This window comes from Gymnoscopelus microlampas (assembly GCF_963454915.1).
Source record: "Gymnoscopelus microlampas genome assembly, chromosome: 24".
In the NCBI taxonomy this organism is placed as follows: Eukaryota; Metazoa; Chordata; class Actinopteri; order Myctophiformes; family Myctophidae; genus Gymnoscopelus; species Gymnoscopelus microlampas.
Window position 1 is genome coordinate 8,519,282 of NC_139961.1, and position 72,089 is coordinate 8,591,370.

A 72,089-nucleotide genomic window follows, 5' to 3' on the forward strand; every position below is an offset into this window, starting at 1 on the left:
ACACTTGCACGCGTTTTGTCGCCTGGGTCCGGCCGCGGTGATTCTTTAAAGCCAGTGGGCAATTTGAGGCGACAACTGAAGGAGATAACAACCCCATTGCTGCTATGAATTGGTAGTATTTTTGTTGGGCCCAAAATAGGGATGCTAGGGATCATGTGGTTGGATTGTATACAAATTGCCCACTGAGCAACGCTCACCAGGAACTATGCGGACCAAAAGGCAACCGACCTCACTTCACCTGGTATGTGGTTAAGTGTCTAGTTTGTGTTGATCTATTTTCATGAGATTCTTCGCTTGCATTTGCAATGTTTCATCACAACTACAATCTTAACAGCTCAATTTCCTGACAACAAAGTGGTTCACCTAAATTAAGTAAATCAAACCCCCTGATGAAAATTGATTAATAAATACATGTTTTTTCCCCCCCCCTTTCCATCAGGTAGCAACAGTGCATTTCTTTACCCTGCTCTGCTGTGCTGAGTTTAGTTTATTTACATTTGAGGAGAATTGAACCTTCAACCACTATACAGTCCAAATGAACGGTGGGCTGGAATCTCAAGCAGGGATGAAAGACGGCCGTTTCTGGAAGCCAAATTAGGACGTGTGTGTGTCCCTCAGCGAGACATTATTTAATGATGTTGCCAGGAGAGACGGGCTGTACTGACGACTAAATGTTATCCTAAGCCAAATTGTTAAAGCAGCCCATCTACAGGCTCACAACGCATTGCTGTGCGACAAGTTGTGAGCTTGCAGATCGAGCCGTTTTCAAATATCATTAAGTGGTTAAGTTGTGCGGTACAGCCCATTCTTGGCACTGCTGTGGGATAGGAGAGGGGGGGGGGGTTACTTTATAGTGGCCCAGTCTTGACGGTTCATCCCCGACTTAAAACGCTATGGTTTTAAAAAATACACAGATGACGGAACTGGAATGGCTTATTTTAGAGAAGACTCTTCATATAACTCTCCAGGATAGAGTGAGCAAGAATTTTATTTGAACTCTTTATATTTTCGTCTTTTTTTTTTTTTTTTTTTTTCCTCCATGTGAATCCCCTTGAAAGATGGTTTTGGCAGACAAGGGGTTGAAAACGTCTGTCGTTGAATCTCTCCCGTCTTAACCCATTAAGACCTGAGGCGATTCTTAAAAATGTTTTCTAAATCCTACGTTTTTTGAAGAAAAAGAAACCCTAAAAATATTTCAAGATTTTTCAAAAAAAATAGCAGATCTACAAGCTCAGTGCGCGGCACTCGGTGCCGCGCACTGAGCTTGTATATCTGCTATTTTTTGCATAGCCAAAGAAATCTAAAAATGACACAGACGCGTTCCCGGTCTTAATGGGTTAAAAATCGGCGGAAACAGGAGACGGTTTCCCAGAAGCGTGCTAGCGCCAACGACCTTTCCCCACTCGTAAACCGAGGCCGTCGATTTTGGTAAGAGTTTGGAACGTTGTCGTTTTTCAGCGGCAAGCCGTTTTTGGCTCCACAAATCCTCCTGCTTCCTGGTTGTTGTTGTTGTCGCCAAGTCACTTGCCGGCTCATTTTCACGCACGCTAATGGCCCGTCCACACCAAGTACTAGAGCTTTAACTATAGATACAGTTTTAAAACTCCTTCTAGCTCAGGTGGATGGCTGAGTCCCGTACCACAACGCTTAATGACATACAGCGGTGAACGATGTATAAATTAAGGTATAGTCTTCCGTGTGTGGACGGCCCTTAAATGGAATGCGTTAATTCAAAGCTGCATTCCTTGTGTGTGCGAGTGAGTAGAGTATGTTAATACAATGCGACCAACAACTGCGGTGGTTGTAGTTGGCCTATACCTGGTTTACAAGTGGCATTGCATGAAGCCGAAAATTAATGATGCATGACGCTCAAAACTCGATTTATCCTCTGCCCAAACTGATTTTCTATATTAGCTCAGCAGTAGACATTTTGGCGGTTGCATGGTGGGGGGGGGGGGGGGGGGGGGCTCCGGGTTCGAATCCCATGACATTAAGGTTATGGATTGCAGCCTTAAACCCTGAGATCGTACGAAATGGTACATTTTGGTTCCATTTGCACAATCTCATCGTTTAAATAAAACGGATAAAGACCAGGACGGCAGGAGGGGCAACAAAACGGCATCCACTTTCACAGCTTTTTTTCCAAACCCTTTCAAAATCGGTGGCTCTGTTGATTTGAAATTCAGAGGGAAAAGTCGGAGTCAACACAGCTCTGGGAAACCCCGAAAACGAGCTCATTTACATGACAAATCGGTCATTAAACAAGGTTTTGATTCCCAAAAGCATGTCGTTGCTGTTGGTTGGAAACCTCGTGTCCAAAACTGTAACTTTTCAGGATTCAAATAGAAAAATAGCAACCAAAAAAAAAGAAGATCGACTAGCTCAAAACGGGCCGCTTTGCGGCGCGTTTTGAGCTTGCAGATCTGTTATATTTGATACTTTTGTCTGACACTGTAGTATGATCAAGTGCGGCATTAATTTACGAATAAACATAAAAAGTTAAAAGATATGGAGATAAGAGGTTTCTGCCCGACAGCAACGCTGTTACCACTATGATGAGAAGTGCCGATCGACTTGAATTTGTCTTTAAAATGTACTTTTTCTTCTACTTCCATTGACTCACTCTTACCCAGTCATTCATTCATTCACTCACAAGCAAGCCACATTCTGGGTAAGAGCGTCAGCCGAGTAAAAAGCACTAAAGGGAAGTGTGAATGGATATTCATACAGCGGTAGTGCTTTTGGGAAACAGCTCATCAAAAACCCTGTGACAAAAATGTGAACTCCGGTAAGACGAACGAGAAGTCGTGTCGAGTTGCGTTGCGTCATCATCGCAGTGGTTTTTATGTTTTTTTTATTCTATTTATATTTTTTTTGCCAAGGTTTGATTTAGTTCAAGCCTAGTTTGATTTTTCCTTCCAAATAAAATTTTAACTAAAGAAAATGTTTAAACCCAAATAGGACATTAAATACATCTTTTATTTGTCAGATTTTGGCCAGTATATATTTTCTTTTGGCCAGTTATAAATGACAATAAGAACAAAAGGGGAAAAAAATAAAATAAGTGAAGAAAGTACTAATTTTGAAAGGCACAGTACATAAACAAACAAATGATCCTCCATTTTGTTTCGTTAAAAAAATAAGGAAAATGCAGTCATTTGTAAGCGGTGAAATAAAGAACGACAAGTCCTAAGAGTCTACATTTGCTATCATCGTTGCCAGCAGGGGGGCAACCAAACAACACCTCCTTGCTGAACCAAAAGACTCTGGCTTTTCTGAAACATTCCGATAAGACCAGTGGTTCTCAAAGAGGGGGGGCGGGGTGGTGGTCCAGGGACCCTAAGGGTTCCGTGTGGTGCTTCCAAATGAACCCTCACAGGTGTGTAACTCTTATGAGAGTCATGGGGGGTCCTTGAATAAAAAATAAAAAAAATAAAAAATACGTTTGAGAACCACTGCGATAAAACGGTCGGGAAGCTCCTTCTCTCTCTAGACCCTTCTCTCAATATTAAACATCTGTTTCAGGCCTGGGCGAACTCATAGTAATGGAATACATTTTCAACGAGTGGGGGAGGGTGGGTGGGTAGGGGGGGGGATACCATAACAAACCTTGATTCACGAGTGACAACTACGTCTGAGGCTGGTTTAAAAAGTAAAAACTGGTAAGAAAACCAAGAGCGTCTCAGCAAAAAAAAACAAAAAAAACACAAAAAAAGGTACGTTCAAATCCGACGTCTGCCCAGGTTCTCGCTAAGCTGCTCCCCCTCTCTCTCTGTCGGGCTCCGTTAGGCCAGAGAACCCACAGACCCTCAGAGCTACAGAAGGGGTTTCAGAGCTGGGAGTCTGTCTGTCTGACTGACTGACCGACTTGTCAAGTCATCTACGAGATCCGTTCCGTTTTAAAATCGGCGATTCGAGTTCACGTTCTGAGGCAAAGCGTCGACGTTACGGGGGGGGGGGGGGGGGGGGGGGGGGGGGGTAGCGGAAGGGTTCTCTCAAAACGTCCCGCTTGACGATACACTATGAAAAAAATCACGCAGCGTGCAAAACGCCTCGATAGTTTTCATTTAGTTGGTTATTGTATGTTCACCAGAAAACTTCAGTGGGTATATAAATGTGTCCTTCGCATTCCCTACAGAAGAAAAAAACAAAATGAGCTAGGATTGTTAGCGGTCTTCACGGAAAGGAAAAAAAAAACAACAACAACTAAAGACTAAACAAAGGGGGCGCCTCTAGCTGGTAGGTAACGAAGACTTTGCGGGGACGGGGGGCAAGCGGTGAAGAAATGACCGGATGTGACCTCTTTAGAAGGACGACGGCTGGTGAAGACAAGTCTGGGAGGGAGGAGGGAAGGAGGGAGGGATGGGGTGGGTGTAGAAAAGAGGAGGTGCTGGAGGGGGGGGGGGGGGGGGCGAGGTCTTGGGGGGGGGCGGGGGGGGTAGGGGAGTAGGGAGCAGAAGGCAGGGGGGGTGAGAGGAAGTCTAGTTGCCCCACCAGTCCACCTGGGAGTGGGAGTAGTTGCCTCCGTAGCCGTCGCCGCTGTAAAAGTTACCGAAACCACCTGGGTGAAAAGGGAAGAGTTGAGAACATGCATGGATTAAAGCAGAAATAAAAAATCTCACGACCTTTAACCCATTAAGACCTGAGGCCGCTTCTAAACATTTTCAAAATCCTAAAAAAATAAATAAAATAAAAATCGGGAAAAAATATTTAAAAAATAATTCTCACGATTTTTCAAAAATAGCAGATCTACAAGCTCATAGCGCGGCACTCGGTGCCGCGCTATGAGCTTGTATATCTGCTATTTTTGAATAGCCAAAGAAATCTAAAGTGACACAGATGCGTTCCAGGTATTAATGGGTTAATGTGTGAAACATTACGAAAAGAGCCCCCTTCTAACATACTGGCAACCAGGTGAGAAAATTACAGATCGAGGCTTTAAACCTTTGCTTTTATATTAAATATCTGAGACTGTTAAGATTTTATGTTGGATGCTTCTGAACATATTGCTAGTTTGACCTCTTCAAATGCTACTAATCTTAAGATAGAACCGAAAATAGCCCTATATCTACAATATGTTGTAGACGGGCTATTTTCCATGCACAACATGCTTCCATAGAAGACATGCTGGCTTCTATGGGAATACGAATGACTGAAATGAGTCGTGGCGATTGAGAACTTCAATCCAACTGTAATCCATGAACATGACAAATGTAAAGTGTCTTGAGACACCGATTTGACACTTTAGCCCATTAAGGCCTGAAGCCGATTCTACGAATGTCTTCTAAATCCCAACAGTTTTCTGAAAAAACGTATGTTTCTACATCAGTGGTGCTCAATCTTTTTCATGTCAAGGACCCCCAAAATTGTACGTATTTGGCCGTGGAGCCCCATCACAAAATATTTCGTTCCAGGGACCCCCCCACCCCCCAGAAGCAAAGATTTGAGTTAACGATGTTTGCTTTAAAATAATATATATTCAAAGATGTGCACGATTTTTCAAAAATAGCAGATCTACAAGCTCATAGCGCGGCCCTCCGCGCTATGAGCTTGTATATCTGCTATTTTTGAATAGCCAACGTGTAAAATAATGCATTTTTTTTGCTCAAATCAGTGACACAGATGCGTCCCAGGTCTTAATGGGTTGAAATTGAGTTAACAGGTGGAGTTATCTTTCCAGGACACTGGTCCTGCTTAAACTCATTTAATATGATGTGGTCATAGAGTCGTTAAGTAGGGTTCAGGCCCACCGCCATCGGACCACAATTTGCGCTCACCACACGTTGTTGTAAAAAAAATGAATGGACAAAGCCACTCCCCTGCTTTCTACAGACCGAAAATGAAGCCGATTGCTCCAAGACTGTGGGTCCGCCATCTTTCAATATCGCGTCATATCCTGCAGAATGCGACCAGACCATTATTGGTTGGGTAGCTTGTCAATCAAGAGCGGGGGCGGGGAATGAATGCTATTGGTTGTGTAGCTTGTCAATCAAATCATCCCGCCCCTCCTAGAGAATAGCCTACTTTATCGTCAATTTTAAAATAAATGGGAGCAAAACGCATATCCTGATGATTGAAAGGAGACTTTAAACTAGCGGCTAGAATTTATGCCCATTTTTATTACGGTAAGAAAATCTAGTCTAAAGTTTGTCAAAAAACCCATTCACTTGCCTTAAAATAAATTCTTTCTGACACCGCAGTGCCACACTCTGGCCATTCATAAGCTTCTGTGTTGGCCTCATGGTAAATATCCAAGCTTTGCCCCTTGGTAAAAACATCCATCTCTAAACATCAGCACTGTAGTGGCTTTGGGGTTCCCACGTGTTCCGTTAATGTTCTCAAGCCTGATGTTACACTTGGTTGCGCGGCGGCGGCGCTGCGCCGAAAAACAGCCGCTCTACAAGCTCACGAGCTTGTAGAGCGGCTGCTTTCGATGTGTGACACAGACACGGCGCGGAACAAAGTAGAAATCGGGCCATTAGTCCCGTTGGAATTGCCTTCACGTGCGAACCGGTGCGACGACGAACAGACCCTTACCTCCTACGAAGCCGCGGTTCCCGCCGTGCCCCGCCTGGCCACGGCCCCCGCGGCCTCCGAAGCCCCCTCCGCCACCCCCGGTGTTGGTCTGCCGGTAATCGCGTGCTCCGAAGCCGCCGGAGAACCTTGGGGGGTGGGAAACCATACGTTAGAAAAGCTCCCATCGAACAAGAACTTCAAGAACGGCAAAGCGCTCCTCTGTGTGTGTGTGTGTGTGTGTGCGCTTGTATGACTATACTGTACATGTGAGGGCTAAATGTCCCCACAAGTATAGCAGAATGAATTGAATACACAGGACCACATTGGAAAGTTATCCTTTTAACAATCATTGTAAACCGTACAATCTGCACAACTGTTAATAAAGTATTCAATGAATTAATCAAAGAATACGAGAAATGGACGTTGTGGGGACCATTTTGGTCGGCACAAAAAAAAGGGGTCGTTTCATGCTTGAAAAAATATCTTTACTATTAGAAAACAATTCAGATTGGGGTTAGGTTTAGGATTAGACATTTAGAAGTTAGGTTTAGGGATTAGAGATACGAGTTATGCCTGATTTAAACTTAGTTGCGTGATGGTGTCATGCACCGAAAAATTGCTGACCGACAACTGTAGATCTGCTATTTTTCTTTAGGCTTACGGTAAAAAATAAAATAAAAAATCACAAAATTGTAAATATGGCATTCATAAAATCGGCGTCCTAAAATGTTGATGTCCTCACAAGTACAGTAGTATAAACAGAGAAAATAATAATACTTGGGCACTTCAGGAGAGACTACCCAAACAAAATAAACAGGAGCACTGGACTGGTCTGCTCGTGATTTATTGTTTTGCAAGGGGTGACTGACGTTTCCACTTTCCGTCTTCCTCAGAGTCAAACAGTTTCATTTCATTTGGGTAATCTCTCCTGAAGTACCCCGGGTATTGTTATTTTCTCTGATGCCAGTTGTCCCTGTTGGAGCACCGACAAGCCCTTCTACGCTGGACTTCGCTTTACCCAATATATATTTGACTAAATATATTGACGATTTCGTCAACAAATAAAAACTAGACTAAACATGTCAGGGAGGGATCTAGTGGAGAAGAGATCCAGTAGAACTAAAGAGCCAAGTCATTTTATGCTTGGTTGCGCTCGGGTGTTCCGCTCTGAAGATAGCAGATCTACGAGCTCACAACACGTCGCAGCAAGGCGCGTTGTGAGCTTGTAGATCGGCTATTTTCACCACGCAACAAAGTGTAAAATCAGTTAATACGACGCCATCAAGGCACCGGCAAAAACAAATGTTGTCGACAAAATCCACTGTAGATTTAGTCAAAGAAAATCTTATGATATTTAGTCAACTAAAACTACAACTTTTCAGATGACTAAAATATGACTAAAACTAAATTACATTTTATTCAAAAGACTATCACTAATGTTAACACATTGACTGCCTGAATTATTTTCACTGCCTATTGTTATTCCTGCCAGAGATTTTTCAATGAAAAAAAAAAAAGTACTCAGGAGCCGAGATACACAATTTTAAAGTTTTAAGTTAACAAGGAAGTGGATGAGAGTAAAGATCTTCGAAAATTCATATCTCCTTGGTCTTTGGGTCAAATTAAAAAAAAAAAAGTGAAAAAAAAATATATATATATTTTTTTTTTGCTAAAATCGAGTTAACTCGATCTTGGCAGGCAAGTGATGAAAAGTTAATATCGAGTTAACTCGATCTAGGCAGTCAATGTGTTAAAAATGAACACAGGCCACCAGTGTTAATTTTTAACAGCAGATTTGTGGCGTGGCAGTCCAGGCACCCTAGGCTGCAATGCCAGCCTGACAGCGTGTCGCGGGTTCCTGTCAGTCTACTGTCCTACAAATAAAGGCATAAAAGTCCCCAAAAAAATGAAATCTTTATTTAAAAAAAAAAACTGTGTGTGTACCTCTTGGAGCGGCCTCTGCTGCTGCTCTTGTGCTGGTGTTCGTACGCCAGGCTCTCCAGCCACGAGGGAACCTCCTGTTTGGCCTCCACTAGGATGTCCAGCAGGTCTTTAGTGATGTTGCCGTTCTTGTCGTTGAAGAACGACGTGGCCAGTCCTGAGCAGACACACACACACACACACACACACACACACACACACACACACACACACACACACACACACACACAGAGAGCACAAGTCGTACAATTAGTCGTACATACATTCTGGGGGGGCCATAAGCCGAGTGGTTAGTGAGCCCGCCTGGGAAGCCAGAGGCCCTGGTCGTTCCAGGTGCGATTCCACCCCAGAGAATTACCTTTTTTATATCGATTAGTCACCCCCATGGAGACTTGAATTCATGGGTATTTTTTTGTTTGTTTTTGTCGCATTCCTAAACCAATAATTTGATGACCACCGGACCGGTAGGCAGCGGTTCCGGTAGGAGACACAAAGGAGGCTCTTTGTGTCTCCTACCGGAACCGCTGCCGGTCATCTAATCTATTGTCTTAGGAATGAGACAAAAACTCAAAAAATATCCATCAATTCAAGTCTCCATGGGGGTGACTAATCGATAGAAAAAAAGTCATTTTGGGGGTGAACTATCCCTTTAAGCCCTAATTGTGCCCCGAGCGCCGTAGAATGGCTGCTCACTGCTCCTAGTGATTATAGGATGGGTAAATGCAAAAACACATATGTGCAAATATACAGTGAAGTGGGGACTATTCTATTCCTCTTATTCTAAGCATTGACCATTGCCTGACTGACTGTACATTTCAGCATTCTGTTTTGGCACTTAACCCGTTAAGGCCTGAGGCTGATTCTGCAAGCAGTAGTTCTCACACTTTCAAGATTTTTTAAAAAATGATCAAAAATAGCAGATCTACAAGCTCGCAGCGCGGCACAAAGTGCTTTCCCGGTTTTAATGGGTTGAATGTAATAATTAACCCATTAAGACCTGAGGTTGATTCTAAAAATGTTTTCTAAATCCTTTTTTTTTTTTTTTTACATAAAAAAATATGAAAGACATAAAATATTTAAATATTTAAAAAACAAAAATATCTCATAATATGTTTTTCCAGAGATCCCCAGAAGCAAAGATTTGAGTTACAAACGTTCGCTTTAAAAATATGTATAAATTCAAAGATTAGCACAAATTTTCACTATTTTTCAAAAAATATTTTTGAATAGCCCGAACAAATCTTGAAAAATGACACGCGGTGCGTTCCAGGTCTAAATGGATTCATGCGATTAAATGGGTCTCCCAGTTCACAATGGCCAAGCCATAAGCCATGGCTCCATGGAAACAATAGCATACCGTCTTTCATGTGTGGACATTTATTATCCTTACCCAGGTTCCCCACGCGGCCTGTGCGTCCGATACGGTGAACGTACTCCTCTATGTCGCTGGGCAGGTCGAAGTTAATGACATGCTTGACGTTGGAGATATCCAGACCACGGGCTGCCACCTGGTGGCCGGATGGGGAGAGAGCAGGAGGAATGAGAAAAGGAGAGGGCAGTGTGAGTATATAGTTGATAAATGATATAACCACTTAGACCCCATCTACTAATGTGGCAGTGTTAAGGCCTTTTGCAGACAGGGTGCGATTAGTCAATCAGTTTTTACAGCATGCGAAAAGACGCACAAATCGAACTGGGTTCGATTGAAGAAAAAAAAAGAATCACACCCAGTGTGAAGAGAGCGGTGCCTTCGAAAGTGTAACTGGTTACATCCTTGTGTTGCAATCAGCAACAATATGTTGTCACGTGACAACATATTGTCACGTGTCACGTGAAGCTTGACCAATCAGCCGTGCTGATTGGTCAAGGACGGACACACGGACGGACGGACGGACGGACACACGGACAAAGTCAGATATAGTCAGATATAGACGGACACACGGACAAAGTCAGATATAGACGGACACACGGACAAAGTCAGATATAGACGGACACACGGACAAAGTCAGATATAGGAGTGGTTTCTACATCAGTGGTGCTCAAACGTTTTCATGTCAAGGAAAAAAAAAATCACACCCAGTGTGAAGAGAGTGGTGCCTTCGAAAGTGTAACTGGTTACATCCTTGTGTTGCAATCAGCAACAATATGTTGTCACGCGACACCATATTGTCACGTGTCACGTGAAGCTTGACCAATCAGCCGTGCTGATTGGTCAAGGACGGACGGACACACGGACGGACACACAGACGGACGGACAAAGTCAGATATAGGAGTGGTTGGCACCACTCCTATATCTGTCAAATTGGGAGCCGGTGTACATGAGAAAAATCGCACCCTGACTGCAAAGGCCTTTAGTCTTTTGAATAACACACCATTTAGTTTTAGTCCTATTTTAGTCATCTGAAATTGATTAGTCTTAGTCTAGTCTTAGTCGATTAAATATCAAATTCTTAGTCAACAAAATTAAATTAACACTGCCAGTGTTAATAGTCTCAACCAGAAGTTAACCACTTAACCCCTATTTACTAATGTGGCAGTCTTAGTCTTTTGAATAACACACCATTTAGATTTAGTCCCATTTTAGTCATCTGAAATTGTTTAGTCAACAAAATTAACACTATAATGTGGCTTTTGTTTTTATTCTTGTATGGAGAAACACAATTTAGTATTTTTTTCTAACGCTGCTTGCAGATGGAAAACACATAAAACAAATAAAGCAATCTTGCATCTTGGCTGGAGCCCAGCCTAACACACCGAATACATCCGATCTACAAGCTCATAACATGTCTCCTCGGAATAGGGAGTTAGGGACGCTAGGGTTCAAATGGTTCATTCATTGACAATAATAGTCACATGTACAACACACCATTGCATACAAAAAAAGTCAAAAGGATGGCGCAACACAAGAAAGCTAAAATGTTATTTTCATTGTGGTCCTGTTGAACGTGGAGGGAATAAAAGCAGTATTATGCACCGTGTCCACAGACAGCCTTTTATGAGCATCATTTACATGGCTTTTTGACAATAATTTGGCAGCCATGTTGTATTGATGCCAATTAAGCATATTTACGCATATAACCAGGATTTCTTAGGACTTAAAAGTTAAAGTATGTTGTTCTGGTGACTTCATAGAAATGGTCTGAGAAGGAAAAAATCTGTTAGAATTACTTTTGACTTTTAGGTAAAAAATGAGCTAGTTTGCCTAGACTACAGTGGCGTCAGTTCAGCAAAAGCTAAGGTATGAGCGGCACTTCTCTCCAAAAGTTTTAACTTTTTCAGCTTAAAGCGCTCAGCCAAAGAAATGCTGGAGAGCTGCAGCGCGATGCTCGGCCACTTGAAGGAGGAGCACTCCGGCGCGTCTTTACCATAGAAATGCATGGCAATGCAGCTCACAGACACGGCCCCTTATATAAGTACAGTTCTTTTTGATCGGACACAAGACATTTATACATTTATAGTCAATCGGGTTCCGTCGCTGTTAAGCCAGTTCTTTAGTGAGGACTTAAAAGTTTGAATTCTGACCCACACAGCTTTTTAAATCGGCAACGTACAAAGTCATCATCACTGACCCTGAAAACCTAACTGTGTAAATCATTCACAGTCAGTGTTTGCGATCCCGTGGACCATTGGGTTAACCTTTCAGGGCGGGACCCCCAAAAAATGTCATATTTGAACTGGGGAAAATAGCCGATCTACAATCTCGCAATGCGAGGCGTTGTGAGCTTATAGATCGGCCATTTTCAAAATGTTTGCCTATTTCTTAGATAATATTAGACAATTTGGCCAATGTAGTTTTTTTATAGTATAGTTTGTTGATTACCTTTGATGCAGTAATGGTCTTTTTTATGTTATTTTAACGGTATCAAAAAGGTCTTAAAGGTCCTTAAAACGACACTTTAGAAACCCTAGGCCTAGCGTATTAAGTTTATACACTTATGCTGTATGTTGGTTTGTTTACGGTTGAGTGAGAACCCACCGCCCCCACTGTCTAAAACAGTGGTTTTCAACCAGTGGTCCGGGGACCACCAGTGGTAGTACCAGGGGGTCCCCAGCTAAATGTGTTAACATGGCGTCACAATCATTTTTAACCACTTTAGCTTTGGCTATTCAAAAATAGCAGACATACAAGCTCATAGCGTGGCACCGAGTGCCGCGCTATGAGCTTGTAGATCTGCTATTTTTGAAAAACCTTGAAAAAGTGTGCATATCTTCTGAATATTTATATTTTTTTAAAGCGAAAATGTACTGATATCTTTGCTTCTGGGGGGGTCCCTGGCACAAAACATTTTCAAACGGGGGTCCGGCGGCCAAATGTGATATCAATTTAAGGGGTCCTTGGCATGAAAAAGGTTGAAAACCACTGGTCTAAAACACACACACACACACACACACACACACACACACAGACGGCTATAGATGCTAACCGCTGTGGCCACCAGGATGGGGCAGCGGCCCGATCTGAACTGATGCAGGGCCTCCTCGCGGTCCCTCTGGGAGCGGTCGCCGTGGATGCTGGTGCAGGCGTAGCCCTCGCGGTACAGGAAGTCCTCCAAGGCGTCGGCGCCTTTCTTGGTCTCCACGAACACCAGGGTCAACGAGTCCTTCCCTAGAGGGGGGCCGGAGAGAGACTTTTTGAACCGTCGGTCCAGAGAATGCATTCAAACCCTTCATTCTCTACTACTACTACGGGGCTGAACCTTTGGTCTTCCTTTTTTAACCCATTAAGACCTGAGGCCGCTTCTAAAAAAAAAATCTAAATCCTAAACAGTTTTTCGGGAAAAAATATTTTAAAAAATCGTTTTCACGATTTTTCAAAAATAGCAGATCTACAAGCTCATAGCGCGGCACTCGGTGCCGCGCTATGAGCTTGTAGATCTGCTATTTTTGAATAGCCAAAGAAATCTAAAGTGACACGGATGCGTTGGGTTAGAAACATAATTAGATATACAAGCTCTCATCGCGTCACGAAGAGCTTGTACATCTGCTATTTAATTTTTTTTTGGACAATTCTTAGATTTTCGTTTTTCTTTTTTTTTAATACATTTTTATCCCTCGATTTTGTAACCCTTATTTTTCACCCGGTGCCAATTTTTGAAAGTGATCCTGGGCGCTACACTCCCCTCACCAGCCTAGGGAGGCCAGGGCCGAGCTCATGCCTCCCCTTCAATGCATGAGAGCCAACTGACCTTCTTGTCACCCGACAGGAGGAGAGTTTCCCTGGTTGGACGTAGCGCACGGAAGGAACACGTTATTCCAACCAGTTCCTTTCCCCTCCATCAGGCGCCCCGGCTGACCAGGGGGAGGCAGTGTAGTGACCAGGATTACTACATGTTTTTGTGAGGGTATTAACTACCCTAGGAGACACGGGGAGAACATGCAAACTCCACACAGAGAGTAGGCCCTTTCCCCCATCCTTAGATTTATTTTAACACAAATCTTCTCTTCTGGGGGGTTACTGGGACAAAACACCATTCAGATGGGGGGTCCGCGGCCAAATACATATCCTTTTTGGGGGGGGGGGGGTCCTTGGCTCGAAAAAGGTTTGAGCACTACTGATTCAGACGGCAATTTGTAGAATGGGCCTCATGTCTCAATGGTTCTTGTCTGAAGCCGATTCTACAAATGTCTTCTAAATCCCAACAGTAATGTCAAAAAACGCATGTTTCTATATCCGTGGTGCTCAAAGCTTTTCATGTCAAGGACCCCCAAAACTATATGAATTTGGCCGCGGACCCCCATCGCAAAACATTTAGATCCAGGGACCCCCAGAAGCAAAGATTTGAGTTACGAATGTTCGCTTTAAAACATATATAGTCAAAGATTTGCACAAATGTTCTCAGTTTTTCAAAAAATAGCAGATCTACAAGCTCGTAGCGCGGCACTCGGTGCCGCGCTACGAGCTTGTAGATCTGCTATTTTTGAATAGCCAACATGTAAAATAATGCTTTTTTTTTTAGCTCAAATCAAAAAGTGACACAGATGCGTTCCAGGTCTTAAAGGGTTAAGAGATGACAGGCACGTGACAGCAGGGCTCCTGAGTGTGTGACCGGTTTGGTCACACAAGCGCCCCCCCCCCACCCACCCCCCACCCCCCCCAAAAAAAAATAACCCATCAAGTGTGACTAAACATTTGAATTGGTCGCACCGGTGCGCATGACATTCAAACAGGTCTGTCTTTTTGTTTTCTTCTTATTCCCCCCCCCCCCCCCCCCCCCCACCCACCGGCATTCGTATGCTATGTTCACACTGTTAGATACAAAAGACACAAAATACAAAGCTACACGCAGCATATTTGTAGCTGGAGTTGAAAGCAGCTCGACTTTTTTGGCAGCTTTGTCGCTTTCGCAGCTCGGCTACAAACGTCGGGTGCATCTTCATACCTTCATGTCGACGGCTTCCATTGACAAAGTAATGGGGGAAGCCTGTATCTTTGCAGAGGTCAGTGTGAACGCGGTTTTAGAAAGACTTCTCTACCTCCGATATGCTTTTTGCTCAACATAAAACAAGCACGTATGTCTCCAAATCCCCCCCCCCAACCCCACCCCCACCCCCACCCGCCCCCCCCCCCCCCCGGAGCGATTGGTGGCAGAGCAGACTGCATACATGCAGGCAGTTCATACTGGACTCTAAAGCGCTTTTGGGAGAAAGGCGCCGTGTAAATGCACCGTTTTAACCTTTTAGTAAAAGCAGTTTGCGTCTCTTGCGAGTGCCTCTGAATCCCATGAAAACATTTCAGAATGCGTTTCATTGTTTTTTTGTTTTTGTTTTGAACAGAACAGAGCAGCAGGCAGCATGAGGGAAGCAAACCAGCAACCACTGGAACGTTAAAAGTACATAAATATTAATAATAATGATAATAATATTCACTGTGGTTCCCTCTCAACACAGTGACCAAGAGATGCTCCCAGAAAGAGTTTGGCCACTGACATGGGATTTCTTTCTTTTTTTTTTTTGAGGGGGGGAGGGTTTGAAGCATTTTGTCATCACAGATTTGCAAAAAAAAATCATTTTCGCAATTTTTCAAAAATAGCAGATCTACAAGCTCATAGCGCGGCACTCGGTGCCGCGCTATGAGCTTGTATATCTGCTATTTTTGAATAGCCAAAGAAATCTAAAGTGACACAGATGCGTTGGGTTAGAAACATAATTAGATATACAAGCTCTCATCGCGTCACGAAGAGCTTGTACATCTGCTATTTAATTTTTTTTTGACAATTCTTAGATTTTCGTTTTTCTTTTTTTTTAATACATTTTTATCCCTCGATTTTGTAACCTTTATTTTTCACCCGGTGACAATTTTCTAAGTGATCCTGGGCGCTACACTCCCCTCACCAGCCTAGGGGAGGCCAGGGCCGAGCTCATGCCTCTCCTTCAATGCATGAGAGCCAACTGACCTTCTTGTCACCTGTATTTTGACCTGCATTCGTTTCCTTTTTCCTCCCCTCGATATTTTGCGTCCTACTAACGCTAATGTATGTTGACCAGATCTGTAGAGGGTGCAGTTGAGTACATAAAAATAGTTTCTGGCAGACATGTTTTATTATCTGCCCAAAAAAGTGGATTTTACACAACAGGTGGCTGTCCTGAAATGTCTCCCACCAAGGAGAATAGTCTTTCAACATTATAAAACTGCCTTTGTTTCGGTGAGTGGGTGAAATCTTTTTTTTTTACTACAGTCGGAGACCTCGCTCTGTAGTGGAAGTTTCTGTCTATGGGAATTATCACGACTTCTTGGAGAGAACTCGCTAATGCTGTGGACCAGAGCTACAGAAAAGGCTTAGAACCACTGGTCTGACACAAAGAAAAATAAATGCTCTGTTTGCCAACATGTATTTGGCAGTGGGTCACACTGACCGTTGTATATTCACCCATTTACGGTCGAGGCAGAAGGCCGCCGTCCTAGAACCTAGGGTCTGCCTGACGTTTCTTCCAGTTAAGAGGGAGTTTTTCGTTGCCACTGTCGCAAAAATTGCTTGTTCAGGGTGGGATTGTCGGGTCTCTTCTCTACATGTAAAGTGTCTTGAGACAACTTGTTGTGATTTGACACTTTAATAAAATTGAATTGAATTTAGACCCATACCTTTCAATCCAGGAAAGCATCTGTGTAATTTCAGTTGTTACTATATATTGTCACTGTCGGGCAGGAACCTTGTATCTTCAAGTTTCAAATGTTTTTTGTTTTTTTTTGTAACTTAAGGCCCTACTTCATCACACAAGTGTGTCCTACAAAAGTAGTGAAAATAGCCGATCTACAAGCGCACAACGCCTCGCGACGCGAGGCGTTGTGCGCTTGTAGATCGACTATTTTAAATAGTTTTTAAAATAATAAAAAAGGAACTGTTCATGACATACAAGGTTTCCACCCGACAACAACAATATATAGCAATATGATTTAAAAAAATATATAATTCAAATCAAACAGACGTTTTTCCAAAAAACTTTAGAAGGTGTTTAGATTTAGAAGGTGTTTTTAGAATCGGCCTCAGGTCTAAATGGGTTAACCCCTTTCACCGCTGGCGTCCCTATTTTGGGCAAACATTTTCAAATAGCAGATCTACAAGCTCATTAACGCGACGCGATACAACGCCCTGTGAGCTTGTAGGTCTTCTATTTCCGCGATTCATCGGACAACAGAGTATGCGGAGCTTTTTTAAGTGGCATCGCCGGGGGTGTCCATGACAAGAGCCGGGCCAAACTCCTTCCATGGGGGGCTCTGCCTCGGAACGAGGCTCACAACACGCACGATGGCAAAAACATATATACACACACACACGTGCGCTCGCTCTTGCACGCGCACACACACACACACACACACACACACACACACACCGAACTCAACTACGACTTTTTGAATCAAGAAAGAAAAATCAACCGAAATATATGTCCAAATGAGGCAAACGTAATGACACATAGCAATATGTATGATGCTAAAAATAATAATAATAATAATAATAATAAAGGACAGGCGGAGTCAGAAAAAGCCACTACGTTAAGAGAGGAAGCAGGCAAAAATATATATACTAAACGAGAAAAAACAAAACAAAAAAAAAACAAAAGGGTGTGGAATGACAGAAAAGTTGTCAGAGTACAAATATCTTACCGGGTTTCTCTATGTTGTCTCCTGCATTGTCCTGAACCTCGCTGGGGATCACTTAAGATAAAAACCACACCAACCGGCCATGTATAAACACCAGACACAAACCAAAAACCACGTTCTCTGACAATTTCAGTCAAATCTCACAACCTCTGTTGTGGGCAAAATATGGGGTTGCTTTTTTTTGTTGTTTACTACGGTTCCCGTCTGACTTTTAATCGATACTACGGCCCAACAGAAATATCAAGTTTGGCTGATGCATCAGCCATTGTTGGACAAAAGTTTATGCTTTCAAAAATAGCCTCTCTACAAGCTCACAATGTGTCGCAATGCCACGCGTTGTGAGCTTGTTAGATATATATTGCAGTTATGTAGGCTATTCTTTTAAAACTATGTTTTGAATAGGTTTTAAGTTGTTGAAGTGTATTTCATATTCACTTGTTTGCTTGTTCATGGTATTGTTATAGTTGAATGCTCTTTTGATATAATGAAGCTTAAAGCGGCACTATGCAACTTAATTTATTGTGAATAAAATGTCATTTTGTCCAATCTGTATGGTAGAGAATGTTAATACAATGTAACTTAAAACAATTGAGGTTGTATTTTGTCTCCCTGCCCTGCTATTGAGACATTTAGATCGTGTCAAAGGTCCTGTCTCACCTATAGACACAGACAGGATCCGGCACAAATTTTGACCTGATGGTCAAGATTCAATTTATCCCCCCGAAGCAAGCAGGCAGACTCTATTAGCTCAATGCTAAAAACGTCAGCACTTGCGCGGGAAACCGGGTTCAAATCCGGGGTAGAAGAGGAAAGTTACATAGTGCAGCTTTTGCACTTTTTGACAAAGTTTCGGTCAAAACATCTGCAATTGGTGAACAGGGACTCTCCGAAATCGGACCCAAACAATGTGGTATCGGTCAGGCTCTAACCGAAACAGTCACGGGTATGACGTCACGTCTTTGTTATTATTTTAGGGAGTCAATGTGACTGAAAATGAGAGAGAAGGTGACACACGCAGGTACTGCAGGGTTTTAAACGGACATTGTACGACTTTGCTAGCACATAAAAAGGACAACACTTACATAAAAAGGGCAGATACGTTCACCGCTTGGCGAATACATGAGAACTTAATGTACTTTTGTTTCTTGCTTCTGGTGAGGACAAAAGAAAGACACTAAACTCACCACAGAACAGAAATATCTACTTTGGGTTTCAAAGTTTTTGAGCTACATAACCTAACCTCCTAACAGACACACAACTTTAATATTTTTTCGGTTCAAATATTATTTTTGTTGTTGTTTTGTTTCCTTCATTGTGTGACAAATGTCCCCTAATGTTTAACTCAATAGCTAACAGGGGAAATGCTTCAGCATGGGAGCACACATACATGTTTATACCAATAAGATAGTGTAGTGAGTGGTGTTGTTGTGTGTGCAGGGCAGGGCAGGCGTTATTCGTGGCGTGCGTGTGTGTCTCACCTGTGGCGTTGAGCAGGTCGAGGAGGAAGGACCTCTTGTCGCTCTCCTCCACCCACACCACCTTCTGGGTGATGTTCTCCGAGGTGGAGCCCACGCGGCCCACCGCCAGGAAGATGTACTCTTCCAGGAAGTCACGAGCTAGGACCTGAACACACACACACACACACACACACACACACACACACACACACACACACACGACTGAGTTAACCCATGGATTAACCCTGTTACACCCATACGTTGTTATACCTTTCAAGCCGGGAACGCCTCAGTGTCATTTTAGAAAGAAGAAATAGTTTTAGAAAGAAATATCGTAAAAAAAAAAAAAATGTTTTTTGTTTTTTTGCAATCATTATAATCAGGCATGCAAACAGCCCCGAGGTGAAAAGGGTGACAACATGTTGTTGTTTTTTCGGGTCAGGTGTCACACTATTGCCCTATTTGGATTCAAAACGGCTATTGTAGCTGAAAAGCTACAAGTTTGCATGTCTGAATATTGCAAAAACAGTATTATTTGTTTGCATTTGCTTTTTTTCTACCCCATATATTTTCATAATAAAAAAAAGTGCGTATCGTATCGAAATCGTATCGAAGTTGTGAGCCCAATATCGTATCGTTTGGTGAAATTAGTGTATCGGCACACCCCTAAGTTGAGGCATTACATTTAGTTTGACTCGGTTCCATAGATACTGTACATATTGTGAAAATAGCTGAACTACAAGCTCACAACGCCTCGCACCGCGAGGCGTTGTGAGCTTGTAGTTCAGCTATTTTCACAATTTGTGCCTCTTTCTTAGGTTTCTGACAATTTGGCCAATGTTTGACCATTTTCTATAGTATCGTTTTTTACTTTTATCATTTGAATTTTAGAGGTATTAAAAAGGTCTTAGCACATTCCCTGCTATTGACGGAGACCACCGTCATTAACACATTGAGTGCCAAAACGTTTTTTTTGAGAAGCTATGCGTTACATGTGCCATAAACGGTCCGGACCGTTTTTGGCCCATTTTTCTTTTTATATATTTTTCCCACGCGGGGCTTAAAACGAATGCTAAAAAATGCTGGCAGAGGCTACATCCTGTTTTAGAAAAACCCCTGCCAATGAATGTGTTAAAAGTCCTTAAATTGCCACTTTAGAAATGCACAGATACCCTGTATACACTTATACTGTATGTTGGTTTGTTTACTGCTGAGCGTGAAAACAATGTTACGCATTAACCCATTAAGACCTGGAACTGTCCATTTTTAGATTTGAGCTAAAAAGCATTATTTTACACTTTGGGCTATTCAAAAATAGTAGATATACAAGCTCATAGCGCGGCACCGAGTGCCGCGCTACGAGCTTGTAGATCTGCTATTTTTTAAAATTCGTGAAAATGTGTCCAAATCTTTGAATATATATATTTTTAAAGCGAACATTTTTAACTCAATCTTTGCTTCTGGGGGGTCCCTGGAACAAAATATTTTGATGGGGGTCGGCGGCCAAATACATATAATTTTGGGGGTCCTTGACATGAAAAAGATTGAGCACCGCTGATATAGAAACATACGTTTTCCAGAAAACAGTTGAGATTTAGGAGACATGTAGAATCGGCTTCAAGTCTCAATGGGTTAAGCTACGGGTAATCATCTGCCCCCCCCCCGCCCACAGTTTGGGAAACAGTGGCACAGCACACCTGAATCTCTTTGGGGAAGGTGGCGCTGAACATCATGGTCTGTCGGAGGCCTTTGGGCGGCATGGTGTCCTGTTCCACGATGCGTCTGATCTGAGGTTCGAATCCCATGTCCAACATGCGATCTGCCTCGTCCAGGACCAGGTAGCTAAGAGAGAGAGAGAGAGGGAGGAAATAACATGGTAATATCAGCATCTGTGTCATTTTAGATTTTAGCGTTAGCTATACGAAAATAACAGAAATGACAGGCAACAACATTGGAGATCTGCTATTTTCAAAACTGAACATGTTTGCAAATCTTTGAACATGTCTATATGTTTTTGAAGTGGACATTTTTAACACATTTTGAGCCAAAAACGGTCCGGACCGCTTTTGAGAAGCTATGCGTTATGTGCCAAAACGGTCCGGACCGCTTTTGGCCCATTTCTTTAAATATGTATTTTTCCCACGTGGGGCACTCTAACGAAACTTTGGGATCATCCAAGGAGTCTCTAAGAAGGAGAGGCCGGATGTGGATCCATGTCCAAAAATGCTTCCGTTCGCCCGCCGCTCCAATTTAAACTCCTTGACTAAAAGCTTAATATCTCCTATTTCCTTTTTAACGTGGCGGAAGTGAGACGTTTTCGGCGATCACTCTGCAATGGAGGATCGCGTTAGAAATAGTATTGTTCCAGGCGTTAGTCGGGACCCTCCGCCGTCTCGCACGCTTTGCGTACATGCACTTCCGCGTCGGGGCTTCTACAGCACGAAACGTATCAACGTTAAGAAGAAGACGTCTCTTACTTGCAGTAGTCCAGTCCAATCTTCCCTCTCTCCATCATGTCCACCAGTCTTCCGGGCGTGGCCACCAGCAGGTGGCAGCCTCTCTCCAGGTCCCTGATCTGCTGGCCGATGTCCGCCCCTCCGTACACCACACAGGGACGCACCTTGGAGCGGTACGCAAACTGCACACACACACACACACACACACACACACACAGGTTTGCATTACTATACTTGTGAGAACATCAACATTTTTAGGACGGCACTATTTTTTCGGTGAACGACAATCGAGGGCTAGCATCCGGCTTGTAAACTGAGGCCATGTAGGAACAGTACCGCGGGAAGTAGGGGTGCCCGCCCCCCCCCCCCCCCCCATCAAATTTTTTTTAATTTTTTTTTTAATAATAAATCAGTAAAAATCAGGCAAAAATATGAATTACCGTAAGTAACATAACTCTAACCTAACCCTAACCCTAAAACCCGAAATAAAGAAACCAAAAACTGGGGAAAAAACGAACCCAAATCCGCCCACCCCTAACCTAAAAGGTCTTCCGGCAGCTATGTGTAGGAAGAGACACCGTTCCACCCCTCTGCTGGTGTCAGAAGCACTTGATTTTATTACCTTAACCCATTAAGACCTGGAACTGTGTCATTTTTAGATTTGAGCTAAAAAGCAATATTTTACACTTTGGGCTATTCAAAAATAGCAGATATACAAGCTCATAGCGCGGCACCGAGTGCCGCGCAACAAGCTTGTAGATCTGCTATTTTTGAAAAATCGTGAAAATGTGTGCAAATATTTGAATATATATATTTTTTAAAGCGAACACTTGCTTCTGGGGGGTCCGTGGAACTAAATATTTTGATGGGGGTCTGCGGCCAAATACATATAATTTTGGGGGTCCTTGACATGAAAAAGATTGAGCACCACTGATATAGAAACATACGTTTTTCAGAATACTGTTGGGATTTAGGAGACATGTAGAATCGGCTTCAGGTCTCAATGGGTTAATAAACATTGTCATAAATGCGATATGCTTCCAGGCGCTAGTTTAAAGTCTTCTTTCAATCACCATATAGATATGCGTTTTGGTAAATTATGGTCCCATTTATTTAAAGATTGATGATGCCTTCCCGGTTTTAATGGGTTGAACCAGATCATAATGAGAGCAACAAAACAAAGATACTAGGGTACTTCAGAATTCCAACTCAAGTTACTAGTGAGAGAGAGTTAGAGAGGGAGAGACATGGATGTCATTTTGCACAGCTTGCCCCATTAAACTTAAAAGGAGTAGTTCACCCAAAGAATGACTTATTTTCTATCAATTACACACCGCATGAAGTTGAGTTTTTTTGTAGTTTTTTCTCGCAATCCTGAGCCAATAATTTGATGACCGGCGGAGTCTCCTGATGTCTACCGAGTCTCCTATTGACCAATGACCCGGTCGTCAAATTATTGGCTCAGGAATGCGACAAAAACTAAAACAATTGCCACAAATTCAAGGCTTCACGGGGTGTGTAATTGATAGAAAGTAACTCAGTTTTTGGTAGATTTTTTTTCAGGGCAATCCATAGTCGCCCATAGACAGTGATTGTGACTTTTTTTAGGGTCACAGTAACCTACTTTTGGTACACAGAGAGAGAGAGAGAGAGACAGAAAATGCAACATTTTTGTGTAGTTTGGCAAGATAGTCTTCCCTCTAAGTTGCAATGTTAAACAGCTCTGTTTACACATGTATTTATTCCCGTAATATTTCATCGTACATACATAGATTTGTTTTTTTCCCCTTTTGCTTTGGCAATGTTAACGTATGTTTTTTCATGCCAATAAAGCTCCTTTGAATTGAATTGAAATTGAGAGAGAGAGAGACACAGATAGAGAGGGGGGAGAGAGAGAAAGAGGGGGCGAGAGAGACAATAATATTTTGTGGTGATCAGCGGTTTCACTAATCCACTCTGTCTGGCTTGTCAAGTAGACAGCCACACACACACACTCACACATTCCTGTCCTTTGTGTGTGTGTGTGTGTGTGTGTGTGTGTGTGTGTGTGTGTGTGTGCGTGAGTGCTTACCTTCCTAGCTTCATCATATATCTGTAGGGCCAGCTCTCTGGTGGGTGCCAGCACCAAAGAGATGGGAAACTGCTTGCGACGGCCGTACTTCCCATTCTCCTGCACGCAAACACAAGACAACAGGGCGTTATGCAGTGTTTTGTTACAAACCCCCCCCCCCCCCCGCATGCTTTCACTCTCATCCACCAGGTAGTGTTGCCAGATTTCGTGCGAGATACGAGCAACAGGGTCTATGAAAACAAGCCCACAAGAAGCGACCCTAGGCTACATGAGACCGATATGCGTAGGCTATTTGAAAATGGCCCATCTACAAGCTTGTAGATTGTAGAGCTTGTAGATCTGCTATTTTCAGAGTTTGGAATATTTGAGACATTATAACAACAAAAATCTTGTATGGGGAGTTGCTGAGACCAAAAATTGCCAGATGGGGGGTCCGTGGACAAATATATGAATTTGGGGGCCCTTGACATGAAAATGTCTGGTTTAAACGACAATAGATAGCAAGCCCAAATAAACAACTACACTTTAGAAACAAGCCCAAACTAGAAAAAGTGCTCCTCGGAGCACAAGTCTCCGCCAGGTCAGGTAAGTTATTATGGCCTCCTGGTGGCGCTATAATAGGCCAATGTGAAAAGGGTTCCATTTCTTCTTAGGCTTTTCACAGCAATCGGACACTGCATTCAGGATTTTATTCCAAAAATGTGGTTTGCTAAATTAGACCTGCTGGTGGCGCTATAACAGGCCAATGTGAAAAGGGGGGCATTTGTTCCTCGGCCTAGTGGGAATGTGCGTCCAAAATTTCACGGAAATCGCACACTGCGTTCATGATTTGAGGAATTGTGTTCAAAACGGACCTATCCTGCAAACTTTGTAAGCCAATGTTAGGCAAGTAGGATGGAATATGAAATATCGGACACATCCATCTTGATCACATGACTATAGAGATACTGTGTACCGATTTGCGTGTTTTTTGGACAGAATCTGAAGGAGTAAGAAGAAAACATTTGTTTTACAAAAGTTAGCCTCCTGGTGGCGCTCTAAAAGGCAGATGTGAAAAATGCAGGGCAAAGGTTTTTCCTTGGCTTCTAGGGAGTGTGCATACAAAGTTTCACACAGATCGGTGTAGTTATAGGTAAAAAGGTGAATCGGCCTGTTATAGCGCCACCATGAGGCTGATGTGAACGTTTTCAAATGGCATTTCTTCCTGGGCCAAGTGGGAATCTACGTGGAAAATCGGAAATCACATGCTGTGTTCATGATTTGAGGCATTTTGTTCAAAACGAACCAATCCTGCAAACTTTGGAAGCCAATCTTAGCCAATCAGGATGGAATATGGAAAATCGGACAGATCCGTGTAGTGAAGTGAATAGAGAAGCAACTTTTTGTAAAATGTTATCTCCTGGTTCTTTGTGAAGAACGGAAAAACCCCAAAAATAAAGAATAAATTGACTTTCTTGTATTTCTTTTTTTTTTTTTTTAAACGTTTATAAACGTTTTTGGCAGGCAATAGCTTAATTCTAAAAAACGATTATAAACGTTTTTGGCAGAGTTAAATAGGCGATCTACAAGCTTGTAGATCTGCAATTTTTGGCGAAACGATTTGTGTAGAGTGACGTAAGAGCGAGAGCGTAAATGGTCCATTTATATAGCGCTTCTATCCGAAGCGCTTTACATTGATTATGCCATTAACCCATCCACACACACATTCATACACCGATGGCGGAGGAAACCATGCAAGGCACCAACCTGCTCATCGGGAGCAATTGGGGGTTCAGCGTCTTGCTCAAGGACACTTCCACACTAACTCTAGGGGAGCGCCCCAGCCCGGGATCGAACTGGGAACCTTGCGGTTTTCCAGTTCACTCTACCCGGCCACTCTACCCCTGAGCCACTGCCGCCCCCTACGCTCTTTTACAGGTCCGTTTGATCAAGTGTAGATGGGTTCAAAGTGGTAGTGAATTTGCAGCTAAAAAAAAAGGTCATTCATCCTAGTGTATGACGCAGGACAATGTCACGATGAATTAAAATATCACCGATACGATTGAGTGTTTTCTTTTATCACGATAAAAAACTATAACACACACACACACACACACACACACACACACACACACACACACACACAGTCACACACACACGGCCTACCTGTCCAGAGGCTTTGGCAGCAGCCAGCGCCTCTCCCGGCCCGTCTGCGTAGATCTGACTGAGGATGGGCAGCAGGAACGCGGCCGTCTTACCGGATCCTGGTGGGTGAGAGCACAGACAACACTCAGTCTAACGACCAGTACAGGGCCTGCACTATGCCTTATGGCAGTGGTTTTCAACCCTTTTCCCCCAGTCAAGGACCCCCCAAATTGACACATATTAGCCCACGGACCCCCATTTGAAAAGATATGCCAGGGACTCAACCATTTCGATGTATTGGGGGTCCCAATCTACACTGTATCATCAGCATTTAGTGTTCATGTAACTCTGAGAGTGTACAAATGGAACCAAATGGACCCTAACGGGTCCATTTGGTTCCATTTGTACACTCTCAGAGTTACAGACGCATAAGCGTCAATTTGGTTCCTAACTATTCATTTGGCTGGGGGACCCCCTGGAACCCAACTCAAGGACCACTGGTGGTCCCCGGACCACTGGTTGAGAACCACTGCCTTATAGCACACAGCAGTCAAGGACAACCCCCCAAATTGACATGTATTCGGCTGCAGACAAAAATAGCAGATCTAGAAGCTCGCAGCGCGGCACAAAGTGACGCACTTGTGAGCTTGTATATCTGCAACTTTTGAACGGCCAACATGTAAATGGATAAAGTGGTTAAAATGATTGTGACGCTACATTAACTTATTTTACTGGGGACTTCCTGGGAAAAATAATGGCATCCCTATTTTGGACTATCAAAAATAGCAATTGCACATCTTCTACACTCTTACAAGTGTGTTTTCGCCGCAATATGCCTAGTAGTGATGCGCGGGTTGACCCGTAACCCGCGGGACCCGCGGCGCCGGTGGGTCGAGTCAGAATTTCGGAGGCAATTATGCGGGCTGCGGGTGAGCGGGTAACGCGCTCTCACACGCAAAAAAAATTAAAAAAACAACATGCTCTTGTTTTGTCTTTATTCCTAATAAGAATAAGAATAATAACAATAAAACAGTTTGAATACACTTGGGGACAGAGCATGTGAGCGGAGCGGAGCGGGTGAAAATGCCGCTCCGCGCTCCAGGGGGCTGAAATGCCGCTCGCTATTCGCTCATGTTAAACCCCCCCGCGCTCCGCTCCCCGTCGCTCCTCGCTCACGTTGATTTGCGCAAATCTCGCTCCACGCTCCGCTCAAACCGGGTCGCTCAACAGTAAAAAAAAGAAACGAAAAAGAAAGTAGAAATTCTAATGACATCTCGGTGCGCTGTGCACTGCGGATGTCTGTGTGTCTCTGAGTCCGTGCGACCGGGCATGCTCAAACATTCGGTGCGCGGCCCCCGCGAGGGCGGCCTGGAGCGGGAGGCGGTCCTCGCTCTGAGTAGCGCTCCAACCTTTTTATAACCAGCTCCGCGCTCACGTCAAAATCGCGTCGCTCCGCTCACCGCTCCGCTGGCGCTCCGCTCACATGCTCTGCTTGGGGATTATTTTCTAACCATGATTTTACAGAATAAAAAAAGAAATCGCGGGGCGGGTTGAGCCATAGATTTATATATGGGTTCGCGGGGCGGGTTGAGGCGGGTTGGGTTCCGTGGCGGGGCGGGCCATGTCATGAAAAAACCCGACCCGCGCATCACTAATGCCTAGACATACAGGGCTTTTCAGACGGGGCTGCTGTGTGCGTGAAACGAGCAGGGGGGGGGGGGGGGGGGGCGGGGTGGACATGGCTGCCTGAAAGGGGAGACGTGTGTCATCATGAGTCTGACCTGTCTGTGCACAGGCCATGAGGTCTCTCTTGGACTTGATGATAGGAATGGCGTGTTTCTGGACCGGGGTCGGTCTGGTGTATCGGCTCAGAGCGATGTTCGCCATGACGATCTCCCCCATGTTTATATCCTGGAACTACACGACACAAACACAACACATTTAATAAAAGGACAAGGATTTAGAAGTGTTTTTCAGGCCATAGCAATGGCATCTTCAATACCTCTAAAATACATGAAATAAAAACTAATAATGAGACCATTCTTGATCTTCTGTTTTAATAGATTTTTCAAGGCAAGAAGGGTAGGCACTATACGCTATTAGCTTCAGCCTACGCCTTTTCGGTCAGGCAGTTTTGTTCTGCTTGTGTTTTTGTTTTTAATTGTTTTGTCTTTTGTTGTATGAAATGCCATATGTGTGTATGGTTTTGTTGACCGAAACAAACTTTAACTAACTAACTAACTAACTAACCATTACTACGGCAAAAGTAACCAACAAACTATGCTATAAACATTTGACAAATATCACCTAAGAAAGAGGCAAAATATTGGGAAAACAGTTGATCTACAAGCTCACAACAATGAAAATAGACGATCTACAAGCTCACAACGCCTCGCAACGCAAGCGAGGCGTTGCGAGGCGTTGTGAGCTTGTAGATCATCTATTTTCATTTCATTATTTTAATTTATCTGTGGAACCGAGTCAAACTAAATGTAATGTCTTAACTCCTACAATTCCAAGTGCTTGTCAGGGTGGGGGGGGGGGTCCCCCCCAGTTCAAATATGATTACTTTGTGGGGGGGGGGGGGGGGGGACCCTTGCCCTATAGGCCTAGAGTAACGTACAGCAGGTCCAGAGATAACAGGAACTTACACTGTCAATGTGGGGCGGGCAGTTCTGTCCTGTGGCTTCAACGGGAATGTCATCGTATTTCTCAAAGTTTATCCCAGTGTTGCTGGCGGCGAATAACTCCCTGTGGAGGGAGAAGGAGAGACAGAGAGAACATTAATCTACATTATTACACGGCTTGGTTGAATGCTTGATTCTAATTGGTCGATCCCTGAATTCAGCAGTGTGTTGTTTTTGAATAATGACTAATTAAAGGCTCAGAGCACCTGGCTCATAATATCAATCTGCGCCGCTTGATTTTGTGCCGTATCCAACATGGCAGCCATGTGAACAAACACACACAGAGTCACTTACAGCTATACGTTGCTCTCAATAATGTTTTTGAAAACATTTGAAGCGAGAAATAGACGATCCGGTAACCTCTTATATATTTCCGAGGCGACCGCGTTGCACTGGACACACCTGGCATAAATGAATGGAATACTTACAATACCGTAAGCAATGAAATCCTTCGTTTTGTTACGTTTGGGTCTTAATTTTTAAGTTAATTAAACAGCCGTGTAATAAGCCCTTCTGAATAATGACCTCCTCCCCATTGATTATCCCTTGCGCAACGATTATGTTTTGTCAATTTGCTAAATTAAATACATAGGCTTCACTTTCAAGACCGCTTACCATGTTCCTTTGCACGTTTGAAATCCTTTGACTTCCAAGCATCACATATGACACAGCAAAGTTTCTATGAACAATGTCTAGCATTCCCCCCCCCCCCCCATCAACAATTCATAAAGACCAGCAAATGATTTATTTAAAGGAGTAGTTCACAATCCATGGAGCCTTGAATTTATGGAGTTTTTTATTTTATTTTGTCGCGTTCCTAAGCCAATAATTTGATGACCGGGTGGCTGCTCAGTAGGAGACTCAGTTGGGTCTCCGCCGGTCATTTTTATTTGAATTAATTGAAGATAAAAATCTAATTGATTAATCATTATTGTCAACGTTTCGATCAATTCAGATCTTCATCAGGACATATTCGTCCTACACACACGCGCACACACACACACACACACACACACATGCACGTGGACTCACGCTTCGAGGCGTTCATTGGGTGGTGTTTGTTTGGACCAGTCCTCGTCATCTCGGGACTCCTCCACCCAGCGGCTGTTCCCTCCCCCACCTCCTCCTCCACCTCCTCCTCCTCCACCTCCACCGCCGCCACTGTTGCTGCTGAATCCACCGCGGTCGTACCTGCAACGCAACAAACTACACTGAATGGATGCACACACACACACACACGTTTCCCATAGCACACTGGCCTCTCACACCTTTTCATGCCAAGGACCCCCGAATTGATATGTATTTGGCCATGGACCCCCCTGCCCCGTCTGAAAACGTTTTCAATCATTTCGAGAACCACTACCATATAGTATTTATTTCTAGGATCAGTGTTGAGCATAGTCAGGGGATATTAAAAAAGTCTTGGAATAAATTCCTTACCAAAACAAATCTTCACCAATGTGTTTGTAAAGGTGTCTAGTAACACATCTCACAAAGACTGAAATGCAGTATCCCTAGGAGAATTTTTGACAGCTCCTTAAAGTTGGGCTACCCACCATAACCTTGGTTAAAAAAAATCCCCCAAAAAAATCTAAATTTAATTCTGTTTTAAGTAGCATGTGAGGTGTCAAACTAGGATGTTTTTATGATTCTGAATACATTGCAATCATTTGTTTTGCACCAAAACCACTCCTTGGGCTAAAAACGGCCCAATCTCAATGGGCTTTTTACACAAAAAGTATACATGGCTATGGCCGTTTTTAGCCCAAGGAGTGGTTTTGGTGCAAAACAAATGATTGCAATGGATTCAGAATCATAAAAACACCCTAGTTTGACCCCTCACATGCTACTTAAAACAGAATTAAATTTGGATTTTTTTTTGGGGGGATTTTTTTTTAACCAAGGTTATGGTGGGTACCCCAACTTTAAGGAGCTGTCAAAAATTCTCCTAGGGATACTGCATTTCAGTCTTTGTGAGATGTGTTACTAGACACCTTTACAAACACATTGGTGAAGATTTTTTTTGGTAAGGAATTTATTCCAAGATTGGAAAATATTCTGCTAATATCCCTTGACTAGCAATATTACTCAGGAGAGTAATATGTTGCTTATCACATATTACTACTCCTTAAAAAAGTTATATTATATATTACTTATTACTTGGAATCAAGAGTACTATATTACATTACATATTATATATTATATTACTTTTACTTCACCCACAAAAGAAAAAGAAAAAGGAGATGTACAACAACACAATCTGTTTAGCTCCTTTTAGAACTGAATCCAATTTTTTAGTCACCAACCAGCCAAAAATGCTATAAAATAAAGCAGCAATCTCTCTCGAAATGTTTTCAAAAGGCAGCTAACAAACCCTGAGTAATATGTACAATTCTTTTACATAGTAATATGGTATATATACTACAGTAATATATTAAAAGAAACTTGTTACTGCCAAACACTACACAGGGTTGATCAAATACACCATTAGAGTACTTCTTTTTTTTAAAGGTCCTCGCTTGTTGAGCTGCATGGCTACACAGGGTTTGCCATAATTGCTATCCCTTTAACCCATTAAGACCTGGAACGCATCTGTGTCACTTTAGATTTCTTTGGCTATTCAAAAATAGCAGATATACAAGCTCATAGCGCGGCACCGAGTGCCGCGCTATGAGCTTGTAGATCTGCTATTTTTGAAAAATCGTGAAAAAAAATATTTTTCGATTTTTTTTTTCAAAAAACTGTTAGGATTTAGAAAACAGTTTTAACACAGTGGGTGCCAAAACCGTATATATACGGTTTTGGAAATACAACCATGGAGTGCCAAAACCGTATATATACGTTTTTTGAAAGAAAAAAAAATGAAAATATATATATATATATATATCTTTTTTTCCCCCATTTTTTTCCCCTTCACAGCACCAGGAGATATCATTTTTCAAAGATTTAGACTCCAATCCACTTCCTGGTCAACTTATGACTTCAAAAGCCTGTATCTCGGCTCCTCAAAAATGGTTAAAAATCCTGGCACTCAGTGTACTCCGTTTTTAAAAAAACCTGGCACCCCATGTGTTAACTCATTCCCTGCCAAGAACGACTAAAACGACTTTTTAAAAAATTAAAAAAAAATACAAAAAAAAATATATATATATATATATATTTATTTATTTTTACATTTTTTTTTTTTTTGACCCAAAGACCAAGGAGATATGATTTTTCGAAGATATAGACTCCCATCCACTTCCTTGTTAACTTAAAACTTAAAAATTCTGTATCTCGGCTCCTGAGTACTTTTTTATTTTCAATGAAAAATCTTGGCGGTGTTCAAACGGGCCAGAAATAATTCTGGCAGTGAATGAGTTAAGAATAGCCTCAGGTCTTAATGGGTTAAAAGGAAATGGCCCATTGGAAAGCATGGGCGACAGCGCATAGCTGAACTGCCACCATGAGGATCTCACTACGGAAGAAACTTGACCCAGCTTTTCCCTGCAGGAAAGATTTGCATCGAACCCAAGCTGTCCAGCTGGGCCCTCGCAGGAGACAGTGATGAATGGTCGGTTTGATTATCTCTATTTATGGTCCAATGACGATACAGAGGCAACTATGTCACCATTCATTTATTTTGGTGCGTGGTCTTTGCTTTCTTTTTTTTTTTTTGCCTGTTTGAAGCTCCAAATAATGCCGTTTTCTTTCTCACCTCAAATGTTGGCACTTCAGTTAAGACACCTGGGTCATTTTAAGGCTTTGTCGCGCAAATAAAACGGGCATTTCCAAAAAACCTCCTCCACAGATTTGTGTTATTAACCAATTAAGACCTGGCTGGAACTGTGCCATTTTTAGATTTCAGATAAAAAGCATTATTTTACACTTTGGGCTATTTTTGAAAAATCGGGAAAATGTGTGCAAATCTTTGAATATATATATTTTTAAAGCGAACATTTTTAACTCAAATCTTTGCTTCTGGGGGGTCCCTGGAACAACATATTTTGATGGGGGTCTGCGGACAAATACACATCATTTTGGGGGTCCTTGACATGAAAAAGATTGAGCACCACTGATATAGAAACATAATTTTTTTTCAAAATACTGTTGAGATTGAGGAGACATGTAGAACCGGCTTCAGGTATCAATGGGTTAAGACCTGAGGCCGATTCTACAAATGCCTTCTGAATCAGTAGTTCTCAAACCCTTTTCGTGCCAAGGACCCCCCCCCCCCCCCCCCTCCCCATCTGAATATGTTTTGTGGCCAGTACCCCAGAAGAGAAGATTAGTGTAAAAAAAATAATAATAATAATTCTTCAACATTACGCAAGATTTTTTTTTTCAAAAATAGCAGATGTACAAGCTTGTAGATCTGCTATTTTTCAATAGCCAAACGCTAAAATCTAAAATGACAGACGCTTTCCCGGTTACAATGGATTTTATACTGAGCGGGGAGCGGTACAAAAGGAGGAGGAGTCAAAAGGACCGAGAAGAAATATGTCAAGAAACCATCATTTCCATTACAGCCAGTCTGTGTCATGTGTGTGTGCGTGTGTCTCTGTGTCTCTGTGTGTGCGTGTGTGTGTATGCGTGTGCGTGTGTGTGTGTGTGTGTGTGTGTGTGTGTGTGTGTGTGTGTATGCGTGTGTCTCTCTGTGTGAGTGAGTGCGTGATCTCCTCACCTCCCTCGGTTGGCGTTGCCTCTGTCGTTGAAGAAAGCCGACTTGCCTCGGTTGTTGCCAAAGCTGCTGTAGGCGTCCTTGGCCGTGTTCCAGCCTCCAGCCTCTGTAGTATGACACCACAGGACCAGTCACAACACTACACTAGGCTTGTCCCACATTGGCCTTTTTAGCCAAAATCACATTTTCCGATATTGTCCAACTCTTTAAAGGACGACTTCACCACTTTTCAACATATCTTCATATAATAGGTCCTCACTAATGCTCATGATAAAATTATACCATTTTTTTCTACTTGGTCTGTGTCTCATAGGAGGGCTGTGGACAGTCCAGAAACCCGTCTACCAGTGACATCATCGTTAGGCAGGATTTTTTTTTTTTCAAAAATATATATATTTTTTTAATTCCGATTTTTATTAAGGCGAGAACAATGGGATCTATTATTGCATTGAAACTTTCCAGGAATACAAAGACTGCAGTTTCTATTAGCTTGGATTCCCCATCGATGATGTCACTGGTAGACGGGTTTCTGAACTGTCTACGGCCCTCCTCTGAGACACAGACTGATTAGAAAAAAATTGTACCATTTTATCATGAGCATTATTGAGGGCCTATTATATGAAGATATGTTGAAAAGTGGTGAAGTCGTCCTTTAAGGAGTGAAAATTACTTATTTTCTATCAATTGCACACCCAATGAAGATTTGTCGCATTCCTAAGCCAACAATTTGATTACCGGCGAAAATATACTAATGTATCCGATAGGAGACACAAAGTAGACTCTTTGTGTCGTACTTATGATACAGAAGTGTAATTGCAGAGGTTTACATAAAGATCTGACGATGTGGAATCATGTCAAACACGTAACGTTTTAACCCATTAAAGACCGGGAACGCATCTTTGTGTGTCATTTTTAGATTTCTTTGGGCTATTCAAAAACAGCAGATAGACAAGTTCGTAGCGCTGTGCCGAGTGCCGCGCTACGAACTTGTAGATCTGCTCTTTTTGAAAAATCGTGAACATTTGTGCAAATCTTTGAATATTTATATTTAAAAGCGAATAAAGTGAATATTTTCTAACTCCGTTACAATTTATGGGGGTCCCTGGAACTAGATATTTTGAGATGGGGGGGTCCACGGCCAAATACATATAATTTTCGAGAAACACTGATATGTAAGTTTTTTCAAAAAACTGTTAGGATTTAGAAGACATTTGTAGGATGCCCCGGAAGCAAAGATTTGAGTTACAAATGTTCGCTTTAAAAATATGTATATTCAAAGACACACGACTTTCCATGATTTTTTCCAAAAAGTAGCAGATCTACAAGCTCATAGCGCGGCACTCGGTGCCGCGCTATGAGCTTGTAGATCTGCTACTTTTTGGAATAGCCCAAAGAAATCTTAAAAACGACACAGATGCTTTCCCGGTCTTAATGGGGTTAAAGTCACATCGTACATGACGCAACGACCCCCCGCGCTCACCTTTATTCTCGTAAACGCCAAAGCCCATGGGTTGCATGGGGTTGATGGGGTTGTAGGCTCCGCCCCGGTTGCCTCGGTAGCCCCCGCCTCCTCCTCCTCCGCCGCCGCCGGCGCCCCGGCCCCTCTCCATGCGGGGGGGCCCGCGGTTGAACGTGTTCCCGCCGTTCATGCGGTTGTCGTGGTAGCCGTTGACGAAGTTGTTGCGGGCGCTGTCCCAGCCGCCCACTGCGACTGTGGAGAGAGGAAAGAGACCCACGGATTTAAAGCTAAATGAAATCTCACGACTTTAAACTCATTATCTGCCAAAAAAACGTTTATAAACGTTTTTGAGAATTTTGGCAAAAAAACAAATTTACAAAGAAAAAATCTAAAATTATTTTTTATTTTTGGGGTTTTTCCGTTTTTCCGTTCGTCACAAAGAACCAGGAGATAACATTTTCCAAAAAGTTGCTGCTCCATTCACTTCAATGTTAAAAAATAAACGGACAAAAAAAATAACATTTTTTCTAAGTACTAGCTTAGAAAAGTCTGGCAGTTTGTGAGGGTAAAAGAAAAAAAAAACCTCTGGCAGTTTAAGAGTTTAAAAAAAAATGTGTTAGGCCAAAAACAACAGGGTCGTATTGTTATAGGAAGGTTTTGTGCGCACGTTGTACAGCGTGATTTAGCAGGAGACGCCTATAAGAGGGTCAGTCTGTCTGCCCGAGTTAATCTTGCAAACCATTGGACCAATCGTCGTCACATTTCTTACCTCCACTTATTTATTTATTATGTTTTTTTCCCAAATGCATATTCTAGACTTTTCTAAATAACCCATTAAGACCTGGAACGCATCTGTGTTCACTTAAGATTTCTTTGGCTATTCAAAAATAGCAGATATACAAGCTCATAGCGCGGCACCGAGTGCCGCGCTATGAGCTTGTAGATCTGCTATTTTTGAAAAATCTTAAAAAAAAAAAAAAAAAAAAGATTTTTTAAAGAATCGCCTCAGGTCTTAATGGGATAACCTCGTCACAAAAGGTTCAGAAACGTAACTTCGGTCGATTATTTCTCCCCTTCCAATAATACCAATTGGTATTGTATGGCATGAGAAACACAGCAAAACGTGTGGGTCGTGCCCCCCAAACATTTGCCACAATACCCCCCAATAGCTTCTGTTGGCAATCACTCTCGTTTTGAGCGACCTGCCGCATGGGTCCTGCAACATTAACATCTGTCTGTGGCACTATAGTGCAAATCTTGCCTGTAAAACTCTAGAAGAAAGCCTGTGGTTCTTCAGTGAAGCAAAAGGTGAGGAAACGGTCGACTTAATCAAAATAATAATTTTAGTCCCCACTCCGTGGGGTGTTTTGTCACTGTGTGTGTGTGTGTGTGTGTGTGTGTGTGTGTGTGTGTGTGTGTGTGTGTGTGTGTGTGTGTGTGTGTGTGTGTGTATATATATGCACATACGTGAAATGTATCCTCTGCATTCACCCATCCTATATCAACTAGGAGCAGTGAGCAGCCATTCTACGGCGCTCGGGGAGCAAGAGTCTTGCTCTGGGGTTAAGAGTCTTGCTCAGAACACCCATCGACACAGTGCTGCCCAGGCGGGCTCACTAACTACTCAGCTATGGTCCTTCTTGGGGTAATATCTACCTTTGACTTCACCAGGCAGTCTCACAGGACTCGGTCCTAAGTTTGGAAATGGTACCCAGGGCTGACATCAAATAATGCTGCCACTCTGAGTAACAGAACACCAGCTTCCACTTGCCCCATTGCACAGGCCTTACCCTGAAGGGAGAAGCGTGGCATCTTTCCACGGGGGAAGTGTTGCTGCTTGGAGCATAAACACTAACTCAACAAAGTTGCAGGACCCATGCTCAGGTGCCAGTCACACACCTGTGAGTGGCAGGTCGGTGAAAACGAAATGTTTGGGGGGGCGCTGCCTACACGTTTAGCTGTGTTGCCCAGTCCACGATCCTTACAAGTTATACCTCGTTGTAAAAAGGGTATAAAAAACAATACCAATTGGTATTACTGAAGGGGATAAATAATCGACCGAAATTAAAGTTTGCATACTTTTTTGTGAGGAGTTTATTTAGCTCATTTCTTTTAATGAGCGATGGGTCGGTACTAAAAAACTATGTAAAAACACCAAATGGCTGCAATCACACTGAAGGACTTCCCCGGGGACTGCAGTGACACAACTACCAATTCACAAGAATGAATAAAGATGCGTTTTCACCGACAGCAGTGGAAGAATACATGGATTTTATTAAGATGACTGAATTCGATTATGTAGATCATTATTTATCATCAACGCTGCTTACAGCATTGCTGACAACTCCTAAACTAAACCTAAACCCTAGGCTGGTCGTGCAATCGATTCCTAACACCAAAGATGAGAAAACGTCGACGTAACTTGTTTCGTGTGATGCAAGTCATCTTTATTCGTGCTCATTGAGCGCGAAGTGGTTCGATTCACAACACACGTCGATAAGCCCGTTTGCACCGTCACTGTGTGCAGATGCAGACGGCAAAACTGTCCTTTCGCCGTCTGCATCTGCTAATTAACTGCCCTATCTGATGGGGGCTCTCGACTCTCAATTATCTTTTTTTTCAGAGACGCAATTTGTTTCGACCAGTAAGGTCGTCAGTCTGACGAGATGCCGGTGACACTAGTTTCAGTCGCTGCTAATGGGCTGACCTCAAGGCGGATGGCTTAATACATAAATTAACTTACAGGTGGACCCAGGAGCAATGGCGTAGCCACCCTGTCTGCCGGCTGAAAACACATTTCCTGCTGGGAGAAAGAGAAGAGTTTTCACTTATTCGGCCATTCATCTTCATGTCCGGTGGCAGTCTGTCTCTCGCTGGCCATCAGTTGCCCCTTGCATCTGGCATGGAGGGGTTAGCGACCAACAGAACTAACCATGTCTGTTAGAAAACACATTCCTAATCCTAATTTTAAATGAGAAAATCGCAGATCTATAAGCTTACAGCGTGTCGCCACGTGGCGACACATTGTGAGCTTATAGAGCGTCGCAGTTCCCGCCCACTTCCAGTTGCCGGAAGTAAATACTCAATGCATTTTTCCCATTGACTTTTCCGAAAATATTTATATCAATGAATTTAAGCCTAGAATCAAGCCATCCAGGATTCCGGTGAATCATGACCATAAAACGTTTGATTCTGTGAAAAAACTTTTTTGAAAACGGCAAAACAAAGGGTATTTATTAAACATAGTATATCATATCATTAAATATAAATTTTTTAAAAAATCACAGAAAAAAAGGTTTTATGGTCATGATTCACCAGAATCCTGGATGGCTTCATTCTAGGCTTAAATTCATTGATATAAATATTTTTGGAAAAGTCAATGGGAAAAATGCATTGAGCATTTACTTCCGGCACCCGGATTTTGCGCAACTGCGATGCTCTATAGACAGGCTATTTCCGCCATGCGGTAAAGTATCAAATATGGCTTAGCCCATTAACCCATTGAGACCTGAAGCCGATTCTACATGTCTCCTAAATCTCAACAGTTTTATGAAAAACGTATGTTTCTATATCAGTGGTGCTCAATCTTTTTCATGTCAAGGACCCCCAAAATTAAATGTACTTAGCCGCGGACCCCCATCAAAATATTTTGTTCCAGGGACCCCCCAGATGCAAAGATTTGAGTTAAAAATGTTCGCTTTAAAAATATATATATTCAAAGATTTGCACACATTTTCACGATTTTTCAAAAATAGCAGATCTACAAGCTCGTAGCGCGGCACTCGGTGCCGCGCTATGAGCTTGTATATCTGCTATTTTTGAATAGCCTAAAGTGTAAAATAACGCTTTTTAGCTCAAATCTAAAAATGACACAGTTCCAGGTCTTAATGGGTTAAGACCTGGAACGCATCCGTGTCACTTTAAATGTCTTTGGCTATAATTCAAAAATAGCAGATACACAAGCTCATGAGCTTGTAGATCTGCTATCTTTGAAAAATCGTGCGAAAAAAAAATATATATATATTTTTTCAAAAAAACGTTTAGAAAACATTTTTAAGAATCGCCTCAGGTCTTCATGGGTTAACTGGTCAACAAGTCAAGAGGGGTTGTTCTGCACATGCATGCAAGCATGAAGCTCTCCAGGAGGTCCCTCTGCCTTACGGTACGAATGAAATATTCGCATCCCGTTCACTTGCGTTCGGTGCCAGGGAGCTTTTCCCGGCTGCGAAAAGCAAATGTTCATCACGTGCCTTAGTTCTCGTCGAGTTCAACGTTGTTGGAATTCGTCTCTGCAATGTCGAGGAGCCAAAAAAAAAACTGTTCTACTTTCTTAACCCATTAACTCATTCACTGCCAGAATTATTCTGGCCGCGTTTGAACACTGCCATATTTTTCATTGAAAAAAAAAAGTACTCAGGAGCCGAGATACAGAATTTTTAAGTTTTAAGTTAACAAGGAAGTGGATGGGAGTCTATATCTTCGAAAAATCATATCTCCTTGGTCTTTGGGTCAAAAAAAAAAAAAAAAATCAAAAAAAAAAAAAAAAATTAAAAAAAATTTTTTTAATTTTTTATTTTTTTTAAAAAGTCGTTTTAGTCGTTCTTGGCAGGCATGGCTTATGGACAGAAGTCGTTTTAGTCGTTCTAGGCAGTATATGAGTTAAGACCGGGACAAGCAGCTGTGTCATTTTTAGATTTGAGCTAAAAAGCATTATTTTACACTTTGGCTATTCAAAAATTGTGAACATTTGCGTAAATCTTTGAATATATATATATACTTTTTAAAGCTAACATTTGTAACTCAAATCTTTGCTTCTGGGGGGGGTCCCTGGAACAAACGATTTTGATATGGGGCTCCACGGCCAAATACATATTCATTTTGGGGGTCCATGACATGAAAAGGTTTGAGAACCACTGACATAGTAACATACGTTTTTTTTCTTCAAAAAACTGTTAATCGGCCTCAGGTCTTAATGGGTTAAGCATGGGCATAAATGGCCAAACGATACCATCTAAGTCACGGGGAGGACCATGCATCTACAACCACACCAGAGAGACGCAAAACGTTCGCCATCGGCGCGCGCTGACCACTTCCCTTCATTCGCCTATGTGTGACTGGAGCGACACGGACGTCACATCTCTGAACGGTACTACCAACTAGCCCAAATTCACATCTGTCTTCTGTCACAGATAAAGCGCCTTCTGCAGATGCAGCTTGACCCTAAAGCCTAATTTATGCTATGTAGAACGATGCCGGTCGCTTGCCTAAAAATAACGGATCTCATCGCTTTTTTTTTAGCCCCAGCGACCGCAGCGTCGTTCTACGTGGCATAAACTAGGCTTTACTCACCATTTTTGGAGGCATCGTTGTTCCATATGTGTGGAGGAATGTATCGCCCTGGAGAGATACGGAGAGAGGGTGTCTAGGACCGGACACATATGCCAAAAGCATTCTCACTTCCCAAGTCGTCACTTTGTTTCGACACGTGGTCAGGGGTATCTGTCAGGTCCGAAGTGGATGCCGTGGCCAGCCTTTGGCTGGATTAACCATGTTGACCAAGACGGATCATAACCGATTCCAGCCCTCAGTATGCTTTAGGGGTGTGCCGATTAGGGGTGTGCCGATATATAGTCCCGCGATATATCGCGATACGTTTTCGTGACTATATGTATCGCTTTTTTTGCAATAATAATAATGCAAAAACAGAAGTATTTATTTGCATTTACTTTTTCCCCCCCTCCCCATATATTTTCATAATAAAAAAGTGCCATATATCGTATCGATATCGTGAGCCCAATATCGTATCGTGAAATTAGTGTATCGGCACACCCCTAGTGTGCTTACCAAGTTGACTAGGACGGATCGGCCCTCAGTATGCGAACTGAGTCAGCAGAAGTGGACCTCGCACTGCTTGACGCTGGCCACTCACTTGGGGCTCAACTGACATCGTAACTGAATTTGTTTTGAACACCCTTTCAGTGTTTGTTTGTTTTTTACGGCAACATCGCCTTGTTCTCAATCAAGTATCATGCATGCCGTCGTCAATCAAGTCGCATGACTCGGATTACCCCTGAACGTTGTAAAGTGACGCTAAAGGGGGCACCCAGTGCGTTGACCTAGTGACGCCAAGGGGGGTCCTCGACTCCTGACCAGGCGTCCGTACATGACGAGTTGGGAGTGGAAACGTGTTGGGATATGCAAGAACTAGCCACAGCACTCGCAGCGCTGTTCATCTAAAAACCCCATCACAGCTGGACACTGCAGCACGAAGCATGTGGAATAAGTCCGTTTCAAAAGACTGCATTCAAGCCAAAGCCCAAAATGATGTCATAACTTTGAGCCCGAGTTATAGGCTACTTAGTTAGTACGTACGGCGCAGATCTCACGCACTGAAAATAGTTAGTTATTTATTTACAGTCAGTGACACTAATATAAGTATAAATCAGGCTTTAGTAACGTTATTATCATCACTCATAACCGACAGCACTATGTGTCTGTATGACTCTGCTATTCACGATGTATAAGCTATAAGCTTACATTTGAAAATGATTATGAACCAGAATGCCCCCGGTAGCCCCAGAAACCCCACCTGGGCGGGTGGTGTCGTAGGTGATGTGTATCTGCTTTCCAAAAGAAACTCTCCGTGAGGCTACGCTATGCTTTTTCTTGTGTTTTCGGCGGAAATAGCTGCAAGCGCTGCTGACAAGACAGTTCCGGCACACGGGCCATTTCAAGCGATGCCGATTAGAGACGTACCGATGGCGTTCATCGTTTCCGTCCCAACGCCATTTTGCCGATACCCATAACTTGTGTTCCGAGTACCGAACGATACCAGAGTGTAACATAACCCAATAAGACCTGGAACGCATCTGTGTCACTTTAGATTTCTTTGGCTATTCAAAAATAGCAGATATACAAGCTCATAGCGCGGCACCGAGTGCCGCGCTATGAGCTTGTAGATCTGCTATTTTTGAAAAATCGTGGAAATAATCTTCTTATTAATATTTTTTTTCCGAAAACTTGATTTTTTTTTTTAGAAGCGGCCTCAGGTCTTAATGGGTTAAAAAGGAATCAAGGACAGTGGTTCTGAAAGTGGGGTCTAGGGACTCTCGGGGTGCCTTGAGGAAGGGGGGGTTCCAAATGGACACTTTACAGGTCTGTAACACTGAGAGTGTACTGATGGAACCAAATGGACCCGCATGGGGGTCCTTGCCATTTTAAAGTTTGAGAACCACTGATCTAGGAATAAATAAAAATCCCATTAATAAGTGTTAAAGCTACATGTTAGTAAAATAATAATGTTAAAATAGTACAGTAAGGGTATAAAACAAATCGTGCAGCATCAACTGAAGCATTCAAAATATCACTGTAAATCAGGGGTTTTCAACCTTTTTCATGCCATGTACCCCTAATTTGATACAAATTTGGCGGCGGAACACCAGGGACCCCCAGAAGCAAAGATTTTAGTTAAAATGTTCGCTTAAAAAAAAGCATATATATATATATTCAAAGATCACAAATGTTCAAGATTTTTCAAAAATAGCCAAAGCTAAGTGGTTAAAAATGATTGTGACGCTATGTTAACTAATTTTGCTGGGGACCCCCCTGGTACTCCCTCAAGGACCACCCACCGGTGGTCCCCCCCGGACCACTGGTTGAAAACCACTGCTGTAAATGAAATATCGTCACGTGATGAATTGCATGGCATATGGGAATGTGGCATAATAGGCCGGCACAGATCGCAGATACCGATAACAGCATTTTAGGCAGCATCGGCAGCTCTTCCCGCCCGACACCGGTATGGGCGTGTGTGGGGGGGAAAAGCTCCCACGCCGATGTGTGAATGATACTTTGGGAGTACTTACGGCCGGTGCCACCGCCCTGCCCATCCACCGCGCTCAAGTCTAGGACAGCCAGCTGCAGAAAAGAAAACGAACAGAGAAACACAAATATCACCGAATGCACAGTCTCTGTCTCGATCCATCAAGAAAAGCGTACTTCCGTTTTAGTCAATGTTATGACATTTTACGTGACGATCGATTGATTGTCACACAAGTAATTGCGATCAATTGTGTTTCTTTCAAAACGTACATTTCTGTTTAGATTTTAGGCTTTGAAGTTGCACAGGACAGATATGACAAATAACCTAAATAGGCTATACAAAGAAATGACTGGTACATTTAACCCATTAAGACCTGAGGCCCATTCTAAAAATGTTTTCTAAAATCCTAACAGTTTTTTGGAAAAAAACAAACAAACATATTTTTCACGATTTTTTCAAAAATAGCAGATCTACAAGCTCATAGCGCACCAGATCCAGCGACAGCCTGAATTGTCTGACCAAATATTTATTCGAGAATGGGAATGCAATGCATTTTACATTAATATTATTCATTTGCGACAAAAAGACTCTACTACATTCACCCTTATCACTCACTCAGGTACTCGTCGGTGTAGACATTCTGCCAAACTTCTGAGTGTGTGCGTGACTTTTTGGGAGTGCGTGCGTGTGTGTGTGTGTGTGTGTGTGTGTGTGTGTGTGTGTGTGTGTGTGTGTGTGTGTGTGTGTGTGTGTGTGTGTGTGTGTGTGTGTGTGTGTGTGTGTGTGTGTGTGTGTCTGTGGGCATCTCGTCGCTGAGGAACCACAAGGTTTCCTGTCAGCTGCTGATTTCGTCAGGAAATAAACGTGGACTCATGTACAATGTTTATGTCACCACGTGAAAAGCTCCATTACCTGTAACTAACAATATGTGACGCATATTAAATGTGTATATGTGGGGGACACTTTCACCACGTTTTTATTCCGGGGGGGGGGGGACACAAGTTACATGGCCACAGGTCAGTTATGACTCAACAAGCAGCCAGACAGCAGGCTGCATGCCGTGTTGCCATGTCTGCTTATTATGAGCGTCTTTGGGCTTGCTTTTCTGTAAAGTTGCTTGTAAATGTTGCTAGCTGGACGGTTGCTGTTTTTTGGGGCTTGTTTCTCAAGTGTAGTAGCCTACTTTGGGCTTGCTTCCTAAATGTTTTTTAAACCCAGTGGTTCTCGTACATTTTCATGTCAAGGACCCCCAAATTAAAAGGTATTTTTCCACGGACCCCCCCTTCCGTCCGTCTGTCTGAAAATATGTTGTGCCAGGGACCACCTCAGTACCACATTTGTGTTGTTAAAATGTTTCCAAAAAATATTCAAAATAGCAAATAGCAGATATTATAGATAGGCTATTTTCCATTTTCAAATATAGGTTTAAAGTGCTCATGTGTGGCCTATTAGTCCTTATGTGGGGCTTGTTTTCATATCCCTGGTTTGCTTATTTCTCTCGCAAAATCTGGCAACACTGGGCTGCACGTCTCACTTCGTCCCATCCGTGTTGCGTAGTGTGTGTGTGTGTGTGTGTGTGTGTGTGTGTGTGTGTGTGTGTGTGTGTGTGTGTGTGTGTGTGTGTGTGTGTGTGTGTGTGCCGCGCGCGCGCGCGCCCATACATACACACACAGTAAGATATACGAGTGCATATATAACGTGACGGCCACATCACTTTAGTAGCGACACAGTGGTACGGCAGAGCATATAGACGCAGCTTTATCGCTCCGTGTCTCTGCAGATGGTCGCCTGACGTTATCAGTGACGCAGAACAAAATGACCCTTTTTTTCCCCTCCTCCTTTTCATTAGGCTTCAACCGGTAAACCAGGCGATCTTATTCATTCCCAAAATAACATTAACATCGTGCAGACCGACGCCCAACTAACGGCAACAAAAACAACCAGCAACGAGGCCAAAAGCGCCGCATTGATGTGTGGAAGCGTCCATTTTATCGCCATCACACCACAACAAACGCAGTCAGCTGTGTGCTCGGCGGTGCGCTGGGTTCATGCCACAGCGCCGCCCGTCATCAACACTAAACAATATTCACTCAATATTATCAGAGCAAAAAAAAAAAATCAACCCCATTACATTTAGTTTGAGTCGGTTCCACAGTTAAATATTGTGAAAGGCTATTTTCACAATGTTGGCCTCTTTCTTATGTAATATTTGCCAATTTGGTATTAAAAAGGTCTTATATCTTAAGTCATTAAATTGTCACTCGAAATGTGCAGATACCCTGTATACACCATTACACTTATCCTGTAACTAACTGTATGTTTGTTTACTGTTGAGTGAGAAAAACAATATGTTGCACGTTAAAGGACGACTTCAGCCATTTTCAACCCATCTTCATATAATTGGTCTTCACTAATGCTCGTGACAACCAGTGACGTCATTGATGGGGACACCCAAGCTAACAGAAACTGCGGGGATTTCTATTCCTGGAGAGTTAGCATGCTAAATTGAAATCTTGTTTAAACAGAAGAGGAAAAAAAACACCTAACGATGATGTCACTGGTAGGCAGGTTTCTGACGTGTTCAGAATTCCTACTCTGAGACACAGAGTAAATAAAATAAAAAATAAATTGTACTAGTTTATCATGAGCAATAATGAGGACTAATTATCGGTGGTAAAAGTACCAATACTGCAATATAAAAATACTCTGTTACTAGTAAAAGTCCAGAATTAAAAATGTACTTGAGTAAAAGTACAAAGGTATCGGCATCAAAATGTACTTAAAGTACCAAAAGTAAAATTACTAAATATTTTAAAATAGCAGATCTACAAGCTCACAATGCGTCACGATGCGACGCGTTGTGAGATTGTAGATAGGCTATTTTCAAATAGCCTATGTATAAAATAGGGCTAAAGTGGTTAATGTATATTTTATAATATCATAATTTATATCTGAAAAGTAACTAAAATTTTCAAATAATTGTAGTGGAGTAAAAGCACAATATTTGCCTCTGAGATGTAGTGGAGTAGAAGTGAAAGTATTGGAAATTGTAAATACTCAAGTAAAGTACAAATACCTAAATTATACCTAATACCTAGTTATATGAAGACAGAATGGGTGATGTTGTCTTTAAAGCTGATCATCTGTAGCCTGGCGGCTTTAGCGCCACAATAATGGAGTCAGTGCAACAAAATGAAACTTCAGGCTGAGTGGGTGTCAGGCTGAATCATCTGGGGACCCCCCCGACCCCCCCCCCCCCCCCCAAATAATTTGGGGGTCCCCTAGTTTGAAAATCACCGATCTACACCCGTGGTTATCAAACTTTTACATGTTAAGGATCCCCCAGTTTGACATGCATTAGGCTACGGAGTACGGACCCCCATTTAATGGGACCCCAATTTATATCATAAAATCAATGTTAATTTAACTCTTGCGAGTGTACAAATGCACACTCACAGAGTTACAGACCCATAAGGGTCCATTTGGTTACATTTACACACTCTGAGTTACAGACCCATAAGGGTCCATTTGATTACATTTATACACTCACGGAGTTACAGACCCATATGGGTCCATTTGGTTCCATTTGTACACTCTGAGTTACAGACCCATAAGGGTCCATTTGATTCCTATATCCATCATTTAGCTGGGGACCCCATGGAACTCCCTCAAGGACCCCTGGGGGGGGGGTCCCCGGACCCCACTTTGAGAATCAATGGTCTAGTTCACATTAACCACACGACGCACACGCTGTGTGAAGCTTTGCCAACACTACCCAGCCCTCCCGCCCGCCGCCGGGCATTCCCGGCCACACAACCCAGCGCACCCCACGGCGTGAGCCGAGCTGAGCACCATAACGATGCGTTAGCAGTAGCACCACCACTGCTAGCTAGCTAGCTTAGCTTCGTCGCAGCTAAACGTGCTACAACCAGTGGTGGGAAAAAAAAGTACTTGCATTTCTTTTACTTAAGTATAAGTATCGATACTGCAACGTGGGAACCGCTCCGTTAACAAATGAAAGTCCGGAATTTAAAATGTACTTGAGTAAAAGTATTGGTATCCAAATGTACTTAAAAGTACCAAAAGTAGAGAGTCCTTAATATGCAGAATGTCCCCCATTTCACAAGTTTTCAAATGTATAAGAATCTCTTGAAAATAGCAGATCTACAAGCTCACAATGAGCTTGTAGATCTGCTATTTACAAATGGCAGAAATGCGTATATATATATAGGGCTGAAGTGAGTAATGTATGTTTTGTAATAACAATCAAAATCTCCACAGAGTTTAATTAATTAATAGTGGTGTTAAAGTACAATATTTGCCTCTTGAGATGTAGTGGGAGTAGCAAAGTAAAACAATACATTTAGAGTAAAGTAAAACAATAAATACAATATTAAAAAAAACTCAAATCAGTACTTAAGTACAAGTACTTGAGTAAATGTACTTAAGTTACTTTACACCACTGGCTTACAATCAGGCTAAAAAAGAAAAAGCTAAGCTAAAACTAAGCTAAGCTAACCGGTACAGTGAGACGGTAGGTATGGGGCATTTAAAGCCCCTCTATGTCGGTCGCTCGGTGGGGTGTTTTCGGAGGGAGGGGGGTGGGGGTCCGGTCGGTCCTCACCTGCTGCTCCAGACCGTGGACATTCTCGACGGCCACATGACTCATAACTAATGGATATGGAGGAAAAATGATGTCGGCCGCGCGAGGAAACGATGTCTTTGTGTTGTTTTAGCCGTTAGGTCTGTGTGTTAGCCGTTGGGTGGTGGAGGAGGACGGTAACGCACGGCGCTCGCGCTGCTGCTGCTAGCTGAGCTGTGGGCTGGCTGTGTGTGTGTGCGGATCCTTCCGCCGCTCCGCTCGCGCTGCCTGCAGCTAGCTGTGTGTCCTTCCGCTCCACTCGCGCCCGATGACAACTAGTCCCCACGTTTACTTTAGTCCCAATCCAGTCAATCGACTCTAATCGAGGTTTTAATTTAATTCAATTATGTTTTACTTGTAATGTGTTTTTTTTTATGTTTATTTTTTAACTGTCGAAATCAAGCCCCCAGAACCGCGGAGAATGGTTGAAGCCCCAGGAGGCTGGTGGCTAAATCCAGTATTACAGGACTTTCGCATTTTAAACGCTACTGCGCGTGCGTCTAACGTCTGAAAGGCTAGTGCGCCTGCTTTATTGGCTCCAACGTTGGAGCCAATCGCCAATCCAGGAAATAGAGGTACTTCCGGGTGCTTCATGCGTTCGTGAGCAACTTTCATTGAAATGAATAGGTATTTGGCGTCGAGTCAGTCCGCCCTCTAGATATATTATTATAACTCTATGGTCGCTATGATCCTTCCGCTCCGATGACAACTAGTGCCGACGTTTACTTCAGTCACAATCCAGTACAATAGATTACATCGAGGTTTTAATTGAATTCGATGTTTAATTTACTTGTAATGTGTGTTTATTTACGTCTAAATTAGTTTTTTTTGTTTTTGTTTGTCTAAATACATCCACAGCGAGTCGCTGCTGGCTGAGGGCTCGTGCTGCTGCTTGCCTTGGATGCTGCATGGATGCTAGCAGTGTTGCCAGGTTGTGTGAGACAAATAAGCAGCCAGGTCTAGAAAAACAAGCCCAAAAGAAGCAAGGCCACATGAGCACTTTAAACCTACAGTGTATATTGATGTGCCGTGGCAGACCTGTCACTCTTGGTTCAATAAACCCTAAAGTCCAGTTTATAGACGACATACACAGAAATTACCGTTCACATGCGCAAGGCATCTTTATTGATAAACAAGGGAGATTCCCTTTATACTATGTGAATAAAAGAACAGCAAATTAATGATATTAAAACAATACGACCTGATATATCACGAAGGAAAATCGCTCCACATCTAAGTCTGCATGCAAGCAAGCGCTCGGTTGAGCGCCTGGAGAATTCTGCGGTTCTTATCTTTAGCATTCAGTATATCAAAAACAGTGGATGGCACGTTCGGCCTTCTAATTGGAGTACAGCTTCTGTGCTCCACACTCTATAAAGTAAAGGTTGACGGCCCAAGGTTCCACAATGGACCATCAACCCCTCCTTGGGTACGAATTTAGTACCCACAACACCTAAATGTGAACAGTATTTTATAGCAATTACTTTATAGCATAACATATTGCATGTTTAAAAAATCAGGTCCCATTTTTTTCTTTTTGAGTCATGTGAGCCGAGGAAAACCCTTTTCTTTGAAGGGGAAACTCTGAACTAGGCTGGGGCAGTCCCAAACCTACCATCTGGACATGAGCTCTTATTGGGGACAATTACATAATTTGTCATTTGACTCCAACAAATGTATTGCTAAACTTAGGGTCCCTCAGTGGGGCACTCCCACTGAGTTTTCCTTTACAAGCAACTATTCTAACATGTATATTATTATTTTTTAATTCGTTTTTTTTGTAATATGCGTACATTTTGGTTTCTTCTTCTCCAATTCCTCCGGTTGAGGTGGTCACTTTTCCGAGCCCGGAGGAGGAGGTTCCGACAGAGTCCAAGACTAGGCCCCCCCCCCCCAACCCATCCAGCGCCATTAACGAATGTACTTGGCACTGAATGAGCCGGAGGTCCCATTCCCAAGCCCCCGGGTCCGTACCCTCCTGGGGCGGAGGAGGTTCCTACCAGTGCCTGAGACCGGAGCCCCCGGTATTATACACAGGGGCTCAAACCCCAAGCACCAGTCAGATCCGTACCCTCCTTGAGGTCAAAAGTCGGGGCGTAGATATCGTGCAGGGGTGTTCTTCGTCAAGTTCAGCATGGGGGCCCAGGTGGCAATATAATGTTTATGTGGTGTGATTGTGAGAGTGTGTGTAGTTGTTGATTGGGGAGAGGGCCATATATTTATATACATACCCATGCATGGCGAGACATCACATAAGTATATATATATTAAAAAATGTAAACCATATATCTATATAGATATCTATGCATGGCGATACATAACATAAATATTTATATATAAAAAAAATGTAAAAATACTATAACCCTCCTTGACCTGCCACCCGGCAGGGCACACAGCATAGGAATGTGCAGAGGCCAGGATGCCACCCTCCTTTACCTTGACTAAATGTAAAATGGTTCAAAAACGTATTAATAATTATGCAATCTAATATATATATTAGGTTGCACTTAAAGTTAACGAGGTAGTTAGTTCATTTTCATTCACCTTTTTTTTTTTTTTTTTTTTATATACACAAAACACATGCACAAAATGGAATCCACTTAAGTCCTTCGGACCTCCCCACTCCTGTGCCTCCTGCACCAGGGCGCAGTCCAAGGCTAGACCCCTTTCCACTTGAGGTCTACACCCAGGTCACCCTGGATAGAGAGTTCAAGTCTCCTGCTTCCCGGCGTCTTCTTTTCAAAGCCCACCGATCACAGGAGCATCACTCGCTTAGTAACTGTTGCACTCCGGCGGTCGCTTTGAGCTTGTGATGGCCTGACTGTACATTGAGCCGAACGCAGCGACCACACCCGCCTCCTGTCGGGGAGCACGCCATGGATTTAATGCTTTTTGCGATCCGACCGGCGGGTGACCCAGTCGATAGCGATCCCTTACCCGTTGGCGTGGTTGGCGCCCCAGGCAGGAAACCGACGGTCTTGTCCTGGCCCCGCTTGGCTACGGGAACCAGAATATTAACCGTTTTCACCCGCCTTGCCTGTAACCGGTGAGTCACGCAGCTCCCGTCCGGTTAGGTGTGGACTGTCATCCACGCACCATGTGCTGCCAACCCTAGGAGAGAGCGGCAGTCGGCACATCGACTAGACGGTTCCACAGCAGGATGTTGATTCATCCTTGACAGAACACGGGGGCCCTTCAGTCCTCTCCCCAGCACTATATGTTGTCTTTAACGTGCTCTGGGAGCCTTGCGACCCCGCTGCCGCCTGTTGTATCCAAGGGATTGGGGAGCCTACCCCCTAACCTCGGAAACACAACAAAACACCTTTCCTGTGCCTTTTGCACAGGTCAATTGACCTCATTCTCGGGCTCTACAAAATTGTACAATTCTCTTCTGCAACCAATGACCTGTTTCAGAGAAATGGAAGGTTAATGACAGCAGAAGTGTATAAGTCTCTCCTGCAAGCAGTCGACCTGCTTTAGAGAAATGGAAGGTTAACCACAACATACCCAACCTTAATCACACCTTGGTCAATCAGTGTTATCATGGCAATAGGAATAAAAGTTAGGTCAATGATCAGCAAAGTAATTGGATACATTTTGCTCCACAATCGATGATGTAAAGTATGACCTCTTTTGAAGATAGTGTAGGTTTCAGCCAGTCCACCGCAACTGGAAACAAACTGCAAAGCAAATGTCCGCAATGTATGAACTCACTTGACATCCACTCTGCAACCAAAACCCGGCATGTTCTTATACTGTACACCAAACGCACTGACCATTAACATAACAGGGAGATATTCTGAGCACCACAAACAAACATATAGTTTCGCTTTCGGTTTATCACATCAAAATAGTATGACAGAAGCCACCAAGTACACCACCCCGAAGTGTGCACCCTTCAGAGGCCGTGGACCGTGCAGCTACTGTCTGTAGTCATAAATGTTCTGCCAAGCACATCCAATGTGCTTGTGAGCCTCTCGACAATACAGCTTAGCTCAAGTGCAACAGAAAGCCCTATATCAAAACTAAATGTGAGCAAGGATCCCCGCACAAATTTTATATATAACATAAATACTTCAAAGGGTAGTGAACAACTCAACCTTGTACTAGTGAACAACCACGTTATTCAATATCTGCTTCTCCAAGGACCAAGGTATTATCTCCGCTAGGCATGATGACTTCCTCTATTCATGTTACCAGTTAAGTCTTTCTATGGTTCATCCTGTCCTCAAAGTGCCACAGTGTGACCTTGATCAACACAGTATCACTTAATATAATAATAATAAGAACACAGCATGTTTCCATTGAGTTCACTCATTTGAGATGAGTCCTGCATAATTTAGTTTAATTTGGAAATATATAGTTTGATTGTGGCCACCTATTTAACACTAGACATTACACCAGCTTATCACGTCAATCTTGTTTTTGTCAGTTATTTCAATTATGTTAGTCTACGATGTCACTACACATAAGATGTAATATTATTTACACATAAGATGTAATATTATCTAGTGGGGCACTATCATTATTTGATTTTTTTTTTTTTAAGCTTCAATCTATGCAGAATCAAAATTACTCTATAATGTATTAGTGCAACTCAATGTTTGTTTGTCAAAACCAAAATTAATTTATTTTAAATTACGAGTTCCTGAGCTAATAATCATGTTTGTCACTTATCTAGTGTAGTTATTTGTAAAAATATATATATATATATGTATTGTGTCCTACCCAGAGCGATAGAATATGTATTTGTTTACACATGTCGAGGCTCCAACAACAACGATCAGCAGTAAGTCAACCTTGCCTCATATATTCCACTGCTTGCTTGGAAAGTGTGTCCCTCCACTATGGCATAGTAGTTCCAGTGTCTGTAACAGATAAAAGTGTGTCAAATGTCATGCAAGCTTTCCCAAGGCTTGCTCTCTGGTCGCCATAGGTGTCATCGGAAGTGAGTCTTGTGAACACTGCAGTTTGCAATGTTGGTGCCCCTCTGCCTTAGCATGTTGAGCAGACTGCATTATATCGTGGTGTTTCCAAGTGCTTATGTTCCAGTTCATAGATAGAAATGACTCTCCGCCACACATTGTTGCAGTCTTCGAATGTGAAACAAACACAAATTTTAAAGTCTGAGATTATTTAAAAATATATATATATATATTAATGATAAACTGTAAAATAATTAACTTATACACTTAAGTCTTTCAGACCTCCCCACCGGGGCGCAGTCCTAGGCTAGACCCCTTTCCACTTGAGGTCTACACCCAGGTCACCCTGGATAGAGAGTTCAAGTCTCCTGCTTCCCGGCGTCTTCTTTTCAAAGCCCACCGATCACAGGAGCATCACTCGCTTACATGACTGTTGCACTACGGCGGTCGCTTTGAGCTTGTGATGGCCTGACTGTACATTGAGCCGGAAGCAGCGACCACACGTCTCCTGTCGGGGAGCACGCCATGGTTTTAATGCTTTTTGCGATCCGACCGGCGGGTGACCCAGTCGATAGCGATCCCTTACCCGTTGGCGTGGTTGGCGCCCCAGGCAGGAAACCGACGGTCTTGTCCTGGCCCCGCTTGGCTACGGGAACCAGAATATTAACCGTTTTCACCCGCCTTGCCTGTAACCGGTGAGTCACGCAGCTCCCGTCCGGTTAGGTGTGGACTGTCATCCACGCACCATGTGCTACCAACCCTAGGAGAGAGCGGCAGTCGGCACATCGACTAGACGGTTCCACAGCAGGATGTTGATTCATCCTTGACAGAACACGGGGGCCCTTCAGTCTCTCCCCAGCACTATACATACGTCTTTAACGTGCTCTGGGAGCCTTGCGACCCCGCTGCCGCCTGTTTTACACAAGGGATTGGGGAGCCTACCCCCTAACCTCATGTAAGTATGTGACTTAGTTGGATATGTGGGGTGGAACATTTTTAATGTGTATAGAAATGTTACTTAAAGTTATTGGATACTATATGTTACAAATCTAACTATTGTGCACTATACATAATATGTATTTCTCATTCTAAATTATATCAATTGAAGTGTCCTGGCCTTATCATGCAGGCATGGTAGCCTTGTTTGGTCTATCTGAACTTATGTTTACAGCGGCTACACGCAGAAATGTGTCTCTCTACTCAGTTGACATTTGGCCTTGCTGGGGGGTTGGGGTGGGGTGTATTTCGACTCAAAGGAGAAGATAGGTATTCAATACTAATATCAGTGATAGGAGCCATATGGGCTACATGTTATTTGAAACGTTTTGGAAACTAGAAATATACTTATCTTATTGAAATGGTCAAATGGCGTTTTTCTTTTATTTAGCTTTGTTGGTCTAGATTTGGCTTCTGCTGGCTGGTCCTCCTGAGAAAGTAAACACTGACTTGTTGTACACTATTGTTATTTCTTTATTTATTTTTTTGAATTCTCTGAAGAAACTAATTTATTTGAACGTCAAGATACCTGACTCCAAACTTCTAATCTAAGGGTTACATTCCCTAGTTATCAGTGTCTTTAAAACATTTTCTTTCTTTTTTTATTACTTATTTTCAGACTGTTCATACCTGTAACAAAACACTTATCTACAAGCTTGTAGAAGTATTAAGGATACAACCTGGTTTGGTCACAGTACATTATTTCTGCATTATTTTTATAATTCTATAGAGAATTTAGTCGATCTACAAGTACATGTTGGGTCACTAATTTCAGACTTAAATTCCACTATTCATGACTACATTTTAGCTGGGAGCATTCACATGCAAAATAACAGGTTTTGTTTTCCATTTCCACTGACAGTGTTGTGGGAATCTTATCAGTGTGTGTGGGCCACTGCTGTAGGCCGCTGGTGAGGAGTGAAGGTCAAATGCCTTCCTTCCCCCCCATTCTTTCAACTGTCTATTTTACCAGATTTAAAGAAGAAGCTTTTTCTCTCCCTCAGTGCATGGCTGCCTTTTGTAATTCATTGACTGTGTTTATCTCCTATTTTTTTTTTTTTTTACTTTGAAAGTACTGGTCAACCTGACGTTGGATAACTGCAGTGTGTAAATTCTCAGGGGCATAGGCAATATAACTCAAATATTTTAATTCAGCAAAAAAATAGCAGGTGTCTTGGATGCACCTTACGTGAATGTGGGGTATTACTACGTTTCTTTCTCTCTCTCACTCCCCCTGGAAAATATTCCCCTAGTGTCTCCTACGTCCTCAGGCCTTCACACCGTTCACTCAGAAGTAAATCACTGTGCTCCATTGAGTCAGACTCAAAATGGTACAAAGCCATGCACTTGTGAATGCACCATGGTAACCAGAATCAGGGGTCACTCAAGCAGAACTATATGATTTGTGTTCAACCCAATTACATATATGGACCCAGGAACGGCACGCGATCGAGGGGCATATATGAAATAAGTTGAACCACGGTCCTAATAAATAGAGTGGGTGCGCCTGTCATTCATACTCTCACAATTCCTAATGCATTCACCTCTAACACTTACCCCAAAGTGGGACACACATTCAGCTGCAGCAGTCACACGGTCAGTCACACTGGTCAGGTGTTCTACAGCAGCACGCCTCCTGCTTACAGTAAATACAAACATGTACACTTAACAATGACAGAAGGTATTTTTCAGTCGACCTATTCCGCACCTTCAGCCTACACGTCTCTGACGTACAAACATACCTTAAAAAAACAAACAGACAAACAAACAGGACTTACAGAGGCCTTCATTCATTCAGGAGAACATGCGTTCAACATACACATACAGTATAGACAACATATATGACACACTGTGGTACCATTTAGGGGTCAGCCCTAGGCTGCAGAGCCAGCCTTTCAGTGTATTTGGTTTTTTTCTAAGACTCCACTACAAGCCTTAACAGTGTATTTGTTTTTTTTCTAAGACTCCACTACAAGCCTTAACATGGCCGGCCTACATACAACCTGTAGTATTTTTGGGGTCTTCCCTGAGCCGCAGTCCCAGCTCACAACCTGTAGTATTTTTGGGGTCTTCCCTGAGCCGCAGTCCCAGCTCACAATCTGTAGTATTTTGGGGTCTTCCCTGAGCCGCAGTCTCAGCTCACATGTAACCTACCGCTCGGACCCAGCAGCGTACGTCCTCAAGGCCCGTTTACGGTCGTCACCTTCTGTAGTATTTTTGGGGTCTACCCTGAGCCGCAGTCCCAGCTCACCTGTAGTATTTTTGGGGTCTTCCCTGAGCCGCAGTCCCAGCTCACATGTAACAACATATAACGACATATAACGACATATAACGTACACAACTTAGGCTACACGCTATCTTCTCCCATGAACCCAGTGTGGTTTGCGATTTAGAGAGCCGTGCAAAGGCAGCTAGTGTAGTGTCTCATAGAAGTATAGAATATTGTCTATAGGAGTATAGAATACAGAGAGACTGTGTAGTGTCCCAGTAAACTATAAGATCATAGAATGCAGAGAGACAGTGTAGTGTCTCAGTAAACTATAGGATCATAGAGTACAGAGAGACTGGGTAGTGTCTCAGTAGACTATAGGATCATAGAGTACAGAGAGACAGGGTAGTGTCTCAGTAGACTATAGGATCATAGAATACAGAGAGACAGGGTAGTGTCTCAGTAGACTATAGGATCATAGAATACAGAGAGACAGTGTAGTGTCTCAGTAAACTATAGGATCATAGAATACAGAGAGACAGTGTAGTGTCTCAGTAAACTATAGGATCATAGAATACAGAGAGACAGATGCTGGGAGGATCGACTCGGTCCACCCAGCCACTAACGGGACATCATGGGGTATAGGAAGTACAGAGCCTAAGTATTAATACACAAAGGTCATTCAATCTGCTGTTCAGTGGTGACTTCACATGCAAGCAATCATATTTACACATTATCTTTGACAATTGACCTAAATTTGGTATAATACAATTCACATATAGCACCGCGTGTACTCTTCCTGGGGCCCCAAGGAATTGTAGCACATAGTGTATGGGCGAATTGTTATTTGGATCTTATGGATCCAGCGGTCGTCTGGACTGGACAGGGTCACGGTCGGGGTCACCACCTGATGTGCCGTGGCAGACCTGTCACTCTTGGTTCAATAAACCCTAAAGTCCAGTTTATAGACGACATACACAGAAATTACCGTTCACATGCGCAAGGCATCTTTATTGATAAACAAGGGAGATTCCCTTTATACTATGTGAATAAAAGAACAGCAAATTAATGATATTAAAACAATACGACCTGATATATCACGAAGGAAAATCGCTCCACATCTAAGTCTGCATGCAAGCAAGCGCTCGGTTGAGCGCCTGGAGAATTCTGCGGTTCTTATCTTTAGCATTCAGTATATCAAAAACAGTGGATGGCACGTTCGGCCTTCTAATTGGAGTACAGCTACTGTGCTCCACACTCTATAAAGTAAAGGTTGACGGCCCAAGGTTCCACAATGGACCATCAATATACATTAGCTATTTGAAAATGGGAGTCCTAGAAACCTAACCTTATTCCTAAACTTAACCTCAGTAAAACAACTATGCCTAAACCTAACCTTATTTCTAAACTTAACCTCAGTAAAACAACTATGCCTAAACCTAACCTTATTCCTAAACTTAACCTCAGTAAAACAACTATGCCTAAACCTAACCTTATTCCTTAAACTTAACCTCAGTAAAACAGCTATGCCTAAACCTAACCTTATTCCTAAACTTAACCTCATAAAACTATGCCTACCATATATTCCTAAATTAAAGGTAGGGAAAGTGATAAAGGTTTAAGGGTTATGGTTAAAGTACTATATTTTTAAAGGTTAAAGTACTATATTCTGATAGTAATCATTGCTACAGAGCGTTTGTTCGGTTACAGGGGTCTCTCCAGCTCTTTAGTAAACAGAATATAGTACATTTTCAGGTAGGTGACAACATTTAAGCCAATCAGGAGAGAGCACTGAAAATGCATTTTCTGTTTAATAAAGATCTGGAGAGACATGGGAATCTTGGGAGACACCTTTTACTGAACAAACACTCTAAAGAAATGAGTACTATCAGAATATAGAGCTATTTAACACTTATTTTAACCAAAGTAAATCACTTACCGTATAGTAAAACTATCTATGCCTAAACCTAACCTTATTCCTAAACTTAATCTCAGTAAAACTATGCCTAAACCTAACCTTATTCCTAAACTTAACCTCAGTAAAACTATGCCTAAACCTAACCTTATTCCTAAACGTAACCTCAGTAAAACTATGTCTAAACCTAGCTCTGGTCCATAGCCTAGAAGGAGTTCTCCTTAAGGCTATGGGACTTTCAAGTCTTTGCGCACGCACCACAGGCTGCATAGCCTCTCGTCTGCATTAAAATAAAAAATACACTTTCACTACTCACCAAAACAAAGACGGTTTTATGGAGTTGAAAGCCAAACCCACTAAGTGGGAACTGGGAACACTCTGAGCCCTCCACCTCACGTCTAAAATACACTTTTTGGCCAAAATGTTAAATATTTCACCGGAAAGAAAACATAGTTACTCCGCTGCGCCCTCTACAGATCCGGTCAATGGAATTTTTCTATTGACAAATTTTGGGGACCCCCCAAAATAATTTGGAGATCCCCTGGGGGTCCCGACCCCCACTTTGGTAACCACTGTACTAGTTGAAAGATATAGCTGAATGTTCAGAAGCACCTATTATTACCAGAGTATCCGTGGCGTGCATCAACAACGCCACTTAGTGGCCAAATATGATATGTGTCATGTCTTTATTAGCCCTAGTAATTGGGCCCATAAGTAATTGAGTCATTTAAAAGAGCTGTAAGTTATCATTATTATTTAATTTTATAAAGTTAAAGCACTACATTCTGATATAAATCATTGCTACAGAGTGTTTGTTCTGTAACACAGGTCTCCCCGTCTCAAATTGTAATCCTGACCTGAAAATGCATTTTCTGTAAAAGAAGAGCTGGAGAGACAGGCGGACACACTATAGCAAGGATTGCTATCACAATATAGAGCTATTTAACACTTATTCTTCTAGTGTACTACTGTACCTTTAAGTAACAAATATAGCAATACAACAGGAACAGAAAGCAGATAGTACTGTAAGTACACAAACTCATAAAACTTGAAGACTCTCAGAATCATACATCTCAATCTCAGACCGAGACCGAGCATACTGTAGCTATAGCAAGCAACAGTAGCCTACAATGTGACTATTTGGTACAAGTTTACATGTTGCCTGTATGTAAGATAGGTGCAATATATGAATGTAAAATGCAGTCGACTATGTCACATGTTCAGTAGCTGTACAACAAAGGAACTGAGACCAAATGGCATGGGTCAAACAGGCTGACTTAGGAAATTATAGGAGGTAAAGCTTTCACGAAGAAATCATTTCACCTACTTTTTTACACCTGTGATGTGACAATTAAGTTGAGATAAGGAATAGAGGAAGAGTCATAAAACAGGGTCAACGCCAAACAAGTCAAACCCCATGCACTGTACATAGACCAAACTTTAGTCACACAAATTCCCCCTTTCTTTTTTTAAATAAAACTACATTTTACAAACACCACAAAGGTAAATGACTAAAAACAGCTAAGAAAAACAAACAATCCAACTGGAAGAATTGCGTTGGTTGACATTTGACTACTTGGAAAGGCCCTAGTTTGGGTCTCTGCGGTGGTTTGAGGCTGCCCACTATTGGTCATAATGAGGAATTGTAGTTGCCACTTCATTTCCACCCTTCTGGTGTCAGTGGAGACCTCAGCAGGTACTGTAGGCCAGGGGAAAACATGAGCTCAAATGTATCATAACATCATCCAGTTTATGTTACAATAAATGCATGATCTGAATTGCATGATTGGCAGGATTCGGTTTGTAAAAAAGAAAACCACCTAAGCCCTATACTTACTTACCGGTATGACAAATAGTGAAAATAGCAGATCTACAAGATCTATACAAGATACAAGAAGCTTCTGGATTAGAGGACTCTGTTCATTCTCCCGATGGAGCTTACATCAATAGTTAAAATGGTAAATTTATATAGCGCTTTTATCCAAAGCGCATTACATTCACACACCGATGAGGAAACCACACAAGGCACCGACCTGCTCATCGGGAGCAATTAGGGGTTTAGTGTCTTGCTCAAAGACACACTTTGACACTAACTCTTCTGGGGGAGCCCGGGATCGAACAGGGAACCTCTTGGCTTTCATCCGGCCACCGTAGCAGCCACTCTACCACTGAGCCACCCAAGTAATTCTCTAACTTTTTTCGTGTCAACCACCACCTATTTGATATACGGCATATTTGGCTGTGGACCCCTCATCTGAAAAGGTTTTGTGCCGTGGACCCCCAGAAGAGAAGATTTGTATTACACATTAAAGAATATTTTATTGTTATTATTCCAACATTTTCAATTATTTTTCAAATATTTTCTAAAATAGCAGATGTACAAGCTTGAGGTTATAGATATGCTATTTTTTGAATAGCCAACATATAAATGGATAAAATGGCTAAGATAATTGCAATGCTATGTGAACTACTTTTGCTGACCCCCCATGGACAGGCTTGCTTCATTTGTTTATATGGTTTATGTCTGTTTTGCATGCAGCATATTTCATAGTTCCACTCTCACGCAACACCTTACACTCATACCGTTTATGTTTTTACCCCACGAAGGGTCTTACTATGTTATGGTCACCCTGTGAACTCTCAGAAGCACTCGGCTCGCCTTTGTTCTTTGGTCTTAATGTTATTGTTGCCGAATGTTTTTTACTATTCTTTACGCCATTGTTTTTAAACCTTACCCTGTAGCACTTTGTGATTTGCAAAAATGCAAAGTGCATAATAAATAAAACCTATTATTATTATGTTGATGTTGATGTTGATGGACTTATAGATACCTTGGTTTTCTTTTGGTTATTTTTTTTGTTTTCCCCCCAGTATTGTAAGGGCTTCACGCCACATCAAGTGGTTCATTTATGTTGAGTGTTTCCTAAGTGTGGGACCCGGCCGGGAAGACACCAAATTTCTCTTTTGGGCCTTGAGGTGAAGAACGCCAGGCACCCCTTAGGCCTAGAGGATGAATCATACGGATTCGAGTGGGTCAAATCCGGTGTCCTCAGAACGGTCGCCACCAGGTATTCCTAAACGTAACCCGAGTAAATCTATGCCTAAACCTAACCTTATTCCTAAACGTCACCTCACTAAAATATGCCTAAACCTAACCTTATTTATAAACTTAATCTCAATAAAACTATGCCTAAACCTAACCTTATTTCTAACCTCATTCCTAACCTTAACCTCAGTAAAACAAATACAAGCATACAAGAACCTCTGGGGGCAAGTGGCCCGCGAAATAAATAGGGGCGAATGTGTTTTGAGGCTTCCGGTTACCATTGGAGTAACCCCACAGCCTTTTCTTCTAGTACCACCCTTACACCAAGATTTACACTTATCATGAAAACACTGAGGCAGAGAACTAAGAATTTCAATGGTTCACAGAACAGCAAAAAAAAAGTACACCAGCAACACACCTTCCATCTCATGAGCTAACCCCCTCCCCACACTGTCAGTGGGACAATAGCATTTCATCCCTTGTTGACACTGACAGAGGTGTTGATCTATTAGCCTAAAACTGTTGATCAAATGCTATTTTCTCATACAGTACACACAAACACACACGCATGGACACAAACACACACGCACACGCGTACACTGGAGAGTACACTGAAGAGGGGGAATTCTGTCTACATGGTTTGTGTGTCAACTGGCGCTCCATGGTTAGGTGAGGTGGTTTACTGTGAGTGTCACACACACACACACACGCACGCACGCACGCACGCACGCACGCACGCACGCACGCACGCACGCGCACACACACACACACACACACACACTTTCTCAAACATGGCTGTAGTCTGTATTTACACCTGGCCACACACACACACACACACACACACACACACACACACACACACACACACACACACACACACACACACACACACACACACACACACACACACACACACACACACACACACACAGTAGGCAAACAGAGACAAATAGACACACACACCTTCTTACACAAAAATCTTGTCCTAAACAGACATATACACACAAACACATACTGTAAATAGACACACACTGTACACACTAAGCTTGTCTTTAGTAGGTCATGCACAGACAGGCACACAAACAAACAAACACACTGTATACTCGCAACGCTTGTGTGTTCAGTACACATACACACTAATAGACAGACACCCATCGCACAAAGCTTGTTTTGGGCAGGTAAAGCACGATTTATACCTAGCTGCACCCCGGTGTTAGCCCGCTGTAAATAGCAGATCTACAAGCTCGCAACGCGTCACGTTCGTGACGCGTTGCGAGCTTGTAGATCTGCTATTTACTGAGCGAGACGCTGGCAGGCAACAGAGCATAAGTCAGGCGTAACATGCTCGGATGTAAGAACAACAAGCAGCAGCTACTCTGTTGACGTTTTCCTCCGGTGAATCTATAAATTCACTGCAATTTGTGTCTCCCCTCGGGTCACCCCCCCCGGGTCACCCCCCCCCCCCCCCCCCTGTGCTCACATTACGGTGTAATGGAGTGGGAAAAAAAATCACAACCCCTGACTGTATAGCACTCTCATTAATCTGACACTTTGCCATATACAACTTGAATTAGCTGATCTACAAGCTCTTTGTGAGGCGTCACTACAATGAGAAGGGGAAAGTAGGCCTATTTCCATGCTATTTCACGGGGGAAGTGTGTGGTTTATGTGTACGTAGGTGTGTGTGTCGTGTGTGTGTGTCGTGTGTGTGTGTGTGTGTGTGTGTGTGTGTGTGTGTGTGTGTGTGTGTGTGTGTGTGTGTGTGTGTGTGTGTGTGTGTGTGTGTGTGTGTGTGTGTGTGTGTGTGTGTGTGTGTGTGTGTGTGTGTGCGTGCGTGCGTGCGTGCGTGCGTGCGTGCGTGCGTGTGTGGTTGTGTGATATTTCAGGGGAAATGTGGGTTGGTACACCACTATTAACGTGCTCGATATCCTCCTAGGCCCCCATTGGCTCTGTATTGTCGAGGCCATTCGCTCTGCTCTTATATCACAAGAAGTAGGTACAACTCAGCGAGCTGCATGGAAAACAACAACAACAACACGGGTAGACTTTTGTAGTTGAATGTTTTACAGCTGCAATAAAAGTGTCATGTTCTAACCGACATCAGCGTCTACATGTCATTTCTCAATGGCAGAGTAGAGGGAGACCACCTCCAACTACCTCAGATGTACTTAAAGTATGTAGAAATACTCTGTTACAAGTAAAAGTCTGGAATTCAAAATGTGCTTGAGTAAAAGTACAAAAGTATTGGTATCAAAATGTACTTAAAGTACCAAAACTGGAAAGTACTCATTACGCAGACTGTCCCATTTCACAAAGTTTTCAAATGTATAAAATGCATTCAAATTCATTGTGAGCTTGTAGATCGGCTACTTTGAGCTTGTAGATTGGCTATTTTCAAATGGCCGGAATATATATAGGGCTGAGCTGGTTTTGTAATAATAATCAAAATTAACTAGTAACTAATAGCTCATTTTTGAAATAATTGTAGTGGAGTAAAAGTACAATATTTGCCTCTGAGATGTAGTGGAGTAGAAGTAAAAGTACTGAAAATTGGAAATAAAGTAAAAATACCTCAAAATTGTACTTAAGTACAGTACTTGAGTACATGTACTTAGTACACCACTGGTATTATCCATACTTTACCATGCAGATTGTTTACAATAACACTATTCATCAAAATTTGTTCGGCATTGTAGAGAGAGAGAGAGAGAGAGAGAGAGAGAGAGAGAGAGAGAGAGAGAGAGAGTAAAATGTGTCAGTTTAACTGTCATTCTCACAGGATGTATGGAGGTCAATGAGGGCGTCTGTGTGACGTTGTTCAGAACTGAGTACTGTTTCAGATAAGATCACATATCGTCGCGGTCAGGAGAGAACCTCGTACCTTGTATTTCTGATCTTGTGTTGATATCGTGATGAACCGTCCAGATCTCTCAGGTCATCTGGGAAAAGTCCAGCTTGCCTTTCTGTCACTAAAACCAAAAGTAATTTTTTTTTAATTTATAAATGTATTTATTTAAACCCATTAAGACCGGGAGAAGCATCTGTGTCATTTTTAGATTTGAGCTAAAAAGCATTATTTTACACTTTGGTTATTCAAAAATAGCAAATATACAACATGTAGATCTGCTACTTTTGAGAAATCGTGTATTTTTGAGAAATCTTGAAAATGTGTGCAAATCTTTGAATATATATTTTTTCAAGCGAACATTTGTAACTCAAATCTTTGCTTCTGGGGGTCCCTGGAACAACGTATTTTGAGATCGGGGTCCGTGGCCAAATACATATACATTTTTGGGGTCCTTGACATGAAAAAGTTTGAGAACCACTGACATAGTAACATACGTTTTTTTCAAAAAAACAGTTAGGATTTAGAAGACATTTTGTAGAATCGGCCTCAGGTCTCAATGGGTTAACCCATTAAGACCTGGAAAGCATCTGTGCCATTTTTGTGGATTTGAGCTAAAAAGCATTATTTTACACTTTGGCTATTCAAAAATAGCAGATATACAAGCTCATAGCGCAGCACCGAGTGCCGCGCTATGAGCTTGTAGATCTGCTATTTTTGAAAAATTATGAAAATGTGTGCAAATCTTTGAATAGATATTGTTTTACAGCAAACATTTTTTAACTAAAATCTGTGCTTCTGGGGGTCCCTGGAACAAAATATTTTGAGATGGGGGTCGGCGGCCAAATACATATAATTTTGGGGCTCCTTGACATCAAAAAATTTGGAGCACCACTGATATAGAAATATACGTTTTTTCAGAATACTGTTGGGATTTAGAAGACATTATTTTGTAGATTCGGCTTCAGGTCTTAAAGGAGTAGTTCACCCAAAAAATTACTTCTTTTCTATCAATTGCACACCCCATGAAGCCTTGAATCCATGGATTTATTTTTGTTTTTGTCGCATTCCTAAGCCAATCATTTGATTCCCGTCTCCTACCGGCTAATGTATCCGGTAGGAGACACAAAGTAGATTATTTGTGTCTCCTACCGGATACACACCCGGTCATCAAATTATTGGCTTAGGAATGCCGAATGCCTCAAAAACTAAAATAAATCCATGAATTCAAGGCTTCATGGGGTGTGCAATTGATAGAAAATACTCCTATAAAGGAGGCTTCCTCCTTTATATATATATATATATATTAGACAAGTATAAATGTGAAGGCTCTCTGACTGACCAAGAGAACCAACACCACGACTGGGATAAATGCACCGAGCTCTTACACTCCCTTAAAACAAACAATAAATATTCAGTAAACTCTCCTATCTCTCGCAAATAAGAGCAGCCGGTCTGTATGCCAGGGGGTCCCCAAAGGGGGTCCTTGGGGGGGAATACAGCATCGCAATCAATCATTATAACCACTTTCTCCATTTATACGTTGGCTATTCAAAAATAGCTGGCTTCGTGCCGCACTGTGAGCTTGTACATCTACTATTTTTGAGCATTTTTGAAAAATCTTGACAGCGTTTGGAAAATTTGGAATAATCTGGATTTCTTTCTTCTTTTTTTTTTTTTTTTTTACACTAATCTTCTCTTCTGGGGGTCCCTGGCGAAAAAATGTTTTCCGATGGGGGTCCGTGGCCAAATACATATCAATTTGGGGGTCCTTGACATGAAAAACAGTTTGAGAACCACTGCTGTGTGTGATTCAGTGCAGAGTGGTGGTGGTGTCTCTAATCTGGGGCATTGGTTGGACCAGGAAGTGCTGTGGTAAGACCGCATAGACTCAGCTTCCTTGAAACTCTTGCTGCTTACTGGTGAAACCACACTGATACCGACAGTATCAAGAAGTTTGGATCCCAAAAGAAGACCTTTGAAGCAAGGCTCAGCACACGGTAGCATAGAAGAAGACCCTTTTGTACGGTGAAATAGCGTCACTGTCAGATTGAAACCTCAAATGTCCAAAACTGTGTGCAATAGCTAAGTACATTTACTTAAGTACTGTACTTAAGTACAATTTTGAGGTATTTGTACTTTACTTGAGTATTTCCAATTTCAAATACTTTTACTTCTACTCCACTACATCTCAGAGGCAAATATTGTACTTTTACTCCACTACAATTATTTGAAAACTTTAGCTACTAGTTACTTTTCAGATATAAACTATGATATAATGAAACATACATTACCCACTTTAGCCCTATTTTATACATAGGCCATTTGAAAATAGCAGATCTACAAGCTCACAACGCGTCGCGTCGCGATGCGACGCGTTGTGAGCTTGTAGATCGGCTATTTTCAAATATTTAGTACTTTTACTTTTGGTACTTTAAGTATATTTTGATGCCAATACTTTTGTACTTTTACTCATTACTACATTTTTAATTCTGGACTTTTACTTGTAACAGAGTATTTTTATATTGCAGTATTGGTACTTTTACTTAAGTAAAGAATTTGAGTACTTGTTCCACCACTGCTTGTGTGACACTGTAATATGAAGACATAAGGCATTCATTTATGATAAAAAGACAAAATAAAAATATGCCAGACATTAACAATATGCAGGTTGGTTGGAACACAATGATCAAATCGCTGATGATCAATTGACTGAACTGATTCAAGATTTTGCATTAAAAATGGATGACTTTGCATAAAAAAAACATGGATCGCTGGCCTAGTTCTTGTACAGTAACTGTGTCGACAGTGTAAAAACAGACCCAAAAAGGACCCATAACAAAACAAGTATCAGCATCAGATAAAGCATTATTCTTTTAATGAACCTCAAAAATAAAAAGGCTTTTTCCCCAGGTCACAAACAATAACAGCTTACTCTATGAAAGAATATAAGGTGCACATCACAAACCTTTGATCAATATATCCATAGAAAAGACAATAAGGCCTGGCAATGATACAATATAAACCTCTATTGGTCATTTTATCCCTTAGTAGTATCCAATTTAATTTCCCCTTAGATACAAAAAAAGTGTAAAATGTATAACTGTTGTGAGGATCTTTTGAAAACAATATAAATGTAATGTTCAACACATGCATGAATTTAGTTACTGTAGGTCACTGTTTCCCAAACAGTGGGTTGGGACCCATTTTTGGGTCGTGGACACATTTGTATGGGTTGTGAGTAAATATCTCCTTTTTTCTGTTTCCTGCATTAAAAAATATATATAAATATATGTATATATATGCTCTCTTCACGCCATATCTGCCTCACCCAGACAACACCTCTCACACAGTGCTTAATTAGTTCTTTTCATTTTGAAGCTTTAAGTGTATGTTATTCTCTCTCTCTCTCTCCCTCTCTCTCCCTCTCTCTCTCTCTCTCCCTCTCTCCCTCTCTCCCTCTCTCCCTCTCTCCCTCTCTCCCTCTCTCCCTCTCTCCCTCTCTCTCTCTCTCCCCCTCTCTCTCTCTCTCTCTCTCTATATATATATCAAGATAAGTTCTTCAGAAAACTGTTAGGATTTAGAAGAGTGGTTTAGAACAGTAGTTCTTTAAAAAATAGCAGATATACAAGCTCATCAGCTATTTTTGAAAAAAAAAAAATTAAAACATTTTTGAAAAAACTTGAAATTGTTTGAAAAATGTTGAATCATTTCGATTTTTTTTAACACAAATCTTCTCTTCTGGGGGTCACTTGCACACAACATTTTCAGGCCTTGATTCTGAGGAAGGCCAAATGGCCAAAATGTCGATCAAATAAATCACTGCATATTGTGCAACTTTCTTTCCTCCTTTCTAAGATTTGTAAGAAAGGGAATTGGACAGTTTACCTACAGACCTTCCTGCTCGTTGAACTAGGAGAAAGACATCCCTGAGGTCTGGTGTGATGTGATGTGACCGAGTCTACGAGGAGAAGACATCCCTGAGGTCTGGTGTGATGTGATGTGACCGAGTCTACGAGGAGAAGACATCCCTGAGGTCTGGTGTGATGTGATGTGACCGAGTCTACGAGGAGAAGACATCCCTGAGGTCTGGTGTGATGTGATGTGACCGAGTCTACGAGGAGAAGACATCCCTGAGGTCTGGTGTTATGTGATCTGACCGAGTCTACGAGGAGAAGACATCCCTGAGGTCTGGTGTGATGTGATCTGATCGAGTCTACGAGGAGAAGACATCCCTGAGGTCTGGTGTGATGTGATGTGACCGAGTCTACAAGGAGAAGACATCCCTGAGGTCTGGTGTGTCTACAAGGAGAAGTAGATGAAGAGGAACACGCACACGGAGCAGACCAGCACCAGGCCCACGTTGAGGACAACAGACGTTCTCAGGGGTTCGCGGAGCAGCTCGTCCACCATCGTCTCCTGCTCCTGAGCCGAAAGCACAGGGGCCTCTGACGGCTTGTCCTTTACCCCGCAGAACCACCCCAGAGCCCTCGCTCCCCTGCCTCTCTCCGCACCGCCGTCCGTGCCGAAGCAGCAGTCGGTGCAGTCGCCCTCCTCCTCCTCTCCGAGCCTCTCCGCCGTCGAGTGGCGTCCATTTTGGATTTGAACCTGGGCGTCGACGCCGTTCGGCGTGACTGTTTGACCGCCGTCCGGCTGATCGGCGTCCAGGGGGCTACCGTCTAGGTGGTGACGGTGAAGCAGTTCAACTTGAACGTCTTTGCAGAGAGCGCCATTCTTTTCGAGATGTTTTGGGGTTAGACTCTTCATCTCCTTTCCACCTTTGTCCTTGTCTTGTCGCCTTAGCCGCGCTTCCCTCTTTCTCTGACGCAGTCCCCACAGGGTGGTGGTCCTGATCTGTTCTTCGCTAGGGGGCGCCGTGCAGAGGCTCACAACTACGGCCACTCCGCCGGTCAGCCAAAACAAGACCGCCGCCACGTACATGAAATGGACCTTGATGAACGCCGGCCGCTCGTCGACCTGGTCGCAGCGCGGCTCGTGGTAGACGAGCGCCAGCGCCAGCCGGGCGGCTCCGAGCGCCAGCCCCGCCATCCCGCCCCAGAACGCGCCCTTCTCGTTGCACCGGCGCCACAGGACGCCGAGCAGGAAGAGAGCGGCGACGGGCGGCGTCAGGTAGTCGGACACCTCCTGGATGTAGTAGAACATCTGGCCGCCCTGCGTGGCGACGATGACGGGCACCCAGGCGATGCTGATGACCACCATGAGGACCACAAACAGCCGGCCCACCAGCAGCAGCTCCCTGGGCGACGCCCGCGCCCGCAGCATCTGGTAAATGTCCAGAGTGAAGATGGTGCTGGCCGAGTTGAAGATGGAGTCCAGGTCGCTCATGAGCGCGGCGATCATCACGGCCATCATGAGGCCGCGGAGGCCGGTGGGCATCATGCTCATGACCAGCCGAGGGTACGCCACGTTGGTGCAGCCCGCCTCGGAGCCGCACACCTCCATGCAGTGCTCCGGGCCGAGGCACGCCAAGTCGTCGGCAAAGAGGATCCTGGCAATCATCCCTACAAAACCACAAGGACGAAGAGTGAATGAACTTGTTTGCAATGTAGGAAACCGCCCATCCCTAGGTGGGGTTGGCGAAAGGGCCTTTCTGTGTGGAGTTTGCATGTTCTCCCCGTGTCCCCTTAGGGTAGGTGCCCTCACAAAAAAAACATGCAGTACTCCTGGTCTCTATACTGCCTCCCCCTGGTCAGCCGGGGCGCCTGATGGAGGGGAAAGGAACTGGTTGGAATAGCGTGTTCCTTCCGTCCTACCGGGGAAACTCTCCCCTGTCAGGTGACAAGAAGCGGCTTGCTAGCTCCTCATGCATTGAAGGAGGCATGAGCTCAGTTCTGGGCTCTCCCTAGGCTGGCAGAGGGAGAGTAGCGGCCAGGATTACATAGGCAATTGGCACTGGGTGAAAAAATGTGTTACAAAATTGTGGGCTAAAAACAAATATTATTATTATAATTTTTTAAACAATGTAGGAAACCTAATGGTACACACTAAAAGCCAAGCATTGTAATCAAATAGTTGGTAGTGAGACGCTTAGCCCATAGCCTGGAGGGACAGTTGCGCTGGTAAATAACTTCTCAGAAACTGGTCCCTGACATTGAGGTGTCTGGAAGCAGCAAGTGAAATTTTCATGCTGGCTACCCCTGGTAAATTTGACTATTTTGTAAAAAATAATAATAAACAATGATAACAAGTAATGCTTTTTTGACACATTAGTTATATTATTATCTTTACTTAAGTACAGCACCGTTGTTCTTTAAATCTAATTATTTTTGATGGAAAGATTCTGGCACTGTAGTGAAATCGTGGCTTGGTAATCATTACCATAACCACACACATTACCAGGTATTGTTTAACTTCAAATTGAATTATTCTAAAAATGGTTATTGGGGCTCCTTACAAATTGCATTGTTTGTTTTAATGATAAAAAAAATATATATATTTTTAAAAGTGATATGCTGTAGTTAGTAGCAGTGACTGAGACAACAGACTGAAAAACAATGCTGTATAACTGGATGTGTGTGAGCGCCTGTGCGTCCGCAACTGGTTGCGGCCCACATCAAGTCACCTTTTGACCAATGTGGCCCAGACCCCAAAATGAGTTTGACATCCCTGGACTAGTGTGATATGTGAGATTAGCTGTTGAAAGAAAGACAGACAGACAGACAGACAGACAGACAGACAGACAGACAGGCAGACAGACAGGCAGACAGACAGACAGACAGACAGACAGACAGACAGACAGACAGACAGACAGACAGACAGGCAGACAGACAGGCAGACAGACAGACATCATTGTAAATGGACGAGTGTCATTACCTGGGATGACGATAATGAACATGGGCAGGATTTTGAGAAAGCCGCCAGCGAGGGTGGAACCCTTGGCGTGGGCGATGTTTTTCGCCGCCAGGACCCTCTGTACGATGACCTGGTCTGCACACCAGTACCTACAAGCAGCCACCATTAAAAACACATTTCATACGACATACAGTACATACCACTGTTGCATCCACGGCCAGCTTAACGATACAGGAGCATCATGAGCAACAGCACCAGACGCTTGAACAGTTTTTATTTAGCAGCAATTAGGCTGCTGAACAAGAGCCACTGCACAGACTGACCTGAACTGTGTTTTAAATGGACTCCCTTTTATATACGTACTGTACATTCATGACTCGTATTTATTATGCACTTTTGTCACATAGGAGGCATTCCATTATTTTTCTATGCAGATTAGTCATACTAGATGTCAGGCCCGGTCCGAGGTTGGTCCAGACAGCACTGGCCTAGTCACTCTGCACACACGTCATGCGAAGCCCGGCCCCTCCTCTCCTCTCGGCTCCTCTCATCTCCTCTCCTCCCTCCCCGCTTTGGGGCCCTAACCTCTAGTCCCAACCTCGGTCATGTGATAAAGAGGTCAGACTTCCTGTATCTGGTTGCTATGGCAACCTGCCAGATCAGGCTGAGGGTCTGATAGGCAAATCAGAGAATCAAGCCGAGAGTCTGATCACTGATCGAGGTGGGGTGAGATGCCTAAATCATAGCTCTGATCAACTGTCTGTGGCGGGTCTTCGAGGCATGTGGAGTGATCCTGTGCTTGCGAATCCCGGATGAACTTTCGGAGCTTTTGTCAATTATAGTAGTATATATAATAATAATAATATAATAATAATAATAATAGTAATAATAATAATAAGATAAGATATAAGATATTATGCACTTAATTCCTCCCCCCCCTCTCCTCTTTCTTTTATGGTGTCTATCTTTTAACTGCAATGATGGGCCCATAGAGTTATAATATATCTAGAGAACAGACGGCCCCACCCCAACCTATTCACAGAGTATTTCTATTTTGCAGTATTGATACTTTTATCAATGTGAGTACTTTTTCCACCACTGTTAACACCCACTTTACGTGCAATGTGATGTGACAATAAAGATTGATTCTGATTCTGATACTGAAGCCAAACTACAGGGAGTGTGATATTATACTGCGGTACCAGATGGAGGCAGGGGTCTGGCCCAGTAGGAACCCTGGCCACGGGAGGTCTGGGTCTGACGGACCTCTCAGGATCTTCAGAGCGTCTGGTTTGGGCTGGTTCTTGTCCAGGCAGGTTGGACTGTAGGTCAGGTTGGGCGAAGACAGCAGGATCGCCGTGACGTTGGGCCTGGCCTCCATGTATTTGGTCATCACACCTTTAAAAACCGGGAAAGCATCGGTTGTCATTTTAGATTTTAGCTACGTATCGTTGTTGTCAGGCGGAAAGTAGTAAACAGTTTTGGACATATGAGGTTTCCACCCGACAGATACGATATGTAGCAACATAGGTTTTTCAGAAAACTGTTATGATTTAGAAGGCATTTCCAGAATCGAAAATAGGTTAAAATATAAAACATAAAATGTACTCGTTTGGCCCAGGGACCAAAAAAAAGAAACAAAAAATGAACACCAATTCACATGAAAACATGAATATTCTCATTATATTATCATTATTGTATAGCTGATCTACAAGCCTGTAGGTCGGCAATTTTTGGCGACCTACAAGCTTGGGAACTCAATCAATATATAGAACTCAATCAATATGTAGATTAAACAAGTGAAATTGGAAGTGAAAATGAGCAGGCAAAATTGGAACTGGAACACTATAAAAATGAAGCTTAAAAATGGGTACTTTCTCCTGATTGGCTGAGGTTTTGACACCTACCGGAAAATGTATTTTCTGTTTATTAAAGAGCTCCTTTTACTGAACAAACACTCTATAGCAATGAGTACTATCAGAATATAGAGCTATTTAACACTTATTTTAACCAAAGAAAATCACTTACCCTACCTTTAAGCATATTTTGATTATTGCCATTATTATCGTTAATCGCAATATTTTTTTCCCACAACAATCGAGACATGTAATGTTCACATCGTCCCATACCTTCCAGTCCTCCCACTTGGTAGAGGCTGATCCCGGTCAGGCAGAGCGCTCCGACGATCATCAGGACGGCCTGCAGCGAGTCGGTGTAGATGACGGCCGCCAGGCCGCCCGTCACCGTGAGCAGCGCCGTCGTGCCGATGAGCAGGATGATGGACACGTACAGGTCCCAGCCCAGCGACTCACGGATGAACAGCGCTCCGGAGTACAGGTCCACCGACACCTTGAGTCGCAGTGATGGAAGAAGAGCGCACGTTTTCTTTACTTAACCCATTACAGGGA

At 42.8% G+C, this 72,089-nt stretch overlaps 2 protein-coding genes across 4 annotated transcripts in view; both read right to left on the reverse strand.

The window, feature by feature from the left end:
• Positions 1-2,960: 2,960 nt before the first annotated feature.
• On the reverse strand, positions 2,961-47,102 carry LOC311040342 (ATP-dependent RNA helicase DDX3X-like). Of its 3 annotated transcripts, none has more exons than XM_084050568.1 (19): positions 46,915-47,102; positions 42,334-42,385; positions 37,212-37,268; positions 34,490-34,720; positions 33,013-33,115; positions 29,382-29,540; positions 28,314-28,413; positions 27,444-27,579; positions 25,684-25,781; positions 23,539-23,637; positions 21,489-21,649; positions 20,709-20,853; positions 19,033-19,177; positions 17,558-17,608; positions 12,882-13,063; positions 9,848-9,965; positions 8,461-8,614; positions 6,538-6,662; positions 2,961-4,561 (listed from the first exon to the last, which is right to left on the reverse strand). In XM_084050568.1, exons 1-19 carry the CDS (start codon positions 46,957-46,959, stop codon positions 4,482-4,484), a joined length of 2,241 nt encoding a protein of 746 aa, XP_083906694.1. In that variant the 5' UTR covers positions 46,960-47,102; the 3' UTR covers positions 2,961-4,481. The 3 variants fall into 3 exon arrangements, with proteins under 3 accessions (XP_083906694.1, XP_083906693.1, XP_083906695.1); XM_084050567.1 differs by having other exon boundaries at positions 37,212-37,271; XM_084050569.1 differs by lacking the exon at positions 17,558-17,608 and having other exon boundaries at positions 37,212-37,271.
• A 20,068-nt stretch (positions 47,103-67,170) lies between these two features.
• LOC311040725 (sodium/myo-inositol cotransporter-like) overlaps positions 67,171-72,089 on the reverse strand; it is a gene marked incomplete at both ends in the record, with an annotated part of 5,971 nt that continues 1,052 nt past the window's right edge. The window contains 4 exons of the mRNA XM_084051074.1: positions 67,171-68,390; positions 69,703-69,830; positions 70,884-71,079; positions 71,811-72,030. Of these exons, the coding sequence (XP_083907200.1) occupies positions 67,171-68,390; positions 69,703-69,830; positions 70,884-71,079; positions 71,811-72,030 (1,764 nt within the window). The remainder of the gene's footprint in view (positions 68,391-69,702; positions 69,831-70,883; positions 71,080-71,810; positions 72,031-72,089) is intronic.

Coding starts and splice junctions, on each gene's coding strand:
- LOC311040342 (XM_084050567.1), bottom strand. CDS start 46,959: ATGAGTCATGTGGCCGTCGAGAATGTCCACGGTCTGGAGCAGCAG. Junction 34,721..37,211: donor CATTGCTCCTGGGTCCACCT/GTAAGTTAATTT, acceptor CTCTCTCCACAG/TCGCAGTGGGCGGCTGGGAC. Junction 6,663..8,460: donor AGCAGAGGCCGCTCCAAGAG/GTACACACACAG, acceptor CCACCCCCCAAG/GTTCTCCGGCGGCTTCGGAG.